Below are 72,089 nucleotides of genomic sequence, written 5' to 3' on the forward strand. Positions count from 1 at the left end.
GTTAGGCAAGGACAGATAATCTGAGGTTCAGAAGAGAAGCTGGGGTTGGAGACAGAGTTTTGGTTTTATTGTTATATAAAAAATAATTGAAATAGCAGCAATGAATGATATTGCTAGGAATAGAGTCCACAATGAGAAGAGAATCACTGTGGAGAAACAGGATTCCCCCTCTTGCCCTTCCCACCCCCACCTTCCTTGAAAAGCTGGGTAGAGGAGGCTGAGTGATCACAGGAGACTGAGATGGTGATCATAGGAAAGTAAGTGGAAAACCAGAAGAATCTGGGATCAGAGAATTCAAGGAAATATGTGTTTGTCCGAGAGACAAATTCTACCAAATACTGTTAAGAACTCCTATAAAATGAGGAAGCAAAAGTTTGAGTCACAAAATGTATTGACTTTATTGAAAGTCATCTTCATGAGTGATGTAGCAGATGCATACTGAAGTGGATTGAAGAGTCAATAGCAAAAGAGACTATCAAAACCATTTACGGGGGAGTAAAGAAGAGAGAGAAGAGAAACTTAAGGGAATGTGAGGTACAGTCACATTGTCTTTTTTTTTTAATAAGGGATCAATTAAAACATGTTCAAATGTGAAAGGAGAGAATCTGGGTGGAGATTCAGTGCAGGATGTGGAAGAGAATCTCTAGTCATGGAATCCTGGGAAGGTGGCAGGTAAGGGAGACCGTGAGACAATTGGCCCTTTTCAGAAAAAATATTTCTTCCATTTTCAAAGTAGGGAAAGGCTAATCTGAGTACCCAAGTTTGTATGTTTCCCAATGAGCATTGTAAAATTCCCTTACAGTGTTTCTAGTTTATCAGCAAAATCCTGAAATACCAGAGGACAGAGATAGGTCAGGGATTAAAGAGAATAAGCACAAATGAAATGGTCATGGTGGAGAGTTGGAAAGCAAACAAGGAAATCTTGAGGGACTTGAGGAGTTGATAGAATGTAAATGCACCCCACTATATATATTCTTTTCTCCAGAAACGTAGAGTTATCTGAAAAAGAATGATTAAAGATCTGACGCTGGCATCTCTGCCTGGCAGAGTTTCTGTGTTGTCCCTCTCCAGTGTTTGAACACCTGTCCACAAGAAAGCTAGTCTGATCTCTGCAGAGCATCTCAGTTCTCTTCTACATAATTGAAGGGACTTTCTTGTAGATATTCTAAGTTGATTCTATTCTGTTAAATAAAGCTTCCCTTAAAATAGTAATAGGAAAGGCTAACAGGTAGATTTTGAAGTAAGAAGAACTGCCATTCATAAATATGCAATAATTTGCCTCAATTCCCTGCTTCAAATTCAGCACTAAGTGCCTTTTGAATACTGAAATGTTCCAAGCTCTGTGGTAGACCTGATTAAAAAATATAGACAATAGCTTTTCTGCTGGGAGTGGTGGCACATGCCTGTAATCCCGGTGACTTGGGAGGCTGAGACAGGAGAAGGATGAGTTTGTGGTCAATGTCAGCAACTTAGCAAGGCCTTCAACAACTTATACTCTGTTTGAAATTAAAAATAAATAAAAAAGGGTGGGGATGTGGTTCACTGAGGATGTGGCTCACCGGCAAAGTGCCCCTGGGTTAAATGCCCAGTACCCAAACCAAACCCAAACCCAAACCCAAACCCAAACAAAACAAAACATAGCTTTTATATCAGGGAAATGTATAATGTTTAAAGATCAGTTTTAGAAGGATATTTTCTTAACTTGACATAAAAACTTTCAAAATACATTAACTCTTCAAGTATTAACTTCACATCTAAACCTAGTTTTAGAAAACTAATAAGTAATTTGTAGGTTAATATGCTTTAATAATGCATTATCTCTTTGGCAAATTAGATTTGGGAATTTCTGGTTTTGCTAGTATAGTGAAAATATTTCTATTTAAGAGGGTGACAATTTATGTGCTTTGGGCCAATAGAAATTGAAGAACATAGGTAAAGGAGATAATACATAGATAATTCTTGCTTAGCTATTGGAGAGTATGTCCCACTTCTCTGAAAGTTTGTATTTTTTTTATTGTTTGTATCAGAATTTGAATTCCTTGGTGTTTTGCTGCATGTCAATCAACCAACGCTGTGAAATGTCACAGAGGTTACCATGCATTTGAAATAATGTTCTCTTGAAGTAGGGGAGTGGAAGCTACACTGGAGTGTTGAAGAGTGAATAGGAAAAGGGAAGCTGGGAGACGCTCTTTCTAGGAGGTAGGAAAGTTAGCTCATTTGTTGAGTCTTAAGTATGGGTATACATACAGAATTTTAGTGTGTATATCCACGCCCACAAAACAGAGGATGAAAGCAAACCTGTCATTTTCAGCCACTCTAGTTGACCTGTTCAGAATTACTAAGAGGCAGGGATACTATAAATTATTCTTTTTGTGTGCGTGTGTGCAAGAATTGTTTTTGTAAGAGGCATGTGTGGGTAGCTTTCATTTAAGACTAAAATATTTTGACAAATCAAAACTTCAACTAGAACCACTGTGACTAAATTTAAGTCCATACATTGAGATATAAAAAGGCACTAATCACATATTTCAGCTGTCAAAATTCCTGGCAGAGTGGATTAGTGAAAAAAGAAGACATAAAAGAACAAGAAAAAATTTATCTGCCAGGGAAAAAAGATGGTTATAAATACAAATTTTATCTGTAGATTCAAAGGTTTTCACTAAACATGCCAAGAAAGGATAATTTAGAATCTCAGTAAGAGGATTTAGAAGGTCCAAATGAACATGAAAAAGACAGACCATGCAAATGACAGGGGTCAGAAATCTCCAATAATTTTCATGTAAAGGTCTTGTAATCTCATTGAATTTGTATGCAATTCTAACTCAGAGATATTAGGAAACCTAAGATCAGATTTGTTTTTCTTATTGATATTCAGCTGGAAGGGCAAGTCATACATTATTTAAATAAAGAATAATAAATCCATTTGAAAGGACTAGATCAAACTCATACAGATATGTATTATTCTCCCAGAACTTTACAGACTCCAAAGGCAAGTGGAAGACCCCAGAGGTTGGGCAGTTCATTTTCCTGCACTTAGAGCACTCCAGAAAGACAGCTTTGTTTCTTCTTATTGAGTTGTAGACGTGCAGTTGCTATACTGTTCATCCAATTTTTCCCTATTAAGTTTTGGTTCAGTGATTTCTGCTCCATCATCTTCACCATCCCCTTTATTGAACAATTAGCAAACATCTATTTTATGCCAGACACTTGACCAATTGCTGTGGGCACCAAAGTTAATAAGCATTCCTTTCCTTGGGGAAATCTGGTGCGAATTATAATGAACTGGATGCTTTGGGAGTTCAGAGAGGATATCTAAAACAGATGGAGGACAGGACACGTAGAAAGTATATTTGAACTGAGCCTTGAAGATACAATATAATTGAGCTAGCAGGAAGAATTAAAGCAGGAAGTTTTGGGAAGAGGAAACAGTCAATGCAAAGATGTGAGGGTGTCAAGAGTGTGATTGGTTCCAGAAGCACCATATATATCAGGTAAAGCCTGCCTTTATAGGGAGATGTAGGAGCTGAGGTTAGAGCAACATTCCCAAAAGCATATTTGGAGGAATATTAGTTGTGCTAGAAACACTGCAAAAAAACCAAAAAACTGTTTCAAGTCTTAATTTCCCTTGGTAAACCAAGTGCATTATATCCCTATCCTGAAGATTCATAAATATATGATCATATTAACATTGTAAAAATGCTATAATAATAAACTTTATTTAGCACCACACTTATGGTACCAAGAACCATTTGTTTTAATATAGCACTTTCAGCATGGAGGAACAGTGCTCCATGGTGCACACTGAGAAACACAGAACTAACAGGAGAAAAGGCCATGAAAATTTTGAGTTCTATCCTGAACATCTTGAAGGGCACTTGAATTTTTTAAATTTTAAACAGGGAATGAACATGACCACTTATAAGATTTTCATTTTAGAGCTCTCTGGCACCTTGAGAGGATGCCAGCTTTGCCTGCTTTGGAGGCCATGATAGAAAGGAATGGACTGGAGGGAGGAAGACTAGGGGCTGCTGTGGCATTTCAGAGCATGATGCTGGTCAGGACTAATGCAGCAGCAGCAGCAGCAGCAGCAGCAGCAGCAGCAGCGGCGGCATGGAGAAGGGAGGAGACATGAGAGGCACTGCGATGAAGCCATGTAACCTGATGGAAGTCCCTAAGAAAGATGGGGACTACAGGAAGGCTAGAGGAGGTTTTGATTGGGAGGGCAGGCAGGGGAGGACACACTGGAGAAAGAAAGCTTGGAGCAGTATTGGGCTAAGAGTCCAGGCAAGGAAGGAGAGTTGGAGCAATGGTGAGGGGAGATGAAGGTGAGGTTAATGACTACAGCCTCAGTTTCCATGATTGCTAAACAGAGGCATTGTGGAGGCATTATTCAAGACTGGATGCTTCAGGTTTTGTCCATTGAAATCATGAGCAAATATGTCATGTGCTGTGACTCCTCTCCAAGTGGTGTGGTCGTCCATGCAATCATTGACTTCCTTTACACCTCCCGCCTTCATCAAGTGTCTGCAGAAGGTCACATCCATCCTACAAAAGCTTCCCTCAGGGACAAGTTAGAACTTCAAGGTATCTTGCTTGGCTCTGCCAGCTCTTCACACTCCTAGTTTTCCTAGCACCTCCTGTTGGTAATATAGTTCTTGACTCTCCTACCAGCCCTTTGTAATTCTAGAATTCTGGTGCTCATTTAAACTCAGGATTAGGGATGATAATTTTGCTTTCCCTTTTGATGACTTACAAACTGGCTTCAGACTGTGATCATATCCTTGTAGATGACTAGCTAACATCTGCTAGGTTGAATGCTTTGGTAGGTTGACCAGCTGTCTGAATGTTCCTAGAACTGAAGATGGAAGACTTTCTGTGATAAAAATGGACAAGTCCCAGGCCAACTGGGACAGTTGGCTGATATAAGTTACTCTGTATGTTATATTCACTACTGTATCCCAGCACAGTGCCAGATAGAAGATAGCATTTAAGTTTTACAAAGGAATACTTGTTATAATGATTCATAACAATGATTTAGCAAATATTTATATGTATTATATCATTTTATCTTCATAGTCAGTAACACTCTGTTCATCATACATGTGAGAAATTTGAAACTTGAGAGGTTGCCAACTGTCCAGGGCCACATATCCAGTAGGTGGCAGAGTCATGAGATAAACCCAGATCTGTCTGATTTTGAACTTGGGTTATTTCTGGAAGGCAATGATGCCTCTATCGCCTCCTGTCATCCACCTGCTGTGGTAGTGAGTTAATGCTGAGTTCTGGGAGCTGTCAGAGACAGGCTCCAAGGGAATGAGAAATGTTAATAGGGTCTAGCACTTTGTAAACTCTCAGTAATAGCTACCACCCTTCTCTCTCCAGGGCCCCTTTCCCCAGGGAAGCTTGTTATCTACAAGAAACATGAATTTGTGAGAAAGAGAAAATTTGTAACTATCAGCGGGAGTTAGAAATCAGGCATTTGTAGTAACTTTTATCTTCATGCACATAACATGAAATATATTGCTTTAATAACCTTAAGCCTTCATGTGCTCTTCAAATGACAGCGTGTATAACCAAAATTAAGATACCATTAGGATAAAAGGTAGGATTTCTCTCATGTGTTTACCTACAGGTATTTTCACATTGGAATTGGTGGCCTGTGTATTTTCCATTGACCATCTCATGACAGTCGTTAACTTGTGACATCTTCTGCTATGGAATAAGTCTCCAATCACTCAAAATCCTCTGAGTAGCTTAGATTTATAATGCAGTGTTGAGTTCTCTTAATAGACTATTATTATCAGATTAGTTACTCATGTGGCAGCTATTATTTTAGTATAATAAACAAATGTAGTTCATAATTGTAAATTGTATTGTGATTAATGAATGTGTCACCCTGGCACAGCAGTAACATATTTGCTCTTTGTTTAATCAAGTTTAAAAGGAGATTGAAGAAGGAATTACGATGATATGACACCTACTAGAGATGAAACTGGTAATGCAGCTCTAGGTCAGCACTTCTTTCTCCTATATGGGAGCAGTTTCCTTGATGTGAACAATTCATATAACCAGGGATTACAGTGGACTGCAATGTATGTACAGGGTCCACTTTCATCATCAAGTAAATAATCTGGTGTGAAAGACTCCCCTACTTTAAAAAAAGCTAAAAAATTAAAGACATGGACATGCAGTTAATTCATTGACTACTTTTTTTCCCTTAAAACTGTTGTCCACATTGTCACTGTCTTGCTTCTCTGGGGTGTGAACTACAAGCAACTTTGCAATTTGTCAAGTTGGTTAGCTTAGAAAATTAAAAATTTAAACTTGTGTCTGTATTATAATTGTTGTAATATGCAGTGGTAAAAATGACAGCTTAATGTAGAAAGCTATAATTGGTTATAAAAATGCTTTAAGAAATATTTCTATGAATAATTTAAAGGGCAATATTTTATAATGCCAAGTCAAAATAAAACTGACCCTTGCCTGCCATTAGAAATCGAGTCATACTGAAGTTCTCATAAATGAAGGAACTGAACATATTTTTATTTCTACTGCTAAGTATAATGACGGTTTTGGGCAGCTAATGCGAATACTCAGTTTGATGTGATAAACTCAGGACCAATGTGATGGTTATTGGTTAAAGGAGATCCAAATCACTCCTTTGGCAACTTATTACTTTTTGTCCTTTTTCTTTTTTCTTTAACAAGTACAGTTCTCAATTATCCAATCAGTATGTAAATACCTTGATGACAAAAGAGATTTTATGTATTCTTGTATTCTCTGAAAAGACCAGCATGGTAACTCACATCTAGTTGGATTTTGTAAACATGTATTACTTGCTTGGTCTATACTTTTGGAATAACTGTGTAAAGGACATGGGAAGATTGCTATTGAGATATGAAAAATAAATTAATGTGATATATCTCAAAATTGGGGGATTAATCAATTATGCTTTACTTCTGATAGGAGAAATAATATCCAACTAATTAGCAGAATTTAATGATCTATCTTGCCATCAATCTGTTGCTGTTGTCACCAAGAGGGCTTGGTTCCTGAATTGGATGTGGTCTACTAAACATAGGCACCCTACTAATGCCCAGGAAGAATCAGCATTTTCCATACTCAATAAACATTACTTCTACTTAAAATGTTATTTACATTATTCTCACAATATTATGAAAATTTAGGGAATGTTGATCCTTTAGAATAATTTACATACTTTTTGGGGAATGGGACTTATCTTAAACAATTATCAAAATGTAAAAACTATACATTAGGTTGCATTTGGTGGAGGCAGGGCTTAAGAACATTGAAGACAAAAGGCACTACTGTGTGAGATATAAAGTAAGGTGGGGAAGCTTCTCTTTTCTACTACCTTCGTGGAAGCATCTACAGGTTCTAAATACATGTAGGTAACAATGGCAAGCTAAATCTTCCCTTAATTAATTTGGGGCACTTGGAAAGATTATCTGTGGTTGTGACAGAGAAGTTAAACTCTTAGACCTTCTAATATTGAAGACTGTTGAGAGTAACTTTCAGGAGAGAATCTTTGAACAAAAGAAGATTTGATTTATAATATGTGTCAAAAACAAATTGTCTTAGGTTGCAATGGTGTGACTGTGTTCCTCCAAACTTCATGTATTAGAAACTTAATCCCCAAGGTCGTCTGTTAATGGCATTTAGAGGTGGGATCTTTGGAAAGAAATTAGGATTAGGTGAGGTCATGAAGATGAATCCTCCATGACTGTACTAGGTTTATAAGAAGAGGAAGAGAGACTCAGCGGGCACACTCACTCTGTCTTACCATGTGCTGCTCTCTGACATGTGAGATGTGGCAAGAAGGCCCTTGCCAGAAGCCAAGGAGATGCCAGCACCATTCCCTTGAACTTCTCAGCTTCCAGAATTATAAGCAATAAATTTCTTTCCTATATAAATTACCCATCCTCAGGTATTTAACTATAACAACAGAAAATGGACTATGAAATAGGTCTTTTTTTTTTCTTTAGTTACCAAGAAATGTACTGTAGCTTTTTTATTTCTTAAAGAAAACTTTCTCTAAAAAGATCTTCTCTTTGGCTAATATTACTTATGTTCACTTGCCATAATAAAGTTATATTTCTATATCAACATATATATATTCCAATCTCTTCTTAAAGTAAACGATGAAACTCTGCCTTCTTCAAAAGCACAGATGTGGTGTGCTGATCCAAAATTGCAGGTCCAGTGTTTTTGAGTGGTGAATAAGCCTAATTTTAAAATTTGGCACTCTCAAACTAAAGAAGCATGTTGTATGCCTGAATAGAATCACTAATGATGAATTAAGCAAACCATTGATTTGGGAACAGAAGGGACAATGTGGGTTCTATTTACTAAGTCCCAGAATCTTTTGAGGCAAACTACATATTACTGAGCAATATTGAAACTCTACGTTCCTGGCTATATGTTCATTTATAGCAATATATATTTTTGAAAAAAAAAATCTGTGAAGGAGCCAAGTAATTAAAATTTCTCCCTTCTCTCTAAAAAACAGTTCAGGGAATGCTCCAAAAATTCTCTGGAAAACAAAAATTTAGAAGATATTTTAATAGAGTGAATATATTAGTTTCGTTAGGAAGGTAACCAGAGTTGCATCAAAGGTTTTTTTTTTTTAACAGTTTATTGAGACATAATTTACCTACCATACAATTCACCCATTTATATGTACAACTTAATATTTTTAGTGTATTCACAGAGTTGAGAGACCATTAGCACAGTTTTAGAATATTTTTATGATTCCTAAAGGAAGCTGTATGACTATTAGCAGTCACTCTCCATTTCTCCCTCCAGTTCCAATTTTCTGGAGCTATCAGGGTAGAAGAGACACCTCTAAAGAAGTGTTTGAGGAGTTCCCAGAGGAGAGGGAGACCTCAGCTTAGGACCAGCCGGGTTCTTGACATATATGATGGAAAAGAATTTCAGCACAGGCCAGACAAAGGCATGGACGGAGGTTTATTTAGGAAAGTAGATATATGTTTCAGGGAGAATGCCAGGTTTCTCAGGTGTAAACTATTGGCTGGGATCCAATATTTATAGAAGGGCTGAATCAAGAACCTAACTGGAGATGGAGCCAGGGTGGAGCTTCACAATTTCACAACAGTTTTCCCTGTGCTTGCGTATTTCCCTCATTTTACAAGGGCATGTTTTTCAAGATTTACAACTGTGCTTTCTGCATCTCACTGGCTTGTGGGCATTACTCGAGGATTCAGTATTTCTCTCTCTTTTTACTAAATCCCCTTCTCAGAACCACTTACTTATTTCTGTGTCTTCAGACAACACATGGTCTTTTGTGACTAGCTTCCCTTCTTAACATGTTTTCAAAATTCATTCATGTTGCAGGATGTGTTCAGACTGCATTCCTTCATGTTGTCAACTGACGTTCCATTATAAGATTATACTTCATTGTATTTGTTCATTCACCTGTTGATGATCATTTGGTTTGCTTCCAATTTTTGTTATTATTAATAATGCTATAAAAATCTGGGTACAAACTTTTGTGTAGAAATTTGTTTGCACTTGGGGGAAATAGATACCTAAGCATAGCACTGCTGAGTTAGATGGTAACTCTATCTTTAACCTTTTGAGGATCTGTTTCTCGAAGCAGATGTGTATGTCACATTCCTATTGGTATGTTGGTTCCAACTCTGGATACTGATACTCATCCCTCTCCAAGGTCTGTTTGGTTGGAGTACTGTTGGTGAAGTTTGCCCTTCCCTGATATGTTCTCGGAGGGTGCAGTCTCTGGCATTGCACAGATGCCCTGCTGTGGCAATTATTTTAGAGGGTTCTCTCTGTTTTTTTCCCCTGATCTCTGCTAAACTGTTTGTCTTTGATAGTATCACCCCCAGCACCTAGCCTCCACTAATTGCTGGCCAATCCATCTATTGTTTTTAGCAATGTCCTGGGACATAAGTTGCTCCATGGTCTAAGCCAATTAAATGTCATTCTCTTTGCAGGAGCGCTCTGCTCTTTTGAAACTAACTTTTGAGGTTTGTTCTTAGCTCAGAAGGGATCTTCTTCTTCTCTTAAAATTCCATCTGTCCTTTAGTTTAGTTGTTGCTTTCATGGAACCATCAGGCTCCAAAATTGCTTACTAGCAAAACCTCTGCTCTATTGCTGCAGAGCTGGGGGCAAGGATAGTGACCCACTTTGTGAGAAGCAACACCCTTCTCTCCAAGTTGGCACTGCATGGGGCATTAGCCTCTGGTCTTTTGGCCTGCCTCTTTGGGCACAGAAAACTATATCTTACTAACTAGTGATCTGGGACAAGGACAGGGGGCAACCTTTTATTTTTATTTTTTTTTTCATGACATTGGAGTAGAGCCTTCATTTGGGTGAGAGTTGGGTGAGCAAGGGCATCCCAAATTGAGCCACTTTTGCCTAAAAATAAGCTGCTCCAACGCAGAACTCCAAGAGAAGTAATGGTGGCTTGCTCCACCAGGACAGGTACTGCAGCTCTTGCCTGAGAGCCCTTGTTCATGGCTGCACCCTGACGTGGGAGAAGGGCAGGTAATGGTGCAAAATGCCACAGACTCTTGATACTCACCAAGATTTCACAGATTACTTTAAATGTTTCCTCATTTGTCTTATGCCCTCAGGACAACACTCAGAGTCTTTAAATGCTCTTTTTGGTTTTTTTTCCTTTGAATAATTTTCACCAGTTGTGGCTGTTTCATTGGTGATAGGGTCCACTGCACCCACCCCTCATGTTGCCATATCTCTGGGGAAGATAGTGCAATTTGTACATAGGACAGTTTGGTTAAGACAAAAAGAACATTCTAAGAACAACAAAAGAACATGAGCAGAGAGAGCATCTATGAAATATAAAAAATCAGTAATATTTTATACTTGTTGCAACAGAAACTTGGATGCAAAAAGATAATGGACTATTACTAAAATGTTGGAAGAAAAAAGAAAATAAAAGAGCTATTTATTATCTTGGTTTCTATGAGACAGGATTATAGACACAGCTTAGCTGGGATTTCTCTTCATGGTCTAGGTGTTAGCCAAGCTTCATTCTCATCACAGCCTTGACAGAGGAAGGTTGTGCTTCTAAGCTCCCTCCAGTTCTTGCAGAATTCATCTTGCAGCCATGGAACTGAGGTCCCATTTTATTACTTGCTGTTGGCTGGGGCCTGCTCTCAGTTTACAGCCTTCCATGGTTTTTTGCTATGGGAGCTGCCTTGTTGGCCCTCTTACGCTAAGCCAGCCTAGTTGAAGACCCAATAGAGAATTGATATCTCCAGTTTTCTAAGTCAGAGTCTTATATAAAGTAATGTAACAGTCGGAGTGACATGGCATTACTTTTATTGTTTAAAGTAACCTAACAAAGGACTTGGCATCTTATCATCTTTCCTATAATCTATTGTTTGGAAGCACATTGCACATTCCATCCTACACTGAAGGGGAGACTAGACAACGACATGACTCAATGGCAGTATACAAGGATTTTATTTACTTTCAGAACACCCTGTTTGGGGTTGCTGGTTCAACAACTGGCTCAGGTAGAAGAGTTGGTGAACACTTCTCCATACCTCCTTGATGCTGAATGTCTTCTCTCAGAGCAGTGCCCCAGTCATGGTCTCAAATCATAACATCAAATTACAGCATACATCATTTATTTTCCATTTCTGCTTTACATCCCATGACTTCTTCCTCCAAGGATCTGGGTATATCCCTGACAAATTTTAATAATAAACTCAATCTTCAAAAACGTAGAAGAGGAACACTGGGAGAGGAAAGGTGTGAAGAAACAGGATTGGGTTAACCAAGGGAAATTTTTAAAAGACAGATGCATGCCTGAGAAAAAGGAGAACAGAAACAGCAAGGAAACAGAAGGGCAGATTCATATTTTGGTTCAATACCAAATCAAAGGAGGAATGAAATTAGCTTGGTTGCTTATTCATATTTTTAAATCTCTAGCTAATCAGTTAGTGAAAATTAAAAAAAAAAAAAAGTTTAGAAGCTGCAAGCAACATTTGAGGCCAAGGCATTACTCAAGAGTAACGCAATGAGCTTCATTCTGTAGTCAGCAGTGACTCCAAGTAAAATTTATGAAGGCAGTCAGTGACTTAACGTGACATAAAAAAGCTATTTCTCTTTACTGATATTTTTTTAATCGTCCTGTCTTTCCACATGGTCCTCGTATCTGGTGGATTGCAAGTATGTGTCAGCATAGAAGCTGCTGTTGGCTTTGATTTCTAGAAGCTGATTGATGAGGGTCTTTCTAAGGAAGCAGAAGTTACCAATAAAATTGACTCTAATGGGTGCTCAGGGTGCTGTTATTACACAGCTGCAGACAATAAGCCAAGAGAGGAGCAGCTGATGTACATCTTGAGATTAAGATAAGGTGGTGCTTGGAGCAATAGTTTAGTAGAAATTACAAAGTATTTATACTATTTATTATATTCGTGGTGCATTCATTGAAATTGGCAAGAGTGTGGTATTAAGAGAGCCATGGATCAAAAGCTCAAAATAATTTGAGTGGAGCCCAGACGGTCTTCTAGCTTGTCTGGGCTAGTTACTAATGAGGGAATGAATTACAAATTAGAAAATCTGCTCACACCAGTCACCTGCTTAATCCCTTTGCTGAATTTTTAGTTCCCCTGCTTTAAGAATGAATTCCCAAAGCCTTACCTGACCTATCAGGCCTTCCATTATTTTTCCCTTGACCAGATTTCCAGCCTTTGCTTTAGGCACTCCAGACTTCCTTGGTATCATTATTTTCCTTCAAAGTGTCTGACTCATTCTCATTTCAAGTTTTTCATACATGGGGCTCCTCTCTGCTACTAATTCTTTCCTGTTTCCTTTCTCTTATTGACCTTGCTCATGGGTTCATTTTCTCATGTCAAGTGTCCCTTCCTGGAGGGGTTCTTTTCTCATCCTCCCAGTAGTAAGGTTAGTCTTTCTGAACTCCTTATTCCTGCTAGGGTCAATAGCACCTGTAATACTGATCAGAAAGTGTTCATTTCCTACATTCCCTGGTAGACTGAAAGTTCATACTGTGTCCTTATTTCAGTGACTCAGTGTGATCCTCTGTGTCTAGTATTTGGGTCAAGAGATGAAGAGCAGGACTTTGGAGTCCAATGCAGCCAGTCACTGGTTGACTGAGTTACTATGAGTGTTATGGTTGAGATGTAGTGTCCCCAAAATCTCATGTGTGAGACAATGCAAGAAGATTTGGAGAGGAGAAATGATTGGGTTACAGCCTTAACCTAATTAGTGAATTAATTCCTGATGGGATTAATTGAGCTCTAACTGGAGGCAGGAGGGGTGTGATTGAAGGAGGTGGTTCATTGTGGGCGTGGCTATAGGGTATATATTTTGTATCTGGATCATAGAGACTCTCTGTCTCTCTCTGTGCTTTCTGATCATTATGTGAGTTGCTTCCCTGTGCCACACTCTTTCGCCATGATGTTCTGCCTCACTTCGACCTCCAAGGAATGGAGCTGGCCTTCTATGGACTAAGACCTCTGAAACCGCGAGTCTTCAAATAAAAACTTTTCCTCCTCTGCAATTGTTCTGGTCAGGTCTTTTAGTCACAGCGGCAAAAAACAAAAGCTGACTAAAATAGTTACTGTTAGTTATAGCCAATTACTGTTAACCATGGAAAGTCATTAATTTCATTGAATCTTATTTCCTTTTACATGAAAAGAATGATATCTTCCTTGCCCAGTTTTTTGAGAATTAAATGAGATCACACACTTGAATCTGAAAGAGCAGCATAAAAACCATGGTTATGAAGCCCAGACAATTTAGATCTGGCCTCTGCATGATATGAAACCCATTATCTTTTTTTGTAATGACAGATACTAATCCCAGAATACTGAGAAACATAACATATTTTAGCAATATACATAACTAATTTAATTCACTTTTGATAGTTTTGGTTTGTGTCTGTCTTTATTCTTAGTCATCGCTTTTATGTTGGGTAATGGGGGAGGGGACCATGAGAGCTATAGTAACTTTCTTCTATAGTCCTATGTGAACATTCCTGCTACAGGGTGAACACTTCATAAAAGTTACCTGCTGTGTTAACCTTGTTGTCTTTGAGCTATAGAGAATTTATTTGCCTGCGTATTTTTTTTTTCTCCTCTCTGGCTATGTTAGGAGGGCAATAAGAGATCAAAGAAGAAAGTTCAAGAAATTGTACAAATTGGCTTTCAATGAAGATTTTTAGCATGTTGTAGGAACTATGGAAATGTAGTAGTATGAGACCACCACTTGGATTTCCATTTTTTTCCCATTAACTTTATTTTTATTTAGTTACGGTCACTGTTAGTACCAAAAGGAGACAAGACTTATTTATCCAGTTATTGTATTAAATACTTTCATGTATTAATCTTTGTGATAGCATTTTGGAATAGTCAGTCTTCATATCCTCATTTTAATAATAAGGCAATAAGAGATAAAGCTCTTGACCAAGGCCCACAAGCCTAATGGAGCTGGCATTTAAAGTCTTGATTAGTATATCACTCAGCACCATGGTGAAAGCACATTTCTAAGGGTTTAGAGTGATCAAGAGTCACCCAGGGAGCATTATTTTCTAAATGCAGTTTCCCTGGATCTATTACCAGAGTTCTGATTTAGTGATCTGTGTTGAGGCTTTTAAATCTGTATTTTTAACCCATGTTTCTAAGGCAGGTGGTCCCTAAGGCACCTGGAAAAACATAGATCTATATATCCTGAAAGAAAAGTCCATTGCTCCTTCGAGTTCTTCTGTAAAGCAAATGTAGGACTGAAATTCTAAAGTGATTTTTTTTTTCTAGGCACAAAAATCACTTCTATGTGCAAACACATTTTTATCTTGATATAATCAAAACTAGTATTGGTTATCCAATTAACTATTAAGTCATTATAAAGAATTCTAGAATAACAATTCCCATAAGTATGTCACCGGTGAGATAAAATCTTCTTCCAATTCTAGGGACAGTGGTCTTATCCACAGTATAGATGAGGATTTGGATACCAGAGACCAACTGAACCCTCTGCCACATGTGTGGTTCGTTCCATAGGGCTCTCTTCATGTCTTCCGAGTTGCAAGAAAGAAAGAATTTGCAAAGAAAAACTGATAAAATATGGTTAGTCATTTCAGGTGGAAGAAATCAAAGGCTTCGTATAAAATAAGCCTGCTATCAGAATCATTCAAATAATTCCCTTTGATCCACTAGAGAAAATGAAATGATGTGTTTGTGGTTGATGCTGTACCCCAGCACGTCGTTTCCTTTCTTAACCTCTTTCTTTGTGGTTGTAATATTTCTTACAAAAAAATTACATCTCTAGTCAGACAGAAATATAGCACCTATCCTGACTCAAGGATTTCTTTGCCAGACTGTACTTGGTGAATTCATGACCAGATTCTCCCGAGGCCAATCAAGCAGGATAATCAGCCTGCCCAGACTGACCCAATTAAGTTTAATTAGTTGTTTTTTCAATCTCTAAATTTCCTAGCCAGGTGGATTTTATGGTTTTTATTAAACAATGAAGAAGAGCTGAATCTTTGGAATTAGTTGGCCTCTCAGGTGCTTTCTGTGGGTAATAAAACTCCAGGAAATCTTCAAATCTCCATAAGGAAGTCGAGTGATGCTAAAAAAAAAAAAAAAAAAAAAAAAAAAAAAAAAATTTTTTTGGCTCTGCTTTTCTCAGGTTCTCTTTTAAATGGGAAGTATTCCTGCCTCTGTTTTCTTTGGCCAAGATGATAACGACAGTGCTGAACCTTAGAACGTGCAGAGTAGGCCTCACCACTCCTGGCTGGCGCCTTTTTGACATTCTATATTGGATGTCGTCTGGACATGTGAAAATGTGGGCTCTAAAGGGGGCCTTAAAGGCAGTCATGAAGACTCTAGGGGTAAAGCAGAATTAAAGTAAGATAAGAGGTGGATCAAATAGAGTAAAACTCCTGGGAGAAAATAAATGAAAGTAACTGCCCGTCTGTTTTCTTTTGATCATAATGAAATACAACAGTTTATAATAGCCTAAGTTATAAAGTCATGAAGAAAAAGATTATTTTGATTCATGGGTTGGTCCAAGATCGAGTGTCCTCATCTGGTCATGGCCTTCTTATTGATAGAGTCCCGGTGTGGCACAGGGTGAAAGATGGGGATATGTAAAGTTCGATACTGGGGGGGGGGGCACCCTGATGACTTGATCCAATCCTATTTGCCTTCCAAAGGCCCAACCTCCAAATGCCATAGTTGGGTTAAGTTTCTAATCTTGCAGTGGGGATTAAAGTCCAGTATAAGTTTCAGAGGGGAAAAAACAAATTCAAAGCATAATACTCATTGTTAATAATGGACTAAAATAAGTAATGTTAAAATGGCTCTTAGCTAATTTAATATTGATCTATTTTAGGGGGCTAATGATTTTATTACAGACACTACAAATACTAGGTTTCAGGGCATTTGGAAACTGTTTAATTTACACAATTCTTAAAAATACTGTGAATTGGGGCTGGGGCTGTGGCTGAACAGTAGAGCACTAGCCTAGCATGTGTGAGGCCCTAGGTTCAATCCTCAGCACCACATTAAAAAAAAAAAAAATACAATACCTTTGTGTTCAACTTCAACTAAAAAATATTTTAAAAATACCGTGAATTAAAAAGTTCTACTTTTAATTGGCATTATAGTTTAGATGTGGTGTCCTCGAAAAGTTCACATGTGAGTCAATGCAAGAAAGTTTGGAGGAGAAATGATGGGGAATCCCTGATAGAAATTAATGGGGTGGTAACTAGAGGCAGCTCTTCTTTCTTGGTCTCCTTTTCTGGACCTCCTCACCAATCTTTGAAAGTTGAAACTTCTCAAAGCTCAGAACTTGCATTTTTTTTTTCTAACATTCACTCCTTAAATCATACCCTGCTTCAGATCTTGATACAGCATGTGTGTTTGCACACATGTGGGCACACACAAACATATCCCCGAACTGTATGTGATGTTGGCTCAGTGAATTATGGAGGCAAGACAATTAGAAGCGCCTAAAGAATTGCAAAGTTTTCACCTGATTTAAACAAATTCTAATTTTATGTCCAAGGTAATTGCCTTTTGAGTGTGTTTTTCTTTTTTTTCTGCTGTCTTTTGCAGGATTAAGCCATTGCCCCTTGATACATATTAAACGTGAGTTATCTCAACTGTGGGAAGAGATGCTAAGAATTACAAGGATACTTTCTCAGTTGCTGGGAGAAAATTAGATGTTGTCAGGTATATGGGCTAAAACACCTGGCACAGACTAAGGGCAGAGACCAGGGACACGCTGAACAATTTTGGAATGGTATTGCTGGGGATGCTTTCCAACTTTAAATTTGAAAATAAAGTGATTGGAAGCCTTCAATTACTTTCTCCACCTAGAAACATATTCTCATTGTCCCTGAGGCACCATCTTTTCTGACACTCCTTGGATCTCATTGGCAGCTCTTCCTTCTTGGTCTCCTTTTCTGGATCCTCCTCACCAATCTTTGAATGTTGAAACCTCTTAAAGCTCAGAACTTGCATCTCTTTCCCCCCTTATATTCACTCCTTAAATCATACCGTGCTTCAGATCTTGAATCAGCATGTGTATGCACATATGTGAGTACACACATATTACAAATTTTATACCTACAGTCCTGACCATATCTTCTAACTCCAGACTCCTAACTTCAGTTGCTCACATGATATTTATGTCTGAATGCTCAGTTTTCCTATCTACTATGTCTAAATGTTGCCTTTGCTTCTAGAAATTGTTCCTCTGTCTTTTCCATGGCAATAAACTGTTTGGAAAGGCCCCAAATGGCTGTAATTAGGCTCCCTTACCAACACATCCAGCAAGTTATGTTTTTAATGTGTAGCTAGGGCTGGGAACCAGCTATATTATGGTCAGTCAAGGACAGAAACCCATGATTCAGAATATATACTTAAGGTCATAAATAGTAAGTTGTGACCTTGTGTCCCCGTATGTAATCTGTTGACACTATGTCGTCTTTGGCCTGTGTGAAAAAAAGGGCTTATGGAAAAGACTTGGGGGCTAATAGGGACAAAAATGAGGGCAAAATGAGGACTGCAATGAAACAGGCTAGGAGCTGAAGCTGGAGGCTGTGGCCACTTCTGAATAAAGCACATCTACTATCTTAATGGCTGTGGCCACTTCTGAATAAAGCACATCTACTATCTTAATTGCATTTTTCATCTTTATTCATCTGATAAGCTCCAAACCCTGTTTCCTGGGTCAGAGCCCCCCGCATGACATGGTTTCCATTTTTTTCCCAGTTGCTCAGAATAAAAATGTTCATGTCATTCTAATTTCATTAGTTTATCCTGTGAGCTTGATCCTCAGAACACTTCTTGCTGTGTATTCCCTTGTCCAAGATGATTGTTTCCCCTCAGCTCTTGAAATAGCCTCCTGATTCTCTGTATCTGCCATCACACTCCTATTTTCTGTCCAGAGCATGCACAGTGATGTCTGAAACATGATTTTATTGCATCACTTTTTGCTCAAAGTCCTCTAATAATACTCTTTCCAAAGCTGAATCCTGTAATTGCAAGTACCATAAAGGCCCCATTTCTTAGCTTTCTGATTCAGCTTTACTTTCCACTGAGCACTATTTGGTTCACTACTCACGTGGTACTATTTCTTGCTTCTTTGTCCTGTAGAATGGGTTACTCTGATTCGAGATTCTCCCCCATCTATTTACTACTCCTAGTAGCGTCTACCTTTGAAATGTCTCTTTTTCCCCCATTAGGTTTTCCTGGAATCCATTGCTCTTGCATTCCTTCTTTCTTCCCTTGTGTGCTTGGTCTTCCTTGCTCACCAAATGCCTTATGCATGTCTGTCACTCCATTTACCACAATGATGAGTTATTGTCTTCTGTGCCTGCAGCCTCTGCTAAGATATGGATTTCTTAAGTCAAATCTAGTGCCTGGTTCACTGTGTGTGTGTGTGTGTGTGTGTGTGTGTGTAAGGAATGAAAGAAGCAGTTCAACATTTGTTTGGGGAATGAGGTTAGGCTACTTTCCCCCTGTGATTAACCAAAGAGGGGATAAAATAAACTTGAACATGTGCAATTAAAATTAAAATAGTCTAAAAGTTGAAGGAGGTTCTGTGTGATGCCTCCTCCCCACCTCCCTCCCCTACCTCGAGCCTTCAGTATAACTAGGGGAGTAAAAGCACTGCAAAAATCTGGAGGATTGGAAGTAGGTAAGAAACTTAAAAATAACTAATGTACTTAAAAATAACTAATGTTTTGGAATAGCCATTTTCTCAAGGGGTTTCTCAGATGCTTTATAAGGTTAAGTGAAAAAGTCAACTTAAAATTCCTTATTCCTAAGACCCTTCTCCCCTTGTCAAAAGAATACCTCAAAGAATAAGTCTATGGATAGAGTTGCTATCCAAAACTTGTGATGTTACATATTTTTGTTTGTTTGTTTACTGTGGTTTGTACAAGTGTCTCCCAAAGGCCCAGGTGTTAAAGGCTGGGTTCTGAGTCAGTGGCTCTATTGGGAGGTGGTGAAATCCTTGGGATATGGTGCCTAGTGAAAGGTTTTAGACAACCGAGGCATTGCCTTGAAGGGGATTATGAGACCAGTTTCTTGATCTTTCTCTTTCAATTCCTGACCATGAGGTGAAAGTGCCTTCTCTGCCACCATGATATATACTGTGCTTCTCTAGCCAATGTCATGGACTAAAATATCCCAAGCTAGGAACCAAATAAACCTTTCCTCTTTTTAGATTGATTTAAATGAGATATTTTTTTAAAGAGATGGCTAACATATTTTTTTAACTAGTAAAAATTTTTAATTTTTAATAATTTTGTTCTTTTTAAGTCAAATTATACTGTCATACATAATTATCTATAAAAACATGAAATACATTTTTATTGGGATTCCAGTCTTGTGGTTGTACATGATATAAAGATTCACTGTACTGTATTCATATATGTACATAGGAAAGCTGTGTCAGAATCATTCCACTGTCTTCTTTACTTTCCCTTCATTCCCCTTTGTCTAATTTACTGAACTTCTGTTTTTCTCTGCACCAACCCCCTCTCCTTGTGTCTTAGCATCCACATATCAGAACATTTGACCTTTGATTTTATTTTGAGATTTGCTTATTTTGCTTGCCATAATAGTTTCTATATCAATCCATTTTCAATTTTTGGCAAATGTCATAAGGTGATTCTTTTATGGTTGAGTAATATTTCATTGTGTATACATACCACATTTTCTTTATCCATTTATCTGTTGTAGGGCACCTAAGTAGGTTCCACAGCTTAGATATTGAGAATTGAGGTGCTACAAACATTGATGTGGCTGCATCACTGTAGTATGCTGATTTTTAAGTCCTTTGGGTATATATGAAGGAGTGGGATAACTGGGTCAAATGGTGGTTCCATGCCAAGTTTTCTGAGGAATTTCCATACTGCTTTCCAGAGTGATTGCACCAATTTGTATTCTCACCAACAATGTATGAATGTACTTTTTCCCACATACTTGTTAAAATTTATTGTTGCTTGTGTTCTTAATTTTTGCCATTCTGACGGGAGTGAGATGCAATCTCAGTGTAGTTTTAATTTGCATTTCTCCAATTGCTGTAAATGTTGAACATCTGTTCATATATTTGTCGATCAATTGTATTCTGTGAAGTGTCAGTTCAGTTCCTTTGCTCATTTGTTGGTTGGATTGTTTGTCTTGTTGGTGTTAAATTTTTTTAGCTTTTTATATATACTGGAGATTAATGCTCTGAGGTGCCGGTGGCAAAGATTTCATCCAATTCAATATACTCTCTCTTCATACTCTTATTTCTTTTGCTGTGAAGTTGTTAGTTTGATATCATCCCATTTACTGATTCTTGATTTTTACTTCTTGCACTTTAGGATCCTTATTGAGGAAGTTGGTTCATAAGCTGACATGGAGAGTTGGGCCTACATTTTCTTTAAGTAGATATAAGGTTTCTGGTCTAATGTCTAGGTGTTTGATCTATTTTAAGTTGAGTTTTGTGCAAGGGGGGGATGGGGGTTAAATTTCATTATGCAACACATGCATTTTCAGTTTTCCCAGCACCATTTGTTGAAGAGGCTATCTTTAATGTATATTTATGGTGCATTTGTTTAGTATAACTATACCTATGTGTGTTTGTCTCTGTCTTCTATTTTATTCCATTGGTTTTCATGTCTGATTTGGTACCAATACCATGCCATCTTCTTTACTATAGTGTGGGAGACCAACCTTACACGTGACTGAGTCACACTCCCCGGCTGGGTGCTGAGGTGCTCAGCCACAGAAATGTGGCAGAGCTTTCCCCACTCTTCTTGGGTTCAAGGGTCAATGTCTCCTGTATGGGTGTCTTGCTACAGCCCCATGGGTGAAGCTATGCTCACCTGTTCCTTTGTAATATAATCCCTTTTCCCTGTTTAAGATAGAATCTTCCATGGAAGTGCCTTATGTGTGTCCCCTTCTCTTACTGTGCCCTTGGGTGTGGCCTACCCAGGTGTCAGTCAACCTGCTGACAGTGGACAACATGAAGATAGGCTCAGCCCCCTGAAAACTGACCCCTTGTCTCATTTGAATAGCTTCTCAATAAAAGGGGTCAGAGCATGTGCTCCTGTGCTCGCTCGCTCTCTTCCTGCGGACTCTTAAGGTCAGAGGAGCCGTCACAGCGACCCCAAAGAAAAAAATATTGTGTCTCTTGAGTGGTTGTTTCGTGCAGCCCAGTTAGCCCAGTTTAACTGGAGTGACCCCTGAGCCTTTTTGTCGTGAGAACAGAAACCTGGCACTACAGCTCTGTAATATCATTAAAGGTCTGGTGTTGTGATGCCTCCTCTTCACTTTTCTCACTTAGGTGAAGAACAGCTTTGGCTGTTCTGAGCCTCTTATTTTTCTAAACACATTTTTACTCCTTTTTTTCTGTTTCTATGAAGAATATCATTGGAGTTTTAGTAGGAATTGCATTAAATTTGTATAGTGCTTTTGGTAGTATGGCCATTTTGATAATAATTCTGCCTATCCAAGAACATGGGAGATCTTTCCATCTTCTGAGATCTTCAATTTCTTTTAGTGTTCTGTAGTTTACATTGTAGAGGTCTTTCACATCTTTTGTTAGATTGAATCCCAGGGTGTGTGTGTGTGTGTGTGTGTGTGTGTTTCTTTTTGAGATTGTGAAATGGGATAGTATTCTTAATTTGTCTTTTGACTGATTTATCATTGGTGTATAGGAATACAATAGATTTGGGGGTGTTAATTTTATATCCTGCTACTTTGCTGAATTCATTTGAGTTCTAAAAGTTTTCTGGAGTTTTTTGAGTCTTCTAAATGTGGGGTCATCTCAGCAAATAGGGATAGTTTGACCTCTTTAATCCTATTTGTATTCCTTTCTTTCTTTTGCCTAATTGCTCTGGCTAGAATTTCAAGGACTACATTAAACATACATGGTGAAAGAGGGCATCCCAGTTGTTTTTGTTTTTAGAGGGAATGTTTCCAGGTTTCCTCCATTTAGAATGATGTTGGCCTTGGGTTTAGGTGTATAGCTTTTACAATGTTGAGGTACTATCACTAGTTTTTCTAGTGTTTTGAATATGAATGGATGCTGTATTGTCATTCTTTTTCTGATCTTTTAAGATACTTATGTGATTAAGTCTGTTGATGTGATGAATTACATTTATTAATTTTTGTTATGTTGAACCAACTTTGCATCCCTGGAATGAAACCCACATGATCAAGTGTTTTATCTTTTAAATATGTTTCTGTTATTTGCCAGTATTTTATTAAGAGTTTTTGCATCTATATTCATCAGGGATATTGGCCTGAAGTTTTCTTTCCTTGATGTATGTTTGGTTTGGGTATTGATGTGATACTAACTTCTTAGTAAAGGTGTTAAACCTTCCAAACTCATTCTATTTCATGGGATAGTTTGAGGAGGATTGGTATCAGTTCTTCTTTGATGATCTGGTAGGACTTCATTGACAATCCATCTGGGCCTGGGCTATTTTTTTGTTGGTAGATTTTTTTGATGGAATCTTCAATTTCATTGCTTAAAATTGATATTTTCTATGTCGTCCAGGTTCAATTTGGTAGATATATTTCTCTATAAATTTGTCTTCAAGATTTTCTATTTTATTGGAGTATAAGTTTCCAAATAGTTCTTGATTATCCTCTGTACTTCAGTGGTGTCCATGGTGGTGATATTCTTTTTTTATCATGAGTTTTAGGTTTTTTTCCCCTGTTTCTGTTGGTTAGCATAGCTAAAGGTTTATCAATTTTATTTTTTTCTAAGAACTATTTCCTTGATTCTCCCCCCACAAATATTTTAGTGTCAATTTCGTTGATTTTTTTTTTTTAAAGGGGTAAGGGCCTGTGATTTTACTTCTTGTCATCTTAGGCTTTTAATGTTGACTTGTTGCTTTCCCAAGACATTGATATGTAATGTCAGGTTATTTGATGATGTTGTAGTCTCTTAAATTAATGAGCTCAGTGTTATGAACTTTCCTCTAGAATCACCTTCATAGTGTCTCAAAGATTTTGATGTTGTGTCGCTTTTCTCAATTACCTCTAAGTATTTTTCTGTTTCACCCCTAATTCTTTCTATCCATTGATCATTCAGTAGCATATCATTTAGTCTCCAGATGTTAGAGTAGCTTCTATTTTTTATTATATTATTTCTAATTTCATTCCACTATGATTTGACATAAGGTATTATTATTATTTTTGCATTTGCTAAGCATTACTTTGTGGCCTAAGATGTGGTCTATTTTAGAAAATGATCCATGTGCAGCTAAGAAAGCTTACTCGGTCACTGAAGGATAAAATATTCTATATGTCAAGTGTAAGATATTAATTTTATGTTTTGGTTCTATAGCTGCTCTAGTTTTTGTTTGTTTCATCTAAATAGTGATAACAGAGGTATGTTAAAGTCACCCAGATTATTGTGTTGTGGTTTATTTGATTGTTGAAATTGAAAGTATCTTTGATATATTTAGGTGCTTTATTGTTTGGGGCATAAATATTTGCAATTGTTATATCTTGTGGAGTAATTCCCTTAAGAAGTATGAAATGATCTTCTTTGTCCCTTCTGATTAACTTTGAAGTTCACTTTATCTGATATAAGGATAGAAACCCCTTCCTATTTATAAGATCCATGTGAATGAAATAATTTTTCCATCCTTTTACCTGCAGTCTGTGGATGTTTAGGTATGAGATAAGAGTCTTGAAGACAGGATATTGTTGGGTATTGTTTATTTAATCCAATCTGCCAGTCTGGGTTTGATTGATGAATTTAGGCCATTTACATTCAATGTTATTGAGAAATCAGTTATTCCTGTCATTTTGATTTATTTCTGGTTTGTAATTTAAATTAGTTTCTCTTTAACAATTCCTATAGTATAGTTCCTCCCTCTGCTGGTTTTAAATTTTATTTTTCATTTCTTCATGAAATATTTTATTGGGTATGATTTGTAGTGTAGGCCTTCTAGTTGTGAATTTTTTAAACTTGTTTTTATCAGGAAAGGTTTTTATTCATCAGATCTGAAGATTTATATTGCTGGTTATGATATCTTTGATTGGCATCCATTTTCTTTCAGGTCTTGGTATATATTCCAAGACCTCCTAGCTTTTAGGGTGTGAGTTGAAAAACTGGCTGACATCTGATTGGTTTCCTTCTAAATGTAACCTGTCATCTTTCCTCTAGTAGCCTTTAATTTTTTATCCTTATTCTATATGTTGAGCATTTTCATAATGTGCCTTGGTATAGGTCTCTTTCAATTTTGTATATTTGGAGTCCTCTGTGATTTCTGTATTTGATTTTCCATTAAATTCCTAAGATTTGGGAAATTTTCTGATATTATTTCATTGAAAAGATTGTGCATTATTTTGTGTATCCCCCAGCCTTCATTTTTGCTGATAAATCTTAAATTTTGTAATTTTGTCTTTTTGTGTTTGCTTATATTTCTTAAGTTCTTTTCATGTTCTCAACATTTTTTCTCCATGGTCAGCTTTAGTTTCCAGATAGTTTCAGGCAATGAAAACAAAATGCACCATCTTCCAAGTGGTCTGGTCTGTTGGTGATGCTCTTCAGTTAATTTTTAATTTAGTTTATTGATTCATTTTTGAGAATTTCTCGTGGATTCTTCTTCAGGATTTCTATAACCTTGTTGAAATGATCTTTCAGTTCTTGGATTTTCTGTTTTCACTCCTTAAATCATTTACTTCACACATCTATTTAACTGTGAACTTTCTAAATGCCTTCTCTAACATTTCCTCTACTCTGACATCATTTGATGCTGTTATTAAAGTATTTCAATTTGTTTGAATGGTTCTTTTTTTCATGTTTGTGCATCTACCCATTTATCCATAAGAATCTGAGGTGGCAGAGCTTTTATTCTACGAATTTCTAGTGTTCCTAAAGATTTCCAATATCATGTTTTAGTGGAAACAAATAATTACAACAACCAAGACAATCAATATACAGCATTAAACTAAATATTTCCTATTTTGGCATCTACAATATTAATTTACACTATAAACAGAAATGGTATGGTAGGCAATTGACAGCAGTAGAGATTTTTTTCCCCACAAAACCATTTGATATTTCAAAAAGGTAGAGAGGGAGAATGAGAGGAAATGTAAGATATAACTGAAAGGGGGAATGAAAGAGTAAAGTGTTAAAGGAAGAGCGAAAGAACAATAGAATTTGGCTGTTGGTGAAAGAAAAGATAAGAATCGAGAGAAATTGAAGAAAAACAATATGAAATGAAAAACAATAAAAAACAAAACCAAGGTATACTAATCAAAAACCCTAGTCCTCAAAAGACTAAGTCCAGAAAATAACTACCTTCAAGAAATGTTTGAAATGAGAAAAGTGAGACAAATTGTGTGTGTGTGTGTGTGTGTGTGTGTTTTCAAATGTCCATCGACACTTTGACATACAATAATTAAAAAAAAGAAGATTCTTGATGGAAGATTAAGGAATTGTTTCCATTGCAATGGTCAAAAAAGTGGCTATAATATTATATATTGGTTGACGGTTCTTGGTTGTCTTTCCATTTTTTTTTTCTTGAGGTATATATTATGCACAAGAGTGGTAGTTCAGGGCTGTAAATTCCTTCTTTTTGTGAGTTCGTCATTATTACCCATCTCAGCTTCCCTTAGCAGTTTGTGGTGGGGTAGGTTAAAGGGGTTTGGGTCTAGATAGACCCTGAGTGCTTTATGGAATGATGTTTAGGGAAGCTTTTAAGTTGGCACACCTCCAGAGCCCAGATGCTTCTGGTCTGTGCTGGGTGTCTATTAATTGAATCTCCCCTGGATTCCTCTCAAGTGGTGGAGGAGCCAGTCCTTTGCTCCCCCTAGGCCTCCCACAGCTCCCATGTCTCAGCCACCTGGGCTTAGTCCCAAAGTGCACATTTGCTCCCCCATTTTCACCTGATCAAGTTCCTGATTGTCCCTCGCTGGTCATGCCAACTGTGGGACTCCAGGAGTAAGAAATACCCAGGATCTCGGATCTGAGGGTCTCGAATTTCCTTGTGTGCAACACTTTCTATGCCTGAATTTCACCTGGTTTTCTAGTCACATTCTGGGTTGCATGGCAGGCCTCTTCCATGCCAGGTTTCTGGACTCACCTGGAGTTACACAGGTATTACCATGGTTTGGACCCCATCCCCTGGCTGCTGTAACACAGTGGAAAGAGATGGCGACTGACCCTGTTCTCTGCAAATCACTAGGAGAGGTGCAGCGTCCCTCTCACAAGAAAGCAAAGTGCAGCTCACCCACTGGATCAGGCTCAACAATATTCCCATCACTATCCTCTTTGCTTCAAGACATGCTTTGGAGCCACCAAATATGTGGGCTCTGTTTCTCTCTGTGTCCTGCCCAAGGTGGATAGGTGCCAGAGGTGGGTTTTTCCTTTCTTCTGATTTCTAAAAATTTTATTCAATTGAATCTTTTGTGTCCGTAGGCCATTCTGAAAGACTAGTATTGAATCCTAGTAGGATTTTCTTTCTTTCCTGATCCTAGGCCATGAAGCTGTTTGGAAATTAACCATCTCTACTCGTCCACCTTGACTTCTTTCTCCTAACACATTCTTGTACTCACCTTTTCTTCCTGCCTTTGTTTTCCTCTGTACTCCATCCTTGTTCTCTCCTATTGTAAAATTCCTCCTTATAGTAAGATAAGTTAGGAGACTTTGACCAGTGCCACACATTCGTCATTCTAATCAAGAGTTCCAACGGGAGTAGGCATATATGCATAATCTATGAAAGATGCTAGTTGGTCTAACTTAGCATTTGTCTTCATTACTAAGCCAACTACCTTGTGAGGGAAGGACTATAATGGACCAGTTCTGGGTTCAGTGGCTTTGTTGGTACTTAGATGATTAGTATTAAATTTGACTGTAGCTGGAATCTCTGCTAACATCAGTGGCCTTGAACAAGACAGGAGGCCCAGAGCACCTGTGCTCCAGAGTTTTTAGTCACTCAGATCCATTCTTATTACAATGTGAGAAGTCTCCATTTTCAAGATCACCTCATGATCTAAGATTGCTTCTCTAGCTCCAACCTTCACATTCATATGCCAGCCAGCAGAAGAGAAATGCCATGGGTTGGGGGGGGGGGAGGCAAAGGACATTTGCTAAAATCTTATCAACAAAATCCCAAAAGGTATCTCATGAAACTTAATCTCATCTGCCTAAACTCGGACATGTGACCATTACAAGTGAGATTCAGAAACCAACTCGACTCTGGTGGCTATTATTTTGCCGTATTGTGGAAGTAGAAACAAATCTTGGTGAACATGTAATAGTTTCTTCTATTGTGTACTGTGATTGCTAGTTCTACCACCTTCTGGGAAAATAGCAATGAAAATAGACATTCTGGTTAAAGCCTGAGGGAAGCTAGGAAAGCCCCCTCAATAATTGATATTGTGGTGTTGGTAGACTTTCATTTTTGAGTACTACAGTGAATCTTATCTATTATAAAATATATGTACTTACCACAGGAAAAATTTGAGAATGATACTTGTGTTCAGTTATAGTAAAAAAAAAAAATTAAAATTAAACTGGCGTAAGTTTCCTTCATTTCTTGCATTCTTTCCAAAGTAGATCCCAACTATCTTGAGCACTTAAATTAATGTTAGACTCTAGTGGAATCTTTAGCTTATATAGAAATAAAATTAAATGAATCTTGTCTTGAAGAAAGATTAGCAGATAATATGTTCAACAAGCACAGGGGGAAAAAGACTTGGTATTCTTCTTTAAAATGGGGGTGGTAAAATTAACATTGCTTTTTTTTGTCTAAAACTTGATTTTCAGACTTTTTAAATTTAATTGTTCTGACTTTTTTTCTTTTTTAAGTAATGGAATCCTAAATACAAAGGAGGGATTCCTTGTCCCCTCCTTGCATATAGTGTGGTCCAATTGCTACTCAAGGGGCTCTGGCCCTTCTAACAATCAGACTAAACTAGGTTCAAGGGCCTTTTCTCCCTGGAATTGTAATGTTGCTTTGAGTGACATTAAAAACTGGAAATGTTTAGAGCTCATTCCTTTGAGAGGAGACTATAGGGAATTGCCTGCGCTGAAGATTATGGACATCTCTGGTTTCTGCCAATTTCTGATTTTTTCTAGCTTTTTCTTGGGCTTGGGGAATTTTATGATATTCAGTTTGTGAATTTTTCTTGCTGTGCCCAGAGGTGGTTTTGTCACTTGCTTTAGAACAATGGTATCTACACTGCTGGACTATGTAGCCAGACTTGATTTCTCTCAGAGGGAAGAAGAATCTCTGTGCTGAATTTATAAACATAGCCTAAGTGGGGGGAATCCATACCTTATCCTCTCTACTACAGCCTTTTGTAGTGTGAACTATAAAATTCTTTAGATGGTAAGGAGAGGTAAAATGTGTCAGTATCTGTTCCTTTTGCCAATTTTTTTTTTCTCTTCTATATTGGAGGTTTTTATTACTGATTCAATCTCCTTGCTAATTATGGGTCTGTTAAGATTTTTTTTTTTAATTTCATGATGATTCACTCTCGGTTGGTTGTATGTTTCTAGGGATTTATACATTTTGTCTAGTTATTAAATGTGTTCACATATAATTGTTCACAATACTCTCATAAACTTTTTTATTTTTATTTATTTATTTATTTTTATTTTATTTATCTTTTTATTGGTTGTTCAAAACATTACAAAGCTCTTGACATATCATATTTCATACATTAGATTCAAGTTGGTTATGAACTCCCATTTTTACCCCAAATACAGATTGCAGAATCACTTTGGTTACACATCCACATTTTCACATAATGCCATATTAGTAACTGTTGTATTCTGCTACCTTTCCTATCCTCTACTATCCCCCCTCCCCTCCCCTCCCATCTTCTCTCTCTACCCCATCTACTGTAATTCATTTCCCTCCTTGTTTATTATCCCATTCCCCTCACAACCTCTTATATGTAATTTTGTATAACAATGAGGGTCTCCCTCCATTTCCATGCAATTTCCCTTTTCTCTCCCTTTCCCTCCCACCTCGTGTCTCTGTTTAATGTTTTCTTCTTGCTCTTCCTCCCTACTCTGTTCTTAGTTACTCTCATTATATCAAAGAAGACATTTGGTATTTGTTTTTTAGGGATTGGCTAGCTTCACTAAGCATAATCTGCTCTAGTGCCATCCATTTCCCTGGAAATTCCATGATTTTGTCATTTTTTAGTGCTGCATAATACTCCATGGTGTATAAATGCCACATTTTTTTATCCATTCATCTATTGAAGAGCATCTGGGTTGGTTCCACAGTCTAGCAATTGTGAATTGTGCTGCTATGAACATCGATGTGGCAGTATCCCTGTAGTACGCTCTTTTAAGATCTTCAGGGAATAGTCTGAGAAGGGCAATAGCTGGGTCAAATGGTGGTTCCATTCCCAGCTTTCCCAGGAATCTCCATAATGCTTTCCAAATTGGCTGTACCAGTTTGCAGTCCCACCAGCAATGGACAATTGAGAGTATCACTAACAGAGTGTAGCAAGTAGAAGCCAGAACGTCAGATAATGAAGACAAAATATATCATCTTGAAAAGAGCCAACTCAGAAAGGCTGGTAAAAAATGAGAAAAACATCCAAGAGATATGGGATAACATTAAAAAAACCAAACCTACGAGTCATCGGGATAGAGGAAGGTACAGAGATTCAAACCAAGGGAATGAGTAACCTGCTGAATGAAATAATTACAGAAAACTTTCCAGAAATATAAAAGGAAACGGATATACAAATTGTAGATGCATACAGGACACCCAGCACACAAAATCACAGTAGACCAACTCCAAGACACATTGTTATGAAGATATCCAATATACAGAACAAAGAGAAAATATTAAAAGCTACAAGAGAAAGGAGGCAGATTACATTCAGGGGTAAACCAATAAGGTCAACAATGGATTTTTCATCACAGACACTGAAAGCGAGAAGATCCTGGAACAACGTATTTCAAACACTGAAAGACAATGGATGCCAACCAAGAATTCTGTATCCAGCAAAATTAAGCTTCAGGTACAACAATGGAATAAAAATCTTTCATGATAAACAAAAGCTAAAAGAATTTGCAGCCAGAAAACCAGCATTGCAAAGCATCTTGAGCAAAACACTACACGAAGAAATGAAAAATAACCAAAACCATCAGTGGGAAATGCCTCCGTAAAGACAGAGGGCGGGGGGGAAAGCTAATCATGGAGAAACAAACTAAATTAAAAAAATAAATAATCAAACATGGCTGGAAGTACAAACCATATATCAATAGTAACTCTAAACGTTAATGGCTTAAACTCTCCAATAAAGCGACATAGGATGGTAACATGGACTAAAAAAACAAATCCAACAATATGCTGCCTCCAGGAGACACATCTGATTGGAAAAGACATACACAGGCTGAAGGTGAAAGGTTGGGAAAAAATATACCACTCACACTGTCCTCGTAAGCAAGCAGGGGTGGCCATCCTTTTGCCAATTTGTGAGTGACAATCTCTTAATCTCTGTAGGATTTATGAAAGGGATGATAGTTGTTAGCATGTTAGAAGTGTTATGGGAAGTAGCATTTCCTCAGGCTCAAATGATTCAGTAACAAGTCTACTCTACCCAACCTAATTACATTTATTAGTACCTTTATTTTTAATGTTTTTTCACTTAGACAGATTTTACACTTATGATCATTAACTTCTACCCAGAGCTGTGGATGCATCTTTATTCTAGCCCACAGATAATTGAAAAATTTTAAAAAATGTAAAGATAAGGCCATTATGATTCATTTTGGATTTTTCTGAATTGAAATCCATCCATCAACAAGAAATTTTTTTGTATGAGAAGTGGAAACTCACCATGGCTGGGAAGATTGGAAGAAGATGTTTAAAAGAAATATAACACTTTGGTATTTATTCTCATGGAAACTGTCTCACTAGAGTGAGACTTTGGTGTTCTGTACCTCACTTGAAATGAGAGGGAGCTTAGTTGTTGAGACAAACACTCTCATCTTCTCTTCTCATGGGCAATCAACCTTACTGCACATATTTTATTATAAGCAATGAGGTGCTTGGCACAGAAGTTCAAGAGCAAGTCAACAGTTCAAACTTTGTCTTTCAGTTATTTGTCTTTGGGGACTTTCCAAGGACCTTGTCCTACCTTCATATATCCTTCAAATATACTAGCCAACCACATCTTTACAGTCCCATGTCAATTTAAGTTATTCCTGCCAACATACAGCTCAAAGGGATATTTTCCTTTTGATTTCCAGAGCATTTAATACAGTAGATGTACACATTACTAATGTGAATTCTCTCACTAGTAATAACCAGCCCAACTTAAAGCAGCTTGTGGAAAAATGCAATGTATTTGCTCAAGCACCTGCAAGTTTGAGCAGAAGTTTGATATCATCAGGAGTTTGGCTGTTTATATCTTGAGGGACAGAACTTCACTTGTTCAAATCATTAATACTTCAATACCCGTGGCGTTGAGATAAGATCATTTAATGTAATCTTGATATAAACTCATATGCAATAAGCCAATAAATATAAGAAATCCCAGGAAAAAATGGAACTACAAATTTTTACCAGATACTATTAAACACATGTAGTGAAGACTCGTAAAATATTAGCAAAGCAAATTAATCAACATAGAAAATATACATAGTAGCAAAAGGGTAAGGATTATTGGTTATGGCAAAGAAGACTATGATCCCTAATATTCTTTTTGTAATAGGGATTTCTATTATAATTCTGTTTTTGTAATAGTTTTGCAAATTATATCTGGTTCATGGTCACCTGGTTAGAGGTGTACTCTCTAACCTTTGGCAATGAGGTATGGCTTATGACGGTGCAATAAATGTTTTGTGATGGGTAGGGTGAAGGGGAATGCAAATAGAAATGATGTGTGCTGTTTTTCAAGTTTTTTTTTTTAAATAGGCAACTTCTTGCCTGTTGCTTTATTTAATCTTTCCCCAGAAACTGAAATGGTAGTAACAAAATTAACTCCCAATGGGCCCAGGGTTGAAAGCCAAGAATTGAGGGTGGCAAGCTTGGGCTGCTTTTCTTTGAATAGTTATTTGTGAATAAAATAAACTTCTATTTTATTGAGTTGGATTTTTGACTCGTTGTTTTAGCACTTTCCTAACACATACTAAAAAAGTAAGGCATAATTGAAACCTTAACTGCTTTCATTTATTGCCCCCACCTGGGTGCGTAGTGTAGCTCATTGCAATTCCATTTGAAAAGCCTCATTTCAAGCAACCTTGGAGTGCAGGATCATAGGGATCCGGAATGACAGTCCATATTTCTTGGATCTATTCCCAACAGAATACACATATGCCAATAAACCATTATCCTCCGATCTGTGACCACTCAAGCCCATGTTAGATATCAGACGTTGCTGGACCAGTCAATCTTTTCTCTTGGGAATCAGGAAATTTGAGAAGGGAAAGGCAGAGACTGTGATTAGCTTGGTAGCTGAATCATGTTACTGGCAGGGTACCTAATGAAGGACCAGGGACTCCTCTCCTGGGGTCTGCAGAGCTCTACTTTATGGTTTTCTTGGTTTGCTTGCTAAGTGTTTTCCTTGCCTGAACTAAGACATTCCGGTCCCCTTAAAACTTTTATTAAAAAGTGAACACTTGCTTTCATCTTGTAAATATAGTACTCATAGTTCTCATACCTCACATTCAGTTCCCTAAATTAACATATCAGTAGGGTACATTTATTAAAAATAATGAAACAATATTGTTGCATTGTTAACAAAGGAAATCTGAATAACAGTGATTTTTAGTTTTTATACAATGTCCTTTTTCTGTTTCAGGATTGCATCTGGAATACCATGTTACATGTGCTCATCATGTCCTTTTACACTCTGCTTGATTGATAGTTTCTTAGATTATCTTTTTTTTTGGACAACTTTAACATTTCAATGAGTACTGACCAAATATTTTGTAGAATATCAAACAATTGAGATTCTCTGGTTTTTCTCAGACTGAATTTATAGGTATTTATTTATTTATTTGAGACAAGGTCTCATTCAGGTTGGCTTTGAACTTGTAATCTTTCTACCACAGCATCCTGAGTATGTGGGATTATAGGTGTGTGCCATCATACCCAGCTGAGTATGTTTTTGAAAGGAAGACAAGTGAGACAGTGTCACTTTATCATATCTATGGTATGTGGTATCAACATGGCTTATTGATATTAACTTGAATAACCAAGTTGAGATAGGGTTTGTCAGATTTATCAAAAGAGGTTACACATTTTCTTTCCTTTTTTTTCTACTGAATCTTTGGAAGGAAATGACTATGCATAGATTTAGAGAGCTACATCCTATCTTGAGGAATGTGAATCTACCTACCTTTTTGGAATTCTGCATGAGTTTCTCTTAACCCTCATTAATTTATTCACTTCATATTCATAGAAGTATGGAATAGTGAATATTTATTTTATACATTGGGTTATAATCCAACAAAACTTAATTTTGTTTCCCAAATTGTTCCTATGGCCAATGGGAGCTCTTTCAGTTAGCTGCTGGATCACTTTGACATGTTTCCATTACTATGGACTAAACTGAATCCCCCTCCCCGATAAGTTGAAGCCCTAAAATACAATGTGATTGTATTTGGAGATGTGACTTTTGCGAGCTGATTAGGCATAGATGAGTTCATGACCCTGGAGCCCTTGTGAAAGGACTGGTGTGTGCTCTTAGACAACAGAGAGCTTGTTCTCCATCTCTTTCTGCCCATGAAAGGATATAGAGAGAAGGCAGCCATCTACAAGTAGTGAAGAGAGCCTTCAGCAGAACCCATGATCAGGTATCCTAATCTCATATTTCCAGCCTCCAGACCTATAAAAATGAATTTTTATTACTTTGGCCTTCTAGTCTGTGATATTTTGTTTTGACAAGTATGACTCTCATTTGTTTAGAACACTTGTTTTCTGGCAGTGCTTGGTTTCGGGCTCATTTGGTACATTTTTCTGCTTCAGTTTTAGAATGAGCCACTTAAGGAGCTCTCATTCCCTTTTATTGAGAAACAATATTAGAAATCAAAATTTGGGTACCAGGTTTGCTCATTGCTATTGGGGTGTCATTGCTTGCAGGTCTCTGAACTGACTCAGCAAAGAGACATGAGTATGCATACCAACCCATGTATGTACTAACTTGTATATATGTACATATCTCTAAATATTTCCTAAGTTCTTTTAAAGTGCTCATTTCCTAAGTTCTTCTTGTCAGCATCTTTCTCCCTTAACATTTTAGTGAAGTTATTTCATTTATTTGTAATATTATTAGTTAGTTTTGATAACAGTCTACTTTCCTTGTGGGATCCTCTGACATTTAATTATGTGTATAATATATATATTTTTTAATATTGAGAAAGTTAAGAAGTCAAGTTAGTTTTTGTTATTTGTAGCTAATCCAAATTTGAAACACTTCAAATAAATATGTACGCCAAGTCTTCATCCATATTTGGCAAAACATAAGTTTATGCCAGTGTCTACACCTCCAGTGCATTCCCACATGGATCATTCTACCCTGTTTCTCTTGCTTACAGGTAGCCTCCTACCCAAGCAGTGACAAACCTGGCTCTTTGATCTGCTATCCATTTACTGAATTGATCAGTTTCATTATACATATATAGCAGCATCAGAATTTTTAGCCCATTTATTTCCATGGGAAATGACTTGATAAAGAAATATCTGATACTTACATACAGTTTCTTTTGCCTTTAGATTTATAGACTTTGCTCATTTCCTAAGTTCTTTGTGTCAGCACCTTTCTCTCAACATTTTAGTGAAGTTATTTCATTTATTTGAAATATTGTTAGATTGTTTTGCTCACAATCTACATTCCTCATGGGATCCTCTGACATTTAATTATGTATATTTTAATATTGAAAGTCAAGTCAAATTAGTTGTTATTTGTAGCTAATCCAACTTTGAAACACTTCATATAAAAACAATGCAGGTATGATTTGCAAAGTAGGGAGGCCCTCATCCACTACTTTGTGTGAAATAGAGACATATCTCCCACCCCCCAAGTTTATTCCTTTCTTTCAGAAAACTGGCATAATAATTTGCATATGAAAGAAGACCACGATATTGATGGTAGGCTTGTACCATTTGCCTAGAGTGATCCTTTTTAATTCAACAGACATTAGGATGAATAAGTGGACAATTTTCAGTAGCAATAGGCATCAGCGACAGTCTAGATGTGAAAGGAATGCACATCTGTGGGCAACAGTGGAGACCCCATGACCAAGAACAGCTCCAGGGTGGAGGATCAGAGATGTTCCACCATTGCTGAAGGACTCTAGGCAGAGTGAGGAGTAAAAATCATTCCAGCTCCACAGGATCTAGACCATGTAGTTATCAACTTGAATAAGAGGACAAAGAGAATAGGATCAAATATGAGAATAAGTTCAAAATAGCACTAATGAAAAAGCTTAAAGGAAGCTTTGTGTGCAGCCCTTTAAATTCCCCATTAATGCGCTGGAGTAGAATCATCTATGTAGAGGGACATACAACCTCTGCTTTCCAATCATTCATGTATTTTGTCACTCAGTTTCTGAGTTTGCAAACTCTCCTTCAGAGTCTGAATATGGGTGTATAGTAGCAAGCATCAAAATGTCACAAAACTGAGAAATCCAGTATATTACACCTGACCCTAGCCTCACATTTGAAGTTAGAATGTAAGGAAGATTGGAAAAGGGTGAATTGGTGTCTCTTAAATACCATAGGGTTCTGAGTATTGCATTTTCATGATCATGTGCTCTACTTATCATGAATTATCTTTCTTTGAAGACCGACTTTACTCTTGCTTGCATACTTCCATTGGTAAAATACACACTTGCTTGCTTATTTTTGTTCGTTTGTTTGAATTTGGAATGTCTCCCAAAATCGTGTTGAAAGAACGGTCCTTGTGTGGCAAAGTTCAGAGGTGGGACTTTTAGGCACCGATTGAATCATGGGGCTTTGACCTCATCAGGCTATGAATCCATGTGATCAATTACTCCATTGATAGCTTAATGAACTATTGAGAGTTGGTCCTAGTTGGAGAAAGTAGGTCACTGAGGGTGTGCTCTGGAAGGATTTTAACTTCTTCCCATGCCCTCTTCTCTCTGTACTTTTCAACTATCATGAGCTGAGCAGCTTTCTTCTACCATGCCCTTCCCCTATGATGATCTGCCTAACCTCAGGTCCAGAGCAATGAAGCTTGCTGGCCATGGACGGATCCTGTAAAATGGAGGGCCAAAATAAGCCTTTCTATAAGTTGTTCTTGTCAGGTATTTTGGTTACAGTGACAGAAAAGCTGGCCAATGCACTTGCTTTGACGACCACATATGCTACATGGATTACATTGAACTTACAAAGAGGTCTACCCTGTTTATGTTGGTTCCCAATCCTCCCAGTTTAGTTTCAATGCTTTTGAATCTTTCAACAATCCTGCTTTTATTCCATCAAATGCAGTCAGACACTTTTCTTCATTAAGTTCTGGGTCTTTAAACTCTTTGGTACCTGGTTGACCCGTATTTCTTATGGGCTCTATTAAAGTTACAGTATTAGCCTCCAAGTTGGCACTAGAAACTCTGTCACAAGGAAGATTGCCCACATTGGCCTCACTTTCCCTGGTGCACTCATGATGGCCATTGGTAACCCCACAATCTTTTTTAAGCACTCACAATCCATTTGTTTAAGGTCCTGTTCTAAACTTTGGCCCGGAAATAATGCCAGTTTAAACAGTTGATGTGTACAGAATTTAATAATCTTTTTTGAAAATCAAGATATTGAACAGTATTCATTATCATAATACTTTTAAAAGTTTCCATGATTCAAGAATTCAAAAAAATTCACCACATATTAATGTTTTTGTCTCCCATATTTTTTTCCTAGGAGGAAGTTAAATATTAACTTATCCATATTATACTTGATTTTAGTTATCTCCTAATTATGTTTGTGCCTACTCTTTCCATTTTTTGAAATTTATTTTTAAAATGTAAACACAGGAACTCAATTTTTCTTCCTCAAATGAATATTGTATTCTTCATAGGCAATCTTAAATCCCTGGAAATTTTTCAATACAAATGTTATTATCTACTAACCATAAAGAAGAATGTTCCAAGAGCAGTCCATGAGAAAATATTTGAGTTTGAGTGTTCCTTCTGGTGAAGCACAAGAATGGAAAGGTGCAATTCCCCCTCTCTCTCTCTCATCCCCTCCCACTTCTTATCCCTGTTTGATGGTAATCTTCTTCTCATGCTCTTCCTCCCTGCTGTTTTGAGTCGCCCCCCCTTATATCAAAGAAGATATTCAGCATTTGTTTTTTAAGGATTGGCTGACTTCACTTAGCATAATCTGCTCTAATGCCATCCATTTCCCTGTAAATGCCATGATTTTGTTATTTTTTAGTGCTGAGTAATATTCCATTGTGTATATATGCCATACCCCATTTGAAACAAATGTATGATATATGTCAAGATCAATGTAATGTTTTGAGCAGCTAATAAATTTCTGATGTTTAAAAAAAAAGAATGAAAAGGCAGCAATATATGCAAAATGTTTTTAGTAACTAAGATATTTAATCTGTTATTTCTTTAATCAAAATGTCCTGAAGCCGCGTCTGGCTAACGGAGCCAAGTCCGGCGAGAGACAGTGGGGTTAAGAAATACACAGGACACCAAGGTTCTTCATCCAGGAGGAGGCGTGTGCGCATTTATCGCCAAATTTGTTCCCCTTATATATCTTTATTAATAGCTGTGGGAAATTACTCAAAAGCAAGGAGGGAAGAGTAGTAACTGCGTCCTTGGGTTACGCCACTGTCCCCTATCAGAAGGCTCTGAACAGGTCAAGATGTTGGAGAGACACATATGCTGGAGGCAGATAAACAGGAAACCACAAGCCCGCCATGGCCTTGTGAGCTGGCCACATTGACATGCATAACAAAAGACGGGGGGGGGGGGGGGGGGGGGTGAATCCCCAGGGGCTAGGGCCGGCCTGCTACCAGCATCCTGAAGTTTTTCTGTAATCAGCAAATACTTTCCCTAATGTATTTTCCTTCATTCTGTTTAACATTCTTTCATAACATGCTAAAATCTTTACTCTGCTATAAAATTGATTAAAAATAGTTTTATTAATACAAACAATATAATATGAAGATGTTTGACTTTTGCCACACTTCTTTCTCCAACACACATGTGCACAAATAAGTCCTTGTTTTTTTAATAACCGGTGGTATCACCACCATCAGTTTATTGGTGATAAGTCCTATTCTTCACATGTTGACGGATAACATTAGAGAAGCATGCTGAGGCAAGCACATAAAATGGGGCTTATTTAAAAAGGGATGATACAGACTTCTCCTGGGAGGTAGAAGGGGCTATAGCTGTTATCTTGGTATCCTCTTAAGTGAGAGCATTCTGCCTCCTTTTTATATCCTAAATTTTCTTTGTTCTCCTGCTCTCTTACCCCTTATCTCTCTCCTTTATAGGTGACTAGATCCAGAAGATGCTCAGGTGGGATGGCCAGGAGGTAAGAAGCAGATGCACCCGCCCGAGGACCAGCATGATCTGGGCAGGAAGGGAGTCCAGGACACATTAACTAACAACTTTTAAAACTCCCTGTATAGGTTACCTTAGAAACAGGTTGGAACAGGGGCAGGTTATCTTGACAAGTGTGGAGGAAGGGCTCTGAAGGCATTAGTATTTCAATTCCTCAGGGGCAATCTCCAACTTCACTCAAAACTGGCCTCTATTCTCTGTCTCACCTGATTTACCTGTCTATACTGACTGCCTGTCCTTAATTCTGGCTTCAGTGGCTTATTTTTATTCTTTTCTACCTCCTACTGATGTTATAGGTATTAAACTGGTGGTTACTAACATTTAAAGAGTCATTTGAGAATATGATGGAGGCTACAACATCACAGATTAATTAGTATACTATATGAGTGATGGGGACAGAATCTTAGGACTTCTCAAGATTTAGCACCTTGCATTAAAGTGCCAACCCAAGTCTCTTTTGGAGGTATGTTTCCCTCTCCTGAGATGGAAGAATCCATGTTATGTGGTGGGTAAGTATTTGCATACCCTTTGCTGCATCTCAGCAGGACAGCCAACTTCTCTGCTCTCTGTGGTTACCAGGACCAATAACATTGATAGTAACAATTGATCTGAATGAAATCTCTCTTCTCAAAAAGATTTAATCTTTATATGTGAAAGAGAGACTCTTGTCTGCTAGGATTTAGGAATCCCTTCTTTATGTGCACTAGAGGATAAGATCCTGTGACTTTATTATTAACATCTCTGCAAAGCTTTGAATCTTTGCTAGACAGGGATACAGATTTTCTTATGTATTCTGTATGACTTTGAGGCTTTATATATTCTGTTTATTCTATTTCATCTTCTAAGATTGCCCAATTCTGCCTTCCCTTATCTTGGTCTAAACATTTCTCTGTGTAGCCTAGAATCTGTTCATCTGCTCCAGTGAACTAGAATGGAGGGGAGATATTCTCAAGATACCTCCTCCTCTAACAAGGACTCAGGGAGCACATAGGGAGAGAAGCTCTCCAGTGTGTCCATCAGGACTGCAGGCAGCTTCTTAGGAAGTCAGTGTGTTTCCATACCTCTTGAATCTGTAGCCATAATACTTCCTAACTCTCCCTGGGGAAAATCCTCCATGAGCATCACAACAAACAGCCTTTGGGTCTTTGACTTCTAGGTCACTTGACCCTGAGTTGATTTACTTCTCTTCCTGTTGTGTCCATTCATTAATCATTTGCAATTGGTACTCAGAAGAACCAGATGTCACTCCTTTCCTTCCAAATCCAAAGAGGCCCTTGACTTTTGTAAAGTCTTTTGTCATTTGTGTCAAACAGGACAGTGAATGATTTATTTTGGTTTAGAAAAAGATAAGCTTTGTTTCCCAGCTTTGAGCATGATAAAGAAGTGCTTCCTAGCCTGGGCAGTTAGAGTGGTGGGAGCAGGTATGTTCTTATTGAGTTTGAAGCTTTATACTGGAGAGACTTATTTAAACAAATGGAAGAGTCTCCAGTAATTATTCTTATCAGACATAGCTGGTAAAGCACAAGACTTTGGAAACAACTACTTCAACTACTTTTTTTTTGCGGGGAGGGGGTACAGGTTGTTGAATTTGTCTCATGGATCTTTAAGGCATCATTAGACAGAGAATAGTCAAGTTTAAAATTTTCTAGTCTTCTTTGACCCTGATGTTAAATGCTGATTTCTATAGTCTTGAAGGTAATAATAAAAATATAAACAGATCCTCTGGGTACTATGTAATGTTTGAAAGAGCAAATTTCTTTAATATTTGGAAAATGATAATTTTCCAACATTTAGCTCTTTTTATTCATTATCTTCAAAGAGACTTTGGTCAAGTAAGATGTGATTTGAGAGATAGTGATGAGCTTTTCACTTATGAATAGAAATGCCTCTCACTTGAAAAATGTCTCTTGGATTATTTCATTTTATTTCTAGGCTTCTGGGCATCAAACAGGCATCCATAGCTTTTGATGTATGTCAAATATAAAAAAATAAATTTGCAGAGAAAGAAATTACAATTGATTATAACTAATGTTTTTGCAGGCTCAGTATGTGGTTTTTCTTATTGATTTTAGTCCACATGAAATTAAGTTATACTGAATTACTATATAATTATGCAGACAATTATTAATAATTATAAAAAAAACTATTGCCTTGACAATTGAAGTGTTTTACTGATTTCTCCTATTAATTAAATATATGGACACTTAAATATATGGACACTTTAAGTAGTATAAATCCGGAGAAACGGAGCAACACTGAAAGTGTGGTTATTTGACCTTTGTAAAAATATAATTCATTTTCTGAAGCCTCTTCAAACCAATCATATCTAGAAAATAATTTGAATGTCTCTTAGAAAATAAATAAAATTCATAGTCTTTAGATTGTATTAGTGGCATTAAACAGAAGTACAGACAACAGTTAAGACAAAACTTAGAAAATGCTCATTATCACAGGAATGAGCTCTGACCTGCAAAAAGACCTAATTAATCAGAATGGATTTTGCTTTCTTCCTCAAACCCCTCCATTTTCATCATCTTCTTTACATAAAATCCTTTTTAGTTCTATGTTCCTTTGTATTTTGAGAGGGTGGAAAGAACTGAAGCAAAACTACTGAATATACTGAAGAGAATCCAATCCAGACACAGGAACTATTACATACCTTATAATGAGGCAAACTGCTGGGTATGTCTCCCCATTTTGTGGGCCTGCCTGGTTATTTTTGTCTAGAAAAATGTATGATTTCACAGCTGACCCTGAACCTAATGTAAATGGTGTACACATTTGCTTCCTTGAAAGAGACAAGTATGTTTGATGAAAATTTTCTTTATCGGGCGATTTCCCAGTTAACAGGTACATACAGAATCTTCTGTGAGCCCAACTTTGTTAGTAAGTATGTAAATACAGATCCATGATTCCTTATCTATGATTCTGAAATCTCAAATTTTGGAAAAACTAACAGCTTTCTTTTAAGTCATTTGGCTGCAAAATCTGACCTCACCGCAGCTGACTTATCTTTCGAAAGCTAAAATCAATTTGAATATTCATGCTTTTCAATATAGAATATTAATGTGCTTGATTATCGAGTGCTGCTTCTGGCCTCACAGGAGATTCAAAATGTGGTGTTTGCTGTGTATTATCTTTCTGAAGTCAGAATAATACTAAATTCTGAAATACATGTTGCCCAAGAATTTTAGTTAAATGACCACCAGCCTGTGCTATCATCACACATATTTACACATTGTAAATAGTTTGGCAACAGGTTTTGTAATCAGTTCTTCAGTTCTTAATTGTTTGCATCATATTAATCTCATTATCAACTATATGTAATTATTTAAAATATACTTTGTTGAAATACCTTTTATATTGAGTATTTACTATGTGTAAGACTCAGTGGTTTTTATATCTGTATATTTTACAGATTTGAAGACTGAGATTCAGTAATGTGTCCAAGATCACATATAGTAATATCAGAGCCAGAAATTTAGAGCCAGGTATTTCTAACTCCAGAGTCTTGGGCTTTCAAGCAATATATCAATTCTGCTGTATAATTTTCTGCTCCACTTTTGTTCTGTTATTGTTTTGTGATTAAAATAATTAAAAGAATCTAAAATTCTCCACAGTTATATGGGGCTTAATTCACATAATATACAATAACCCTCTGCATATTCCTATTATGCAGATGATAAAACTGAGCCTGAGTTAGATCATGGAATTAGACCAAGGACTACACAATTAGTGACTGATGCAGGTTTTGAAACCAGACAATCTGATTTCATGCTCTTAACCAGTGACTGAAATGTAAACCCCTCAGAACTGTTTCTGTTTCAACCTGTGAAATGCTCAATTGTATGGTCATAGTCTATTTTTTAAAAAAATCAGTTTCTACTATAAGTTAAATCCATAGCTTTACCTTGGCCCTAGTACCAGAAAATCATTGCTCTGTTGTCTATTATACATGACTCCTGACAGTAAAAATGTGAGTCAAGCCCTAGTGGATTATGAGAAGTCTGTGTATGATCACAAATCTATGTCAGTGTGTTAAAAACAAGGTAAACATTTGAAAAAAAATTGAAACTTGTTTTTACTGAACTGTACCTCATAAAGACTCAAGTTTTATTCCAAATCATTTTTTACACATAAAATTTTGTGTGCCCCTTATACATCTGTTTTAAGCTAAAGGTTAGCACACTATTCCTATCTTCTGTATCATTGTTTGTTTCAACCTTGATATAGTTTTCATATCATGTCATATCAGTATAATGAAAGGATGTCTCATCTAAAATATAATGGATAAATTCAGACATACAAAAAGTAGATATAAAATGAAAAAGATACTATAAAGAACTCCCATGAAATCATCCATCTTTAACTTGAACAATGGCCAGTTTTTCCCGTACTGGTAGACTAGCTACCTACTACAATGTAAGTTTTCTGCATGCATGATTACTTCAAAGTTCACCTTCTCACTTTTACCAATTGCCAGCAGGTGACTGAACTCTACTGCTGGTCTTGAACCCTTTACAGGGATATTCAAAACCTTATATTTACCACTGCCAATGAAAATGACTAATGTAGGCACTAAATTTCCATTGAAGCTGATTAATTAAGGATGATGAGAAAGCAAGATGAGCCAAGTCATCATATGAAGAACAATGATGGTCAGACTCATTGAATCCCTATGTTTGGATAAAGCAATGCTTTTTGCTTTGTTCAGATATTAGTTTTTCAGAGAATGGATTTTGGCAACTTTAGAAATTCTGGTTGAAAGCAAGAAAATCTAGAGTCAAGTGACAAATGGTTATACCGAAGCAATAAAAAATTTCAGTACAGTTAGCTGAAATCATCAAAGAAGGTGCTGTTATTTCCTGTATTAAATGTTCATAAGGTGTAGAACAACGAGGAAAGAGCTGAAATTTTTCTGGGATTTTCCATCTCCCAGAATTTATCACTCAAATAATTTTAGTCAAGATTTAATTGGCAACATTTTTTGAGACAGATGATTTTATCTTTATTAAAGTGCTACCTTATGGTTATATAGTACTTTTCAATGCTTAATATTTTTATGATTTAAATGTTAGGAACTTAACATATTACTGAAATAACCATATAAATTAAACTTTTGGCTAAATAGTAGATAAACTGTTAGATAATATGGTAAAAATGTTTTAGTTTTGTGAGAAAATGTCATAACTGTCTTCCAAACTGGTTGCACCATTTTGTGTTTCTACTAGCACTGGATGAAAGTTCCTATTGTTTCATGTGCTTGATAATATTTGCTATTGTCAGTATTTTGGATTTTGAACACATTGATAAGTGTATAGTAGTATTTCATTGTTACAATTTGCGATTTTATAATGTGATTTAAGCATCTTTTCAATAAGCTTGTCATCTGACTAACATTTTTTCATAAGGTGTCTATTCAGCTCTTTTCCTGATTTTTTTTTTTTGAATATGGTTGTTGACTAAAGTTGAATTTTAAGAGTTCTTGATGTGAATAACAACCCTTTAATAGATATGCCTTTTGCAAATTTATCTTTCAAGTCTGGCTTTGTCTTATTTCCTTGACATTTTTTTCCTCAAAGCAAAAGGTAATAATTTTTAATGAAGTCCAAATTAATTTTTTTTTCATGAATCAGAAGAATCATGACTTTGCTGTTATCCAAGTTCATTTAGGTTTTCTCCTATGTTATTTTCTAGGAGTTGAATAGTTTTGAATCTTACATTTAGGTCTGCATTTCATTTTGAGTTAATTTTTGTGTGTGTGTGAAATGTGGGAGTTCTATGTCTAGACTCGTGGGGTTTTTTTTTGTTCGTTTCATGTTAATGTTGTTCCAGCAACTTCTGTTAAAGACCCTTCCCCTTGCCTTGCCTTTGCATAATCTGTTGATTATGTGTTCATGTAGGTCTACCTCCAGGCTTTCTATTCTGTTGGATTTACATATTTGACTATTTTGCCGATGCCATACTTTCTTGATTATTGTACTTTGGAGTAAGCCTTGAAGTTGAATATTATAAATCTTCACAAGTTGTTATTGAATATTGTGTTGATTATTCTGTGTCTTTTATCCTTACCATAAACTTTAGAATTTGTCTGTCAGTATCCACAAAATAACTTTGTGGGATTTTTGATTAGGATTAGTTCAATATATAGGTCAAGTTGGTAAGAACATCCTTACAATGTATCTTCCTCTCTGTGAACATAAAATATTTTCTCACATATTTAGTTCTTAGATTTCTTTCATCAGGGCTTTAGTTTTCCTCAGAGATTTTACATAATCTCTTAGATTTGTACCTATGTAGTTCATATTGGGGAATACTAATGTAAATAGTATGGTGTTTTTAATTTCAAAATGTAGTTATTTAATTCTAGTGTTCACATAAGTAATTGACTTTTGTACCTGAACCTTGTGTTCCGCAAGCTTGCTATAATCGTTAATAGCTCTAGGAGTTTTCATGTTAATTTTTTGAACTTTCTACACAGATGTTCATGTCAATTATTAATGTTTTTTTTTCCTTCCCAAACTGTATACATGTTGTTTCTTTTTCTTCTTGCATGTGCCTAGAAGCAGCAAATATAAATGTTTTAAGCTTACCTTTTCCTGCATATGGAGAGATGGTGTGTGTGAGAGACTGTGTGTGTGTGTGTGTGTGTGTGTGTGTGTGTGTGTGTGAAAATTCTTTTCATTACTGAAAAGAATTGGTAAGAAGGGACCTTCTTGCCTTGTTTGTTCCTAATCATAGCAGGAAAGTGCTAGTTTTTCATTGGAAAGCTCTTTAGTTCCTTCTGCTTTCCTTCCATGTCCTGATCAAGAAACAGAGTGCTTTGACTACTTTGATTTACCCAGATCCATGTCTTCCTCTGCAGTGTTGAACTGGAGCTAGGACCTGGAGCATTCATAGGCACTGAAACACTGGTTTAAGTGATTGCCTGGGACACTGATACGTCAAGAACCTTGATAATTATTATTAGGAATGAGTCGGGCCCCGAGCTCAAATTCTTTTAGCCTCTATATAAATTCTGTAATCTGACCCCTTGATGTTAACAAATGAAGGTAGAACATCTCTTGTCTTGCTATCTATCATGAGGAAGTTAGAAGTCCCTTCTGTTTGTAAGTTCCCTAAAAAACACTTTGGATTGGTCACCCAGGCCTTAAGTGTTTCTTTGAGACTCCAACCAGCCCATCTTCAGTGTTTGAGGTTGTCCCTGGCAGCGACTCTCCTGCTATGACTTTGGGATCTACTGTAGTTTTGAGCTTAGTGGGGCTAGAATTCTTATTGTTAAATGTAATTTTTTAGCTGTAGTTTTTTTTTTTTTTTTTTTTTTTTTTTGTAGATGTTCTTGATTCCAGTTGAGGAAGATCCTGCCTATTCTTAATTAGCTAAGAGTTATTATTGTGAATGGTATTGGATTTAGTCAAATATATTTTCTTCATCTATTGATATAATCATGTAATTTTTCTTTAGCTGGTTATATGAGCCAGACTTGCATATCTGGGTAAAATCTTACTTGGTCATGGTGTATAATTCTTTTTATACATTGTCAAAAACAATTTGCTAATGTTTTGCTGAGGATTTTGTTTTTAATGTTCACGAGAGAGATTGTATATGATTTTTATTTAATTTTATTTTTTTTAACCAGGGATTGAACCTAGTGGGGCTTAACCACTGAGCCACATCTCCAGCCCTTCATAGTTTATTTTGAGTCAGGGTCTCACTAAATTTAGTGAGGGTCTTGATAAGTTGCTGAGGCCGTCTTTGAACTTGCGATCCTCCTGCCTCAGCCTCCTGAGTCACTGGTGTTACAGGCATGCTCACTGTTTTTTTTTTTTTTTTTTTTTAGGGTCCAGCATTAATTTTCTTTTCTTGTAATGCCTTTGTCTGGATTTGCTATGAGAGTAATTCTTATCTCAAAGGATGAGTTAAGAAATATTGGCTTCTATCTTCTGTAAGATTAGAGGGAATTAATAAATTTCTTCCTTCAATGTGTGGTCTGTATTTTTTTCCCCTTAGATCTGCAATCAAGCATATTAAATTCCATCAGTCGTTTTATTAAAGTTTCCTGAATATTATTTGGATGAGCCTCATTCTCTGGTAGATTACTCAAAAAGTTCATAGGTATGATTGCATGAATTCTTATTTAAATTTACTTAATTTCAAATCCTGACACTTGATGGATTGGTTTTCTTGTCTGGGTTAACAAGTCTTGTTCAGAACTACTTCCTTGAGTTCTTAAAAAGGTTTCCCACTGTTTCCTTAGCTTGTGGGTTGCTTTTGAGGGGTATCTAATTGTCTGCTTCTCTTGTATATTAGTTGGTATCTATGCTATTGCCAAGATAATTTTTTCTTTATAAAATACTAATATTTAATTGTATGTCCTGGCACTAATAAATATGGGCTAATTTGCCTAACTAAATGCTAACTGGACCCTTTTAACTGGTAGCTTCAGATCTTTTATTTCCAGAATATTTTCTTTTTCTTTTTTTCTTTTTGTTCAGGAAATCAGCTATATTAATATAGAAACTTTATTGACCATTTCCCTTTATAAGCATTTTCCTGTCTTTTTGTACTCCTTTATCTTGTTTTTAGTTTCTTGTGTTTCTTCAATGTTAATTATTAAATTTATAACTTTGCAACTGCAGTTTTTGGCAATCTTGTACTTTTAGTTTTCTGATGTTTTCCTTTTATATCTTTTCTGAATTCAATAAGCTCTCACTTTATTTCTTGATTTTTGTTCATTTTCTATTTTAAAATTTTTACAATTATTTATTTGGATTGTTTTTTCTTGTCACACAATTCTTGATTGAAAATGTTGGTGAGTTTTAGGAAATTTTTTTTCAAAAATGTGTTTTACATACTAAATCCTTTTCAGAGTTGTTATTTGCAAACATTTTCTTCCATTCTGTGGGTAGTCTCTTCCTTCCTTTCATTCTTATTTTTTTTTGTTTTGTTTTGCTCATGCTTTTGGTTTTGTATTTCAAAATCCACTGCCAAATCTGAGGTCAAGAATATTTTATTCTAATCTATAGTTTTAGCTTCCATATTTAAGTCAATCACCCATTTTGAGTTAATTTTTGAATATGCTGTGAGATAGATATCCAGCTCCTTTTTTGCATCAATTTTCTATAGATGTATATTTTTGTATTCTTGTTCTTTTTCATTGGTGTACATGCTTCTTTCTCTCTCTCTCTCTCTCACACACACACACACACACACAGAGAGAGAGAGAGAGAGAGAGAGAGAGAGAGAGAGACTGGGAATTGACTTCAGGACTTTGCATGTGCTAAACAAGTGCTCTACTACTGATTTACATCTTCAGCCCTCTACATGCCATTTTTGAAAGGCAGTACCATGTGATTTTGATTACCATAGATTAGTACTAAGTTTTGAAATAGATAAATGTGAGGGTTCTAACTCTGTTCTTTTTCAATATTTTTTGGTTAAAAACCACCACCAACACAACAAACACCGATCCTTCTCAAACACTTTCAATAAGAAAAAGAAAAAGAAAACACTCCTAGTTTAAAGATTGATCTTCAGACAAGTGGCCAGGCCATTTGAGTTCTGCTTTGGGCTTATTACTCAGCCAGAGCCTAGAAGATAGCCAGAATGAAAACTAAGGACTCCTCAAGCCCTTTCTGAGCACTGGTCCTGCCCTGAGCATAGGTGAGGCTTTCTCAGCCACTTTGGAAGGTGGCTTTTGAAAGCCCTTATTGCCCAAACCAGCCTGCCCAGCTTTTCTTCCCAGGCTTTCCACGTATCTATTTTTTTGTCACATGCCTCACAATGTGTTCTAGGAATGCCTGCTGAATAAGTGCTCTTCCCTTCTGAGCACCTCAAGTTAGGTAAAATAAAAACGAATACTCTGTATGTGTTCCTCAGGTAGCACCTGTACATTTTTTGATTCAAGGTTTTCTTGATTCCTGGAGTCTTTCAAATTTCCCCAGAATTATTATAAAGTTGATTCTTATGATTATGCTTGATTTTTCAATAATTTCAAGGAAGGATGGACCATGGAAACTAGCTAGTTGATGTCATTCTGTATATGATTTTTTATTATAACTCTATGGTCAATACTCTGATGAACAGGATTATTTCCCTTTTTCATTTATTTTTGATATTTTATCTTAATGTGGGGCTTTCTGTTTGTAGGATTAAATTTTATTTCAATTCCTTCTTCTCTCTCGCACAGTTTTCTCAAATACCAGAGTATTTGCAAAAGGTTATGGCAGGAACTCAAGAGTTCTGATAGAAATTAATATTCCTTTTTCTATGTCCAGGTAGTTAGAAGTTTATTATATTTTCTTTTAGTTTTGCTGGAAATATGAAATGTTCTTGTCCTTTTTGCTAATCTGTATCATTTTTGAAGTGTGCATGGAAAGATTTGGACTTAGACATTTTGTTTTCTTCAGTGCTGAGAATTAAACTCGGGGCCTTATGCATACCAGGCAAGTGCTCGGAGCTATATCACTATTTCAGAAAGTTCTTTAATTTATATTTTGATTATAAGAGTGTTATTAGTTTCACCTATATTCAAATTGACTTCTTGTTTATTTAATACCTTGTGAATTTATTTATTTAAGAATTGATATTGAGTATTTAGCTCTGTGTTCTTAATTTTGCAAATGCAAAGAGGCTGAGGTATTGAGGTATGATCAGTATTCTCAGGGAATTGTATTCTAAGGAAGAAATAAATATAATAGAATGCGATAATTGCTCTCATCACTTATCACATTATTTAGAGGGTCAAATTGTGTCTCTTTTTTCTTATTTTGAGTTTAACCCAGGGTACTTTATCACTGAGCTACATCTCCAGACATTTTTTATTTTGAGTCAGGGTCTCTCTAAGTTGCCAAGGCTAGCCTCAAACTTATGATCCCACTGCTTCAGCCTCCTGAATTGCTGGATTGCAGGCATGCACCACCATGCCCAGCTTATCTTCTGTTCTTAAGAAATATATATTCTGTTGGCAAATGAGGAACTCAAAACTTGTTACAAATAATTTATCATTAAGATACTCTATTTTGTAAAATATTAGGAGACAGCTGCAAACAGGAAGAAATTATCTAAGAAAAACGAGAAAGGATGGTCTGTTTTCATATCTCTTAATCCTTGTTTTTATTTTTTAACTCATTTGTGAACATCATTGAATATCTACTCTCAATAGGGTCATATGATTTGTTGGTCTATCAATGAGCAATACGAGAAGACCAAAACACTACCTTTCAGGGACCTAGTACCAGTCATTGGAGATAAACACATATACAAGTTATTTAAAAACAAGACAAAACTTATAAGTGCTTTAGTAATGCTATATTTGAAGCATGGACAAAAATATATAGGCAAAGAACTATGTAAACCAAGAGTTTTAGAAGCTGGAAGGCATTCTCAAAAGCCTTAGCAAATGTTTTAATTGGGGACATTAATTTCTTTGCATATTGAAGATAGGACTGTTAACTATATTTAAATCCAATCAGTTTCCCCATGAGAGTAGACTTTTTATTTTCGGAGTAGAACAATATCAGGGACAGCTATAGGCAGGGTATGTGAATGGACAATAAAATTGACTTTACTAACCAGACTTCTCAGTGTTTCCAACATGGGAAGCCAACAAGATTTTTGACTGGATTACACTGTGAGACTTTTGCACTTATTAAGTAATTAAATGATATTTTTATGCACCCACTCCCTTTCCAAAAGGGAGTGGGTGCATAAAAGCCTAGAAGCTATAACCTATGGGTATGTCAAACCAAGATTTACCTATAGATAAAAACTAGCTGGTTTGGCAGCAAGAATTTGAACTGTTGAATATTTTATGATTCTGAATTATATAGTTGTTTATTGCTTATTTAGAACAGATTGTTGATTTGAAATAGTTTGTGATCATGACAAAGTTGCTTATGTGGGCTTTTTTTTCCTTGATAGTTTTCTTTTTAGAATATGTTCTGCCTGTCAGAGCACTGTTTGCCTAGTTAAAATAAGCCCACCCCAATCCTGTTGCACATAGAAGGTAAAATTAGTTTCTAATTTTAAACCAAGAATCGGATATATTTTCTATATAATTTTTCATAAGTTAAACCATAGCTCAGATTTGTATTTGAACATCTGAACTGTTCCTACTCGTGAAGGAAGGCTATACGATAATAAATTATTTTTAGCTATCATTTGATCCATGAATTGCTAACTGGGAGCCATAGGTCTAAAGGAATGCTTATCAGATTCCCTGTTACCCACCCATCCTGCCACACCAATAATACTTTAAATTTTTAAAAGTTTATAATTGACATTTAAAAATAACATGGTATGTGGATTTCTGGCTTCTCTTGATAATTCAAAGTATCTGGCAATTGTTGGGCCCAAGTTTCCACATAGCAGATTTCACTTAGAATATGGAGATCCTAACTCCCTTAGCATTGGCCATGATATTTAATTTAACATCTTTACCTTCTGTTTCTTTCCCACTTTGCTGCCTGGTCACTGTAGGTATTTGGACTTACATGAAAATATATTCAATCCATATTTCAAGTACCAAAAATGCTAAACTTAAAGCTCTCATTTCTTTTTTTCTCCCTCAGGATTTATAAATATTAATAGAAATATTATGAAAGATTGCATTCAGATAAGGTACAATTTTTAAGAAATCATTTGGGTGTTTTAACAAGGTACTAAGAGTGGTCAGGTATGTTCATGTCTTAGTTTGTGCTACTACAACAAGTTACCATAGACTTCTGTTACTTAAACAACAGAAATTTATTTTTCAAAGTCTTGGAAGCTGGGAAGTCTAAGATGAAGGTGCTAGCAGATCCAGTGCTAGGCAAGGACTTTCTGGTTTGTAGTCAGCAGTCTTTTACTTTGAGAGAAAGCTTTCCTATCTCCTTTTAAAAGGACACTAATTTTATTTATTAGGACTTTACTCTTATGACTTAATTCCCAAATAACCTTTTCCTATTATAATATTGGAGTTTAAATTTCAACATATGAATTTGAAAGAGATACAAATATTTTGTCCATAATATATCCAAGAAAATATTAGAAATGCAATGAAGAAATGCAGTTCTAAAAAGCATGTATATCTGCTGGTCTGTGTTTTGAGGCGGGTTGTTGGGGGAGTCCCAGCTGCCTGCCACCTTTGGAGGAGCCCCTCAGGCCATACTAAGCGTTAATATATTTCATCTTTGAGTGGATCTATAATAGCTTCAGCAGTAGAGCACAGTTCCTAGGACTCTATAAGACATCTGGAAAACTTGAATTCTTGGGTTTGGACCATGCAGGCAAAACCACTCTTTTTCATATGCTCAAAAATGACAGATTGGACTAACATGTTCCAACACTACATCCAACATCAGAAGAGTTGACAGAATGACTTTTACAACTTTTGATCTTGGTGGGCATGAGCAAGTTTGGAAAAATTATTTTCCAGCAATTAAAGGGATTGTGTTTCTGGTGGACTGTGCAAATCATTCTTGCCTCATGGAATCCAAAGTTGAGCTTAATACTTTAATGACTGATGAAATAATAACCAATGTGCCAATCCTATCTTGGGAAACAAAATTGGCAGAACAGATGCAATCAGTGAAGAAAAATTTCATAATATATTTGGGTTTTGTAGACAAACCACAGGAAAGGGAAAAATGTCTCTCAAGGAACTGAATCCCTGCCTCATGGAAGTGTTCATGTGCAGTGTGCTCAAGAGGCAAGGCTCAGGCAAAGGTTTCTGCTACCTCTCCCAGCATATTAACTGATATTTGGACAGTGAAAATAAAACTTTTACTCCTCTGGACTGATCCTATTCACAGTTCTTCATGAACTTTTCTGACAGAACAAGGAAAGCTCTCCAACCATGTCTGGCCTTGAGAAACCAAGAGTCTCGACTCTCATGGCCCAGTGGGGACATGTGCTCTTCTCCACAATGTTGTGAGGGAGTGCTGTCCCATATGTTGGTGCTGGACTTGGAAGCTGGCAGGATTTGTCGGGTAAGGCTGTGTGCCATCACAGGACACTAGAAGTAAAACATGTCTCACCACTGTGGTTGATTTCAAAAGAAAGTGATTCTGTTTTTTAAAGAAAGTGTTGTTAATGTATTTGGTAACCCTCCTAACTTTTTGAATTCACAGTTTCCTTGGTTCAGAGTTTTCTATTCTCTTTTTTAAAAATTAGTGAGTGACATTTAGATACTTCATAAAATTATGAACAGTTACACACTGGAGGCCAGAGTTCAGGAGGATGAACTCACTCCTGCTGAGGTGGCAGGTTGGTGAGAGAAGCTCCCCTGAGCTCCCTTGACTCTGTATTTGCCCCATAAGAGGTGGCATCAACTTGGCCATGGAGAACTAAAAAAAGGGTTAGAAACTTGGCCTTGTGGTTGTGGCAGGTTTTCACTATGGTCAGCCGAAGTCATTTCCCCATCACAGATTAGGTAACAGATTAATTCTTTCACAGTGAACAATTATAGAATAGGTTATTATATCATTTTTACTTACAAAGTTTCAAATTTCAGTCAAAAACAAGAAAAAGCAGGTATATGACTCTTCTGAAAATTACAGGTGGCTCTTGACAGCCTGAGAAAAATTGTTGATTTTATTATGTAAATATTTAGTAACATGTTTAGAAAAGAAACAATATAGAAATAGTAAAATTTTAGAACAGGTAGAAAACAGTCATTAATTTGTTTTATCTTTCTTGAATTTAGAAATATATTATCTAAAGATCCTGATACATTGTGGTCTGCCTCTGTCACATAAACTGACAATTATGTGTTTGCCAATATGTAATTAGTTTTGTAGTCAGGAAAATATTGATTGCATATCTATTTCAGCTTCACTTGGTGGAGATAAAGATCTTACCAGTAAGTTAATATGACTCATTTGCTTTTCATTATCATTGTTTTTATAACAGAATTTAATGATGTACTATCTTATGGAAAGTCTGAAGAAAAGGTGCTGCCTACGTCTTAGTTTCACAGACATAGAGAAATGAAGAACCAATGATTGCTTTTCCCCCACAAATTTGTAGCAGAATAAGGAAAGATCTTGTCTTAAATTTTTAAATGAGGATAATTCTTTCTTCATAAAAGGTTTTTGTGCAGGTCAAAGTAAAGATGAACAGGTTGGCATAAAAACCAGTCCACAAAAGATAATCTTTGAAACTGATTTTGTTTTCCTTTATTAAACAGATGCTCTTCGACTGATGGGATTAAATTCTGATAGGCTTATGCTAAGTTGAAAATATCAAATATTGAAAATGCATTTAATACACCTACCTGACCACACATCACAGCTTAGATGAGAAAACTTATATTTGCCCGAAGTTGGGCAAAATCATCTAAGATAAAGTCTATTTTATAACCAAGTGTTGAATATCTTATGTAACCACACAGATGGGTGGATATGATGGAATGCCAAAACATAATATCCAAAAGCCCTGGCAATATGTACACTGTTGAGTACTGGTCATTTACTTTTGTGATAAGTGGCTGAAGGGGAGTCATATTGCAAGAGAGCACCACAGAACATGCATTTTGCTAGTCTGGGAAAAGATCAAAATACAAAATTTGAGGTATGTTTTTGATTGATTGTGTATCACTGCTAATTGACTCAGCCTCTTAGCTCCCAGGGCAGACATAGTCACCAGATTACCCAGTCACTGCATATCCTGCCAAGAATTGTTTTAGGATGGGTATATGACCCAATCAGTTATAGTGATATACAGGAAAAACACATTCTTCAGAAACTACCTGGAGAATTAGAATAAGACTGAGTACCTGGAAAGGTGAGCCTACCTGAGCCTTTCTCCACAGAGGAAGAAACATACTAAGAACTATTGAGTAAGAAGGTGCTAATAACATCCCCTAGCCTGTCAGGACAACATAGTTCTCTCAGTATTTCTAAGAATGTTTCAAGCTCTTAAGCCACTATTTTTTAAGCTTAGCTTGTGGTCTTTATGTCCTATACAATACTGTCATTAAAATTTCCTTTCACTCCAGCCAGGACATTTTTCTCTGGCATCACACACCAAGTCAGGGGCATTAGGAGCAAGAGGAATAATTTCCCTGGGAGCAATGTCTACAGAGAATATGAAAACAATAATAGCAGACTAGAGCTCAGCCTGCTTCTTATTATCGCCATGAGCTGGCAATTCTAAACAATGTCAATGCTAAGACACTTCTTCCTAAAAATATCTTTCATTGGTTCTAAACAATTCTATTTTAGAATTTTAATTGTGTGTGTATAAATATAGTCTCTCTATGGCTTAGAACATATAGACTTAGATACACATGTTCATTTCAAGAATAAAGAGGTGACCTCTAGATCCTGTTTCAACTAAGACTGATTTTCAAATGTTCACTCTAGCCTATTTCACTATTTCAAATGTGGGATGAGCACACACACAAACACATGCGCACATACACAAAACTACAGAATGACAAATTTGAAATAAAATCTTTTTTCATCTTTGTTTTGTCTTTATAGTCACCTACGCTCTCATTTTATTTCAAATGCTGAGATATATTGTACTGTGTGTTGAAGATAAGAATTGTGTTCAACACAAACTACGATATTTTTGATCCATTAAAATTTATCAGGTCTCCAAATTCACTTCCACATTGGATGGAAACATGATGCTTACTAAAGGATTTGGTATTATAAAACAGTTAACTTGAAAACTTGTTCCTCGAAATAGTCTTGTTATATGGAGGAGGGATATATTGAGAACCTGATGTGCCTCAGGGGTCAACTATTGCAGGTATAGCACTACTGTATGGGTCCCTCATCTGGCACTTACCACACACTTAAACCATGACGTTAAGGTTGGTGAGTACAAGGAGGAAGTTTGTGCTTATTTGGATCCCTTTGACTTTCCAATAGAGGGGAGACCTTTTAAGTCGACATTTGGAGAATAAGCGTAAGACTCTGATGGAGTAGGTGTGTTGTGAAAGCACTAGAATTTAAGCACTGAGTACTTTACAAGTTAAAGACAGAACTCCTAGTGGTCAGCTTCAGCACTTAGAGACTGGTAGGGTAGACAGGCATATCTAAGCGGTTGGAGTATATTATCTAGCTATTTTTGATGTGCCCTTTCTGAAGGAGGAGCCCAGATGAACAGGATTATGAGATGATGCTGCCTCTTGGCAAGGAATGAATTCAGAATCCAAGCTAAGAATGTCAATTCCTTTTCTCTAAAGAACTGATATATTCTTAAGAGAAGCAGAGACTGAATCAGATGTTATTAAATTTGGAGATATAGAAGCTTGACGAATTGTGGATTCAAATCAGGATCATGGTGATCCAAAACAAGTCACAAGGCAAGGTTTTAAGGAGCAAAATTGTAAGCCTGTTGGAGACAGTAGGCAGGTAGCAGAATAAATCAAATGTGTACAGTGCAAGAGAAAGAGATGGCAAGCAAGCAAGAAAGAACAACTCGGTTCCTGTGACACCTGGTCATATTTCTGGCACAAGGGTCTATGAAATGATCCTCATTTTAAATAAATTTCCTTTCACTTAATTCATTGAGATTGGGTTTCTGCTTCTTGCCTAGATAGATCATTTCCTTGCCTTTTCCTCAAATTGATTGGTATAGATTTTGGTCTGTTTTAGAGAACATAAATCGTAGGAGAGTTACATCATGTCTTAGGTTCTTTGTGAATACTATGGCACTCTGTATGTGTACACCCTAAAATACATATATACACATAATACGGAGTATAATTTCAGGGATTTTATAGTCCATTGCTAGGTGTTTTTTTTTTTTTTTTTTGGCTCTAACAGTCTAGGTTAGAAATCTCAATATAAAGCATTGCTATGTGTCTATAAATATGTTAACATCAATATATTAATAATTCACTGTGAGAGCTTTCTATTTAATGGAATCCTGTGGTGATTCAATTTTTGGATTAAAGAAGCCCCCCTGAAGCACAAAGATGTTTTAAATTTTTCCTTTTATAATTCAGAATTTTAAAATATTTGACCTCAATATGATGGAATTCTAAGTATGTGCTAGATTTAGGTTTATTATATTTTCTTTGTTATTAAACAACCCCACCATATGTCTAGTCTAGAGAATGTTGCTACATCAACCTTTCATATGGGGAAAAAAACACTTATAGAGAAGGGTTTTTAAATTTAATATTAAATAATTAAAATCAATCTCACATCCACATCTCAAATTGAGATTGTTTACATGCTCTTTAATTAGATGCAATTAAGACGCTCTCTCAAAGCATTTATGCCCAGAGGGAGCTTTGGCTGAGTTGATGGGATGACTCTTAAGATGCAGAAGTTGCCTGGTATCTGTGAAGGAGTTTTCCCTCTGGACAATGTGATAGGTATCCTTGTAGTTTTGCCACAGGAGGAAACAGATGCTGAGAATTTTCTTCAGAGAAAGAAAGATGCAAAGTTCTTTTTGGCAGTCCTGGAGAGCAAGAGGTCTTTTCTGCTCTGCCATTAACCTTCCAAATTCCTCCTTCATCATAGAAACCATAAGGATAAACTACACCAGGTCAAAATCCCTGCAGGCCATCTGCCTCACTGGGTATTAGCCTGGAGTGCCTGTGACGGCAAGCCTAGCCCTAGGTTCCTGCAGAATCCTGCTTCACTGACCAGCACCAGACTGCTACTTTTTTTTTTTTTTTTTTTTTTTTTTTTTTTTAATGGTATCAGGGATTGATTGAACCCAGGGGCACTTTCTTGATGCATCTCTACCCTCTAATCCTCTTGCCCTGACTCACCTGGATCTAGAATCGTGTTTGGCCTCTTTGCCTGGGGTGTTCTCTTAATAATCTCCTGGCTTCTTCCCTCATTGCTGTCAAGTGTTTGTTCAATGTCTCCTTCCCTAGTTCCTCTTTGGTTACCTTCTTTAAACCTTTAGCTCCTTCTCCTCCTTGACCCTGTGGTCACTATTTCTGCTTTGTTTTTGTGCTATAATCATCTGATATATTATCTGATACGTCTGACACATTTTTAGTCAGTTAATTCTTTTTCTGCTATAATATAAATTTCAAAAGAACATAGGTTGGTACTGTTTTTCATTTCTCTGAGTTCAGCACCTATAATATGATCTAAAGTAGGTGATCTGTAAAGATTTGTTGAATGTTTAGTTATTGAAAGAATGAAAAGGGGCTTAGTAGAATATTTTTCTGATTTAAGACTATAATTTTCCTCTAAAATGATTTCTTAGTTTTTCAAGGTTTGATTTTTTTTGTCTGTACCCCTTATTTTAAGAAAAATAACTTTTATCACATAAGTTAAATTTACCTTGTTGTATTTTGAAACTCCTCAGGCTAAAGTTAGAACTTCATAAAATTTGGTAGCAATTGCTATAAACTGGAAAAGGCAGATCATTTAGTATATCCTTACTGTTCACCATAGTGTGAATAAAATTCATGGAGAAGTCAATAAATTTGAGGAAGTGGTTAGGACAAAATACAGAGCTTTTGAGAATGGTCTTGGCAAAGAATATAGGCCTTACTCTATTTTTCAAATTTTAGTCTGACTAGTGATCTTTAAAACCTCAGAGCAAAAGTATGTGAGCTAGAAAGTAAAAGTAAATTTTTAAAAATTCATTTTGTGTTTAGCAAGAGCCTCAGAAGACTTGTGCAAATCAGGGTTGCAAAATGTTCCAATGTCTAGTGATGTGCTCTTTAATCAAAAGAGATTCTGTTTTGTTGTTGGGAATTGTTTTGTGTTGGAACACATGTAAAAGGCAAAAGATGAACAGGCTTTCAGAAACGGACCCTTTTTGCTACAGAAACTACTCTTGGCTAATCCTTTCTCATAACAGTATGAGCGGTGGGAGAAAGTCCAAAGGGAACAGAACTCTGATTTTGAAACACAACATTTGTGTATAAAACACATGCATCTTAGAAATTTCTAAGATCCAAATATGAGGCACCTAGTCTTGCACTGTATTTGAAGATATGCTTTTGCTTATAATAATTCTGTTTTTATAACACAAATGTAGAATAGGAGGTCTGTAAGAATGTCAGTGGTAGGTTGTGTGCTGTCAGAAATATGAAACAAGACACTCCTCCAACAGGCAGGATCAGTGGGTTGATTTTTTTTTTTTTTTTTTTTTTTTTAAATCTATCGGGTGGGACTGCCAGGTTGAGCCTTCCTGCAATTGTGTGAAGGGAATGTATTAACCCAGTCAACTGGATTTCCAGACAGGGCAACAGCAGCAACCAATTTTGCTTAAAATGTCATGGAACTTAGTAGTCACTATATAAGTAATCCTGGCAACCTCAGACTAAGTCAAATGACCTTGTGGAATTTAATATAAAACCCAGTGAGAGGAGAGATTTGCTTAGTTTGACTTGGGCTATTGTGATTTATTTAATTTCTCTGTTCAGTTTTACACTCTGGGGATTTGTGAAGCTACATCCAGTCATAATCTGTTAGTGATTCGTCATATAAATGAGTTTATAGATCCTACAAGGACAAGCTTTCTATTTGTTTTCTATGAGCAAATATTATCAAAATTACTGGCATATAAAAGAATCTAGATCAGTGGTTAAACTGGTGAGACGTTAAATTAAATTCTCGTTCCATTTTATAAAATACAAATGACAGATTATTAGGTCATTTAAATAAAACAAATATACTGATTTGTCAACATTTCACTACTCGGAATACTTAACAATAAATACATGATGTCCCAAATTTTAAATGAATGTGAAAGAGAAAGAATCCTTTCACTGATGAAAAGTGTGTGTTTATGTGCATGTGTATATAATAGCCTCTTTGAATCTATTTTGTAAAGCCACGGTATATATTTTTGAATAGTTTTAGATATATTCTCAAGCTTTTACTATACTAGCTGTCTTTTTGTCATTGCAGATAATTGTGGCCTATTGTAAAATAGATGAATTCCTGTTGAGATTCATTTTGAATCTCTATTATAGGTGGCCATCTGAGAAGCAACTAGATAGAAAATTAGCACCTGCAAGTTAAAACATCTGTCCTTAAATCTTTAGCCTTGAGGCTTATATTTGAAGCCATCTCTTCCTTCTGGAACCTTAGTATATGTAGGGTAACATACCTGGAAGTTTACTCGACTCTTGTGTGACCCCAGTTTCAACTTTCCTGCAGTGCTACTTCTTATTTCTAGAAAGTTTCTCCCAGGCCTCAGAGAATTTTGAGAATGCATGGTTACCTATATTTTCATTTTACCATATACTCTAAACCTGTGCAAACATATTTGTTCATTTTAAATAATATAGTAATATCCTAGTACAAACAACTTTTTGTATAGCTTACTAAATAAAAAAAATCATAGACAAAGAATATGAGCAAATTTGCTTATGGGATATGCAGAATGATACAATGCTTGGTTGTCAAAAGCATAGTTGTTTTATTTTTGTGAAAATGTGGTATTCATAGAAGCACATAATGAAGATTTACTATTTACATGTGTTATGACTTAGAATTTATATCTGAATATTATATCATTGCACATATATGCTGAGAACCATGAAATTTATTGCCAAGAAATGTATCTTTAAAATTCTTTATTAGTGCATAAACACTCAATATTTTTATGTGGCCCAGTGTGAGTTAGAACATTCTAAAGAAAAAGGGTTCATAATGCTTAGTTTCAGAGAGATGATTTATGGGTGATAATTACATGAATGATTTTGCAGGGGTAAAGGATCAGTGTCACTTTTAGGAATTACCCTTTTCTAAAGGAATCATCAGATAGTACTTTTATTAGATGGTTGGTATTATAATTAAACCATTTGTAGGTTATATTTACTTGTTCCAAGAAAGTACCTAATAATGTAAGAGTCCAACGATAGTAATCAAATTCCTTGTGACAAACCTGGCTCATTTGGGAACTAAATTTACTGGCACTTTTTATGGAATATCTTATAAAATGGAGCAAGGACTCAGAAAGCAAGCTATTGGGGATATTTTCTCCAATTCCAACTTTAAACTTTGTCCAGGAGTCATGTTCTGAATAATACCAATAGAATGTCTAACCAGAACAAATCCTGGGAAGGTTGATATTCAAACATTATCAAAATTATTCATATACCCTTTAGGAGTTCTGTTATCAAACTGCCCACTGACACTGTTCAGTGATTTAACTCATCACATAGATTGGAAAGAGTCCCTCATAACCTTAAATAGTACACCAGAAAAGTTCCCTGAAAGTTCCATTTTTTTCAACATCATTAAAATGAACATTTATTACTATGTGTTAGATTCTGGTAGGAACTGAGGTCATATATCCAATTGGGAAAATATACAAATACTATACAACTTGGAATATAGCTATCATAAAGTTAAGCTTAGGAGAGGCGTTTGGCCCCCACCATGACTACTGGGGAAGAATGGAAGCAGGAAAACATCTTAGGAAAGGTACTTATGAAATTCATTTGGAAGGATGGAATTCACTTGTCATGTGATTTATAGAAGGTAATATTAAAGGCACAGGGGTGTGGGACATTAGGGGAACTGAAAATAATTTTGATGTTTCTTATTGAGAATGGGAAAAGTGTTATCAAAATTTTAAAAATACTCTCCAAAGGACATCTGACTATAAGAAACCTGAATAATTTGAGGATAATGTAGTGAAATTTTTTTTTGTTTTCACCCCATGTTGCAGGAAAGTGAAACACATCAGGACCTTTAAATTATTTAAGTTGGAAAATGAATCATAGCTAGAATAAATGTGGTTCATCCCCTGAAGATAAAGAAGGTTGGAGCAATGACTTGAAAAGAGCATCCTCAAGCAGAAGGTGATGGAACAGGGAAAAGGATCATTCTTCTCTGATTGAAGAGTGGTTTGTTTTGTTTTCGTTCCCCTAGTGGGAAGTAAAAGGCACCCTATATTACAAGCAATCAACCTGAGATGTTGGTGAAGCCAGATTTAAAGTTAGGTAGTCAGTGTAGTTAGATCGGGTCTAATATCCAGTTAAATCTAAAATGGAGGCCATGCTGAGAATGATTCAGGGAAATGCAGGACAACTCATGGAATGTTAATGAAGTCCAGGAAAAAGCCCACGGCCAGAGCCCATCCCAAAGAAGTGTTAATGAACAGCCCCCAGCAAACTTGAAGGTGCTGACTCAGAAGTCCTTCCTGCCCAGATTACTTCTTTGGCCCACCTGTGCCCCCCCCTCGGGCCTTCCCACCTACATTCCATCACTGAAAGAACTATAAAAAGGGGAGACAACCGCACTTCCACGGATTCCACCTCTTGGGTCCCCTTCTTCCTCCCGGAGAAGTCTTTTTTGCTGTCCTTTAATAAACTTCTAATTTCTACTCTGACTTTGCCTCGGCGTGCTTCTTTGGTGTTATTCTTCAACATCGGGTAAGCAAGGACTCCTCACTGGTCAACAGTGGTAACAATGGCAGAATGAATGTGCAGTTTTTTAAATGGGTAAATGACCTTTGCTTCATACTAACAGTTTGAAGATAACACTGTAGTTTATAAATACTTCTCAGTATATTTTTAAAAACATCAAGATTTTTTTAAGTGTACATGTTAAACTTAAAAAAAAATCACATCTGCAGTTGTTTCTTACTGTAATGAAAAGTGTCAGCTGGATCTTTCTAGCAAAGATTCAGCTGTCTCTTTCTCTGCAAGTGTAGAACCAAAGATAGGGATTACTTTTATAAATATGCAATTATGATTTTTTAAGATTCTTATTAATTCATCCCCAACTCCTATAACATTATGTTTAGAATGTTAAACAACTGGATGAGTCAAATTTTGATATTTAAGGAGATTAAGAGGAATATTTTGCATGAATTGTAGTTTCCATGACTGCCTCATAGAATATTAGTGGAGGACAATTTGAGGTAGATTTGTTTCTCTTACCCAAAACACATAGTTTCACTCCAGAAAGGTTTGGTCATCTGTGGCTTTGATAATCATTTGGACTCTATACCATGGCTCTGGATCAAAGCCATGCTGCTGACTTAGAGCAGAAAGTAGAGCTGGGTAGTGTGTATTCCTTCTTTTCTCTCTATTAAACCCAGAATCTGAATTCTAATTTAAAAGATTGTGATAGAATAACTAGAGGCAAAAAGTTACACTCCCTTGGTTCAAATCTTAATTCAGTCTTGAAAAATGGGTAAGTTACTTGATTTCATCCTGCCTGGCCTGTCAATAGGAATAAAAGGAAACTTGTCACCACAAAGCTGTTATCAAAATTAAATGAGATGATATATATGAAGTGCCAAGTACAGTGTTTAGCATATTGGCAGTAAACTTATGGAACCTTACCTTATTATGAAATATGAAAGTAAGATTTTTCCCACCAAAATGGAGTACTCTCTACCTGTTTTTCCTGAATTTTGATTTGCTCAGAATTTACTGTATCTTTTAATTGCTTTCCTTTCTCTCTGCCCTTCTATAATCTATGAACACATGTTTTTATTATATGTTCCTTGACATTTTATCTGCATAAATGGGATAAATAATATAAAAGTATGGAAATTCTTTTTGTTAGTAACTTCAGGGTCTTTGAACCCATTCATTCAAGAAGTGTATATACAGTGTTTAGTCTATGGTGCCTCACTTTACCAGCCACTTACCTCTTAGATCTCTTCCTTGCCTTTTCAGTAAATGGAGGTTAATCAGGACCATCTCTAGGGTCTGTTTCAGCTCCTTATTCTATGAAGTTGATGCTGTCCATCTTAAGTTTTTTTAATTTCCAATATTCAGAAATGCGGATTTTGTACAAGCCTTTGTGCTGATCAGCTTTTCATCACTGACAAATACTTGTGGAAAACATCATGGAGGAGTTTAGAAAGCAGGCTTTGCCCTACTCTGTTATTCCATGATGAATAGAACAGTAATGTTCAGGCTATGGCATGTCGTAGAACAGTAGTTTGCCATGAGTTGTTCATTTTGAGAGTAAGTGCTAAAGTACAATGAATCCACACCTTGTTTGTACCTGTAAACATCCACCATCTGCACAGCACAACCATAAGGCACAAACTGATGAATAAACTGTGCTAATAAAAATGACCACCTGTGAACTTATCAAAATAAGTCAGAAGCATATGCATGCACGAGTATATCAACTGCATATCAGAAAAAACAAGCCCATGAGACTTTCAAGCATACCAGACAACCGAGTGAAGCAACACCTTCACCTGAGACCCATAAATGGAAGAGCACCCCAAAACTGGTAGCAGAAGCACACATCAACCTGACATCAGACCATCTGGTGAATGTGTCACAAGTTGGATAATGGTGAACCTCTGACCCTGTCCTTGGGCTTCAGCTCAGCTCAGTCTCTTTGCTTGATGTAGCCCACTTTGAATCTGCCTGCCCTCTGGACCCTGGCCTAGAAAATGTTCCATGATCTGACAGGTCTGTGCCTGAGCAAGACCTGCAGAGACTTTTGTATTTCTATCTGCTGTCTGCCTTTGCTCTCAGTGCAGCCTCCTCAACTACTGTGGCCACCTTAACACTTTCTTAGCCTTTCCATGGATTATGAGATTATTATTATCTATAATTGTGTAAAGTATGATGTGAGTTGAGTGTTGTTGGATTAGTAATTAAGACCTATGACTAGTAGGTCACCTGTGAGGAATAGGTGAATTGTAACCTATAGTTGTGATATACATTTATTGTCATTTAATAAATTCTAACATTGTGGAAAGACACAAATGTCTCTGGTCTATGTAATGGCATAGCTTACTCATGACTAGGAGGGAAGATTAATTTTGGCTCATGGTTTCAGAGGTTTCCATCTATTATTGGCTGCTTTTCTTTGGATATGAAGTAGGCAGAACATCATGCTAGAAGGGTGTGGTGGAGGAAAGCTGCTCAGCTCATGGCACCAGGAAGCAGAGAGCAGGGAGACGGAGGGGAAAGAGCTGGGGACAAGACATACCCTCCCAGGGCGGGCAGGCAGGCCTCTGGTGGCCTACTTTTTCCAATCATGCCCTAATGCCTATAGTTCCCACCATGTAGACTTTGGGCCCATTCCAGATCCAAACTAGATAAATTTCTAGCATCCAATTTCAAATCCATTTACTGCTAATATAGATATCATAGGATTAATTATATATAGAAAACAAAACATACAGTTCACTTCTTTTTCCTGTTACCTCCTTTTAAATTTTGTTGGATCACTACTCAATTTCCCTTTACCTCCAGTAAGCATTCAATAAATATTTGTTAATTGCACTACATTGATCCACTTCACTGTACAGCTCTGAGCCGAGGAGAAAGGCAAACTGAAATGCTCTTTCTGTTGGTTGCCTGTTGAGAGGCACTCTGAGGGAAGCTGGCGGCAGTTGCCCTTTCTAAGTCAAGTTGGATGCCTTCAAATGCTGGTCTTTGAGCTGCATGCTGGGGACTGTCTGTCTCCAATTCTTATAAGATTTATTTACTTGTAAGACTGGAAAATACCAATATTCTAAAGGTTAATAGACTGATGCGACTTATGAAAACTGCCCTTGCCCCTAACATCTGTGAATTTGGAGCAAGAGCACTGAACAGAAACACTGTCTCAGACCAGCAGGGTAAAGGTACTCGGTGGTACCAGGAGATAAGAAAGAATGACAAGACTGGGATTTGCTATAGGATGTTAGGTTCATGACTGTCACAGTCCCTGCTACTGAAGAGCATCTTGCTCTTTGCCATGGGGTTTTCTTTAATGATGTGTAAATGATGGTAGCACTCTTATTCCCTCTGGTTTGTGTGAATTGCCCATATTAAGGACTTCCATTCTTGTGACAGTTAAGTACTGTGCACAAATCGCTAGGCAGGTAGCTCCCTTTCTCTGCAGGAAGTCTCAGAAGATTTTGTTCCAGGAAGGACTGATCATTAAACTCCTGAATCAGGATTCTCTCAAACTGCAGAGGTCCCCTAATGGTGCCAGGGCACCTCCCCAGGGCTCCAGGCTGAAGTCCATGTGCTGCTCTTGACAGAAGCTCTGCACCACCTTGATGGTGATTATTTGACAATTTCACGGGCTGTCAATGACAATTGTGTCTGAGTAGCCTTGCAGAAGGGTAATAGGGTGTAATAACTCTTTAGAGAAAGGATGCCTGTGGGTGAAAGGTGTGTGTGTGTGGGGGGGTATTTTGTGCAGAGGAGTTGGGTAGATAAGGGGAGAAATCAAAGTAGATACTCATTTACAGAGTGGGATGGTACTACTCAATATAACAGGCTGAAGTTTCCCAAGCCTTTTAAACCTGTATTTAGGAGGATCACAATGAGTTTCCTTTCTTTTCATCTTTGCATTTGGTGATGTGTGTTAAGGATTTCTCCTGAGGGGAAAAAAAAGAGGGTAAGATAACCTTCCTTTGCTGTTCCCCCGATTTAATTAAGAAAGAAGACCCAGTGGCCCGGTTACTACTACTTTGTGCACCAACCCCACCCAGCGATGTTGGCATTTCAATCTGTTTTAGTACAGGAGCAGAATTAGTGTGACAGTCTCATTTGTCCCTAGTGAATTTCTGTGTCTGTCAGGAGAACAAATCATGCCTACCAAAGCACAGAATGAATTTAGCATGTAATATTGTCAGTGGTCTCTATGTAGTCCCTCAGCAGCTATCAGAGCAAGCAGGAGGAGGGGTGTGTAGAAGTCCTTTCTTGACGAACACCTACATGGATCTTTTATGCTGGGAAAATGGAGGTATAGATAACTTTTCTCATCTGTGTGCTTTCAGCATTTTCCTACCAATGGGAAAAGTCCACTTTCACTCTTTCTCTTTGTTCTCCTTCCCTGCTTCTCTGACTGGTGATGCAAGCTCTGGCAAGTCCAATTTGTTTATTCATTTTTCATTCTTAACTGTGTAGTTGAAGCCTTAATGAGTATTAAGGAAAATGGGCTATTTTTTTTCTGAGCACTGGTTCCCTTAGGAATACACTCTAGCCTGAGGTACTGAGGAGTGTGAAATCTAGATGAAAACTTGGGCTTCACTTTCCAATGTCTAAAATTGTTCCTAAGCACATAACATGGGAAATTGCCTAAGTATTACACAAAATCACAACTTGGTTCAGAATTCAGACTTACTGGTATAACAAAAATGACTATATTTGCTATTGATTTCATGTCTGTGAACAGCTGCACATATTCATTAGAAACCTACATTCATAACATACATACTGAGCTATAAAAGAAGTCTGGTATTGGACTACATTTTAAACACATTCTCTGATTCTTTGAACTCCAACAAATATCTTTAAGTTTTTGAACTAGTTTTAACATAATAATTTTGTAATTTGTCAAAAGGCTTTATAGATTAAAAAAGGAAAGTCCTGGAGGGAAGCAGTGACAATGATGTGGGTAATTAAGCCTCTGCTTTAAGTGCTACATGGAGAAAGTCTGAGGTAGTCCCCTGGTCCCCGTCATATAAGACTCCATGGTTGTACACCTGCCATATGATGTAGAGATTAAGTTGCAATGTGCTGTTCTGGGACCAAATAGGAATATTGTCTAGAGGCTGCTGTCACAGTATGACAAATATTTAAACTTAGCTATTCAGTTTTAAGAGGAAGTGAAATCATATCTGAGATTTGAGTTTAAGCCTGTCTGGATGGAATGTTTGTTCTGACATTATGAAACTTTTCATCTCCATCATTTTCATTTTGAGGGTGCTAGGGTTGGATGGCTTGTAGTTAGTTTCATACCTTGAATCAACTTTGGAAAGAGTGGCTATAACATGAATGCTGTGAAAGTCATGTGTTATATCTATTGGTGCAGGTCCACTTTTATAAAGGTTTTTATTAGTGTAGTACATTTATGCATAATGGGTTTGACATAATCATACATGCATGGAATATAATTTGCTCCTTTTCATTACCTAGTGCTGCTGCTTTTATTTATCATCTCCTCTCTCCTATTCCCCTTCCTCTGCTCATGATCTTCTTTCTATTTAGATACTGATTTTTAATTGATATTTTATAGGTGCATATTAATATGGAATTCACTGTGCTATATTCATATATGCACATAGCGTAATTTGTTCAATTTCATTCCACAGTTCCTCCTTTATCTTGTTTCTCCTCTCTCCCTCTCAATCCCCTTCCTACATTCCACTGACCTCCCCTCTGTTTTCCTGGGATCCTTCCTTCCCCATTTTTCTTTTACCTTGCTCTATCTTTTCATGTGACATTAAACATTCTACCCTTGACTTTCTGAGTCTGGCTCATTTCACTTAGAATGATGTTTTCCAGTTCTATCGATTTACTGCAAATGCTATAATTTCATTCTGTTTCTTTTTTAAAAAAGTAAATGACAGCAGAATGCATTGCAATTCTTATTACACATATACAGCACAATTTTTCATATCTCTGGTTGTATATAAATATGTTGACACCAATTTGTGTCTTCATACATGTACTTTGGATAATGATGTTTATCACATTCCACCATCCTTGCTAATCCCCTGTCCCCCCTCTATCCCTCCCACTCCTCTGCCCTATCTAGAATTCATCTATTCCTCCCATGTTCCCCCTTCCTACCCCACTAGGAGTCAGCCTCCTTAAATCAGCAGAGGGAGGTATTACACTATAGAAAAAAACTAATCAGAGGAGAAACCAAGTCAAGTTAAATGCCAAAAAATAATAAAATAATAAACAAAAATAAAATAATAAAATAATAAACAAAAATGGCTGGGAAATACAAACCATGTCTCAATAACCCTGAATGTTAATGGCTTAAACTCACCAATCAAAAGACATAGGCTAGCAGACTAGATTAAAGAAAAAAAAGACCCAACAATATGCTGCCTACAGGAGACTCATCTGATAGGAAAAGACATACACAGACTGAAAGGTTGGGAAAAATCATACCACTCACATGGACTGCGGAAGCAAGCAGGGGTTTACCTCCTCATATCAAATAAAGTAGACTTCAAGGCAAAGTTAATCAAAAGGGATAAAGATGGACATTACATACTGCTCAAGGGAACCATACATCAACAAGACATAACATTCATAAATATATATGCCCCAAACAATGGTGCAGCTATGTTCATCAAACAAATTCTTCTTAAGTTCAAGAGTCAAATTAACCACAACACAATAATCTTGGCTGACTTTAACACACCTCTCACCACTAGACAGATCTTCCAAATAAAAGAAACTATTGAACTCAATAATACAATCAATATCTTAGACTTAACTGACATATATAGAATATTTCAACCTTCATCAAGTGGATACACTTTCTTCTCAGCAGCACATGGATCCTTCTCTAAAATAGACCATATAATATGCCACAAAGTAACTCTTAGCAAATACAAAAAAGTAGAGATACTACCATGCATTTTATCAGATCATAATGAGATGAAATTGGAAATCAATGACAAAATAAAAAATAAAATTTTCTCCATTACCTGGAGACTAAACAATATGCTACTGAATGAACAATGGGTTACAGAAGGCATCATGGAGGAAATTTAAAAATTCTGAGAACATAGACACATATCAAAATCTCTGGGACACTATGAAAATAGTACTAAGAGGAAAATTCATTGCATGAAGTTCATTCCTTAAAAGAATTTCATTCTTCTAAATGGCTGAGTAAAACTTCATTGTACACTTATACCACATTTTCTTTATCAATTTATCTGTGGATGCGCACCTGGGTTGCTTCCGTATCTTGGCTATTGTGAATTGCACTGCTATAAACATTGACTTCTATCATTGTGCTTTTATCATTGTGGTATGCTAGTTTTAGTTTTCTTGAATACATACCAAGGAGTAGTAGGACTACTTGGTCATATGATGGTTTCATTCCTAGTCTTTGAAGGAATCTTGTACTTCTTTCCAAAGTGGTTGTACTAATTTGCAATCCCACAGTACTGTGTGAATGTACCTTTTACCTGACATCCTCACCAGCATTTATTATTATATGTACTCTTGATGATTGCCATTCTAACTGAACTGAGATGAAATCTTAATGTGGTTTTGATTTGCATTTCCCTGATTAGTAAAGATTTTGAACATTTTTTTCCATCTATTTGTTGGCTATTTGTATTTCTTCTTTTGAGAAATGTTTGTTTATTTATTTTGTCCATTTATTGGTTGAATTATTTGTTTTCTTGGTATTTTTCAAGTTATATGTATATTCTGGTTATTAATCCTCTGTCAAAGGAATAGCTGGCAAAGATTTTATCCTATTTGGTGTGCTCTCTCTTCATGCTCTTAATCATTTCCTTTGCTGTGCATAAACTTTTTAAATTTGGCATCTCACTTATTCATTCTTGGTTTTATTTCTTAAGCTTTAGGAGTCTTGTTAAGGAAGACAGTTCCTGAGTTTTGATGGTCAGTTTTCTTCCAGCCTTGCAAATTTTCTTGTCTAGCTTCTAGGTCTTTGATCCACTTTGATTTGACTTCTATGCAAGGTGAGAGAAACAAAGATTTAGTTTCAATCTTCTACATATGGCTATCTAGTTTTCCAAGTACCATTTGTTAAAAAAGGCTGTCTCTTCTCTATCATATATTTTTGGCACTTTTTTTGAGTATCAGATGACTGAAGCTATGTGGTTCTGTCTCTGTCTTCTATTCCGTTAGTCTTTGTGTTTATTTTGATACCACCATACTATTTTTGAATTTTAGGACTGTTTTTTTCTAGTTCTGTAAAGAATGTAATTGGTATTTTGAAGGGAATTGCATTGAATCTGTATGACACTACTGATGATATGATCAATTTTGACATTATTAATTATGCCTATCCAAGAACATGGGAGGTTTTCCCATCTTCTAAGGTCTTCTTAAATTTTGTTCTTCAGTGTTCTACAATTTTGATTGAAGAGGTCTTCCACCTATGTGGTTGGGTTTGTTCCTATGTGGGTTTTTGTGTGTGTGTGTGTGTGTGTGTGCATGTGCATGTGTGCGTGCGTGCGTGTGTGTGTATGTGTTTATTTTGAACAAGATAGTTTTCTTGATTTATTTTGTATCAGATATATTATTGGAGTATAGAAAATCTATTGATTTATGAATGTTGATGCAGATCCATTTTAATCCTCCTGGATAGATGAAGATTCAGATTTTTTAAAAAAACTTGATCCAAAGAAATTTGGGTGATTTTATTTTATATATTCATTAAGCTTAGTGAATTTCCTTAAGAAAATACACGCATGCATGTTTATTTATGTGTTTATATACACACACACACACATATATATATATATATATATATATATTAAGGTTGTAAATAATATCTTATCATTATCCTAGAACAATCTCATCTTCCAATGATATTTAATTTGTTTTGTAGCATGTGTAATTTGCAATTGAATTAAATGTAGGTGATATGTATATAACTTATTAAACACGGTAAGATTTAACATCTGTTAATTTCTTCCTGCTCTCAACTAATCCCATTCTTCAGTTTTCAGGTTAAATATACTTCTTCAGTGAGGCATTTCCTTCTGTAACAATGTAAAGCAGTTTCTCTATTATTTTCTATAATAGCATCTCTTTTTCATAACACTGTCGTACTTTATAATTATAGGTGTTCAATATGTGCCTCCTTCTAGAATGTAAATTCCCTGAGAATAGATTCAGGTCAGTTTGTTCACTATTCTTGTTTATCTAATATTGTGCCTAGTCCACAGTAGATTGTTCATAAATAGTTGAAGTTTCGTGATAATTGTTTTATAATTATGAGAGTAAATAAATAATGCTCTGAAAGTTAATGATGTTGTAGAGTAAGTTATTAGCCAATGCTTCAAAACAGTGAGCTCGACATCTAGGATTACGGCATTAAAGTTGCATGCTTGATTTAATGGTTGCTTTTAATTGGAAAACATGAACATTAGTAGAAGGTATGGTCTTAAGATTTCAATGCAGGGAAAAATGAACTTCCTACACGTGCTCAATAAAAGAGGAAGTGATATAGGATGAATTTTTTAAAAATCACATTATGTGCACATATAAATACACCACAGGGAATTTCACCTTTATATAGAAGTAAAAAGAAACAAATATAAATAAATAGATAAGCAAAAGGAAGTCTAGCAGAGTAAAGGAAGGAGAATGGGAAAGGAGAGGGAGAACAGGCCAAAGGGAGGGAAATGAGGAGATTGGGAACTGAAATCAAATTCCATGCATTTATAATTTTTGTTAGGATGAA

General features: G+C 36.5%; 1 pseudogene; it reads left to right on the forward strand.

Moving 5' to 3' along the window:
- Positions 1 to 4,319: 4,319 nt before the first annotated feature.
- LOC113193031 (small COPII coat GTPase SAR1A pseudogene) lies at positions 4,320 to 52,781 on the forward strand (annotated as a pseudogene).
- The last annotated feature ends 19,308 nt before the right edge of the window (positions 52,782 to 72,089 follow it).

The sequence above is a fragment of the Urocitellus parryii genome, chromosome 1 (genome assembly GCF_045843805.1).
Source record: "Urocitellus parryii isolate mUroPar1 chromosome 1, mUroPar1.hap1, whole genome shotgun sequence".
Classification (NCBI taxonomy): domain Eukaryota; kingdom Metazoa; phylum Chordata; class Mammalia; order Rodentia; family Sciuridae; genus Urocitellus; species Urocitellus parryii.